This window comes from Hordeum vulgare, chromosome 1H (assembly GCF_904849725.1).
Source record: "Hordeum vulgare subsp. vulgare chromosome 1H, MorexV3_pseudomolecules_assembly, whole genome shotgun sequence".
Lineage (NCBI taxonomy): Eukaryota > Viridiplantae > Streptophyta > Magnoliopsida > Poales > Poaceae > Hordeum > Hordeum vulgare.
Genome location: NC_058518.1, coordinates 486622393 through 486690927, shown reverse-complemented (window position 1 = coordinate 486690927; position 68535 = coordinate 486622393). Strand labels below are relative to the sequence as shown.

At 46.1% G+C, this 68535-nt stretch overlaps 2 protein-coding genes and 2 pseudogenes across 2 annotated transcripts; 2 read left to right on the top strand and 2 right to left on the bottom strand.

The window, feature by feature from the left end:
• The first annotated feature begins 20239 nt into the window (after window positions 1-20239).
• LOC123448258 (endoglucanase 3) lies at window positions 20240-22752 on the top strand. Its single transcript, XM_045125091.1, has 6 exons — window positions 20240-20583; window positions 20668-20874; window positions 21020-21220; window positions 21316-21408; window positions 21610-22047; window positions 22148-22752. Exons 1-6 carry the CDS (start codon window positions 20365-20367, stop codon window positions 22478-22480), a joined length of 1491 nt encoding a protein of 496 aa, XP_044981026.1. The 5' UTR covers window positions 20240-20364; the 3' UTR covers window positions 22481-22752.
• Window positions 22753-28955: 6203 nt separating this feature from the next.
• LOC123417276 lies at window positions 28956-31532 on the bottom strand (annotated as a pseudogene).
• LOC123401515 lies at window positions 31092-41899 on the top strand (annotated as a pseudogene).
• Window positions 41900-52822: 10923 nt separating this feature from the next.
• Window positions 52823-54979, bottom strand: LOC123417260 (bidirectional sugar transporter SWEET6a-like). The gene is made up of 5 exons (XM_045106889.1): window positions 54853-54979; window positions 54502-54718; window positions 54242-54403; window positions 53342-53461; window positions 52823-53215 (listed from the first exon to the last, which is right to left on the bottom strand). The coding sequence occupies exons 1-5, from the start codon at window positions 54930-54932 to the stop codon at window positions 53054-53056; spliced, it is 741 nt and encodes a 246-aa protein (XP_044962824.1). The 5' UTR covers window positions 54933-54979; the 3' UTR covers window positions 52823-53053.
• Window positions 54980-68535: the final 13556 nt, after the last annotated feature.

Genomic DNA, 68535 nt, shown 5'->3' with positions numbered 1-68535 from the left:
TCATTTCATGTAGTTCCTACTAAGACAATAACTACAGAGGTTGTGTTCATGTGCACAATGACAAAGTGACATGGGGGTTTGAACCCCATGTTTGTGTCATGCACATCAACAACACAAATACTACTCACTAAGCCACCCCACACACACAACCTATTGCAAACATCAATTGCTAGTACCTACAACAAAGAAGAATCTACACATGCTATATCTACACTTGCTAATATATTCCTAGGATCAACTACTAAGAAGCATCACTATACCACACACTCACATGTGGCCAACACCATGTGAATACACATACACCACTCCAATGAACACACACATGCACACATGATATGGCACCTCTTATTGCAGCATAGGATAAAAAAATGCCAAGCCATGTAAGGATTGTGGCACAAGTATGGCATCAAGCAAAGAGGCAAGAAAGAAAAAATAACATGAAGGAAAAAATAAGATAAAAGGGGCACACTGGGTTTCGAACTCAGAACCCACTGGTGCACAAGTTCTAACCGTGCCACTCTGCTACTGGTATACTATCGACAGATCATAGGGGAACAGGCAGGTTAAGGCTGCCTGCTGGAGCTTCTACTACCAAATCGTTGGAAAAAAATACTGCAAAAAGGGGTGGTGTGCCGCATGGGACTCGAACCCTGCACCTGACGGCAAACCAACAGAGACAACACCACTGTGCTACGAGACGTTTACTGACAAAAGGAAGGTCTGAATCTAGGTGAGCTACTACGCTGCGCGCTCTGCTCTGCACCGAGATGCACCGGCGACAGGAAGGCCACCGTGGCTCCCTGCTGGGACACCGTGGCACCTCGTACACCTCCTCTACACTACTGTCGGCTGCAACCCGGAGCTAGCTCTCTCCACCTAGCTACACCACGAGCACAACAAGGTACAAACGCACATCCTCTACCTACGGTACTGCTCGGGTCAGGAACGCCCCTGCAACACAGATCGCCGGCTCCTTCGAGGGAGAAGGGAGGAGGAGGCAAACCTGCTCACCTCGGGAAGAAGATGGGGCTACCGGACAGCTCAGAGAAGAAACCGGAGGGAAGACGTCGATCGGAGGAGCTCCCTGCTGCAGGTCGTCGTGGAGGAAGAAGATCACCACGGCCTAGGCGGTGGCGAGCCCCTAGACGTCGAGGAGGGCGTCCCACGACCTCAGCGACGGCGGGAACGGAGTGCGGGGCGATCTCCCGTGCCCCTGGACATAGATGCCGGTGCCGGAGTCAACGGGAGGCAGGGGATCGTCGGCGGAGGACGGCTCTCTCTCTCTGCTACCCTAGTCTACAGAGACTTACCGGGGGAGGGGAGAAGAGAGATGGGGGAGATGGCGGCGGCGCGGAGAGGGGGGCGCGGAACCCTAGGGAAAAAGGCACGAACGCCCAGGTACTTATGGGACCTCGACGGGACGGTGCCGTCATGCCTCCCGCGTTCCTTCTCTCTGTAGCTCCAACGGAAAGCGCACATGCAGGTGACGGCTTTAGCGAAAGAAGAAGGAGGCGCGGGGTGGGTTGCTGTCGCGAGGGGGAGAGGAGGCGTTGGGCCTCTCTGAGTGGGAGGAAGCCCACCAGAGAAAAAAAAAATAGAGAAAACAACCCTCGACATGTTATTATCTAATTAGATTAATTACAGAGAAAGGAAAAGGCCCACAGGACTAACTACTGATTATAAAATCAAAACAAAAATGCCCCTGGATCTGAAAATACATAAGCTTTTTAAATAAAATGTAAAAGGAATTTTATGGGGCAATTAAATAAATACAAAACAGCAATTATAATAACTTTTTTTGTGATTTATTGCACCTTTAGAACACCTAACAAAACACCAAATCTTGCACAACATAATACCCACAATATTTAGTAAACAGAGGACATTTTAAAACCAGGTAAAGAGCAAGTGAAATTTTGAGCTTGGGAATAAAAGAGAGAAAAGGTTTGAAACTAACAAGGGGGTTTGAAAACAATGTCAAGCACCACACTCCACTACTTCACACCACATCATCACATGTGCATCAACACATGAAATCACAAGACCACAAAATCACACCTAGCAAGATCACATGCAATCATAACATGACATAGAACCATAAGGTATGGCATGGATGCATGCATGCAAAAGAAGAACACAAGGTGACACATGAAATCTTACATGCATAGATAACTCTCATGACAATGTCAAGGTGGTCCCACATGGAAGGTTACAAAAAGGGAAAGCTTTACACTTGGGGCACTACAGACCTTCAGGATACAAAGGTTCCTGAGTTATTTTGCCTCCTCTAGTAATGACTCTGACAGGGTTGTCATTCAATTCATTGAGCAGATCATTCTGAGCTTTAAGTACTTGTTCTACCTGAGTAGTAATCATAGAGGCATGTTTACTCAGAAGCTTCAGAGCATTGACATTTCAGTCTACACAAGCACTTAAATGGCTAAGCATACGAGTACTTTGTTCCAAATGTCTGCTAACATAATCATTGAAACTCTGTTGTTTGGCAACAAAGTTGTCAAATTCATCAAAGCATAGTCTAGCAGGTTTATCAAAAGGAATATCACTCTCATCAAACCTACGCAGAGAATTCACTTCTACTACCTGTATCGGGTTATCGAGATCGTGGATCTCTTCGATAGGTGGTAGATTTTTGACATCTTGACATCTAATGCCTTTCTCTTGCATAGATTTCTTGGCTTCTTGCATATCTTCGGGACCGAGGAATAGAATACCTCTTTTCTTAGGAGTTGGCTTAGGAGGTGGTTCAGGAATAGTCCAATCATTATCGTTGATCAAGAGGTTATTCAGCAGGGTCTCAGCTTGTTCTACAGTTCGTTCCCTAAAAACACAACCGGCACAACTATCTAGGTAGTCTCTAGAGGCATCAGTAAGTCCATTATAGAGAATATCAAGTATCTCGTTCTTCTTAAGAGGGTGATCAGGCAAAGCATTATGTAGCTGGCGAGCCTCCCCCAAGCTTGTGGAAGACTCTCTTCTTGGAGTTGGGCAAAGTTGTATATTTCCTGCAAGGAAGCTTGCTTCTTATGGGCAGGGAAATATTTCTCACAGAAGTAATAGACCATCTCCTGGGGACTAGCACACATCCAGGAGCAAGAGTGGTGAACCAGGCTTTAGCGTCATCCTTTAGAGAGAAAGGAAACAGCTTAAGGATATAGTAGTGGCGGATCTTCTCCTCATTAGTGAAAGGTTGGCTATTTCGGATAGTTTGGCAAGATGGGCTATAACCATCTCAGACTCATAACCGTGAAAAGGATCAGATTCGACTAGAGAGATTATCTCAGGGTCGACAGAGAATTCATAATCATTATCGGTGACAAAGATAGGCGAAGTGGCAAACTTCGGATCATTTCTCATCCTAACTTCCCGAGATTTTTCCTTCCACTTGAGAACTAATTTCTCAGCGTCATACGCATCCTTACACGCAAGAAAATCCTCAGCTATCTCTCCCTCCATAACGTAACCCTCAGGTATATGAGGCAATTCATATTTGGGAGAGCTAGATCTAGCAGGAGCAAAAGCAGGTTCTATCTCAAAGCATCGGCAGTATCAGAAGCATCACGAGCATTGGCAGTAACTCTAGCAATATGAGCATCAAGGAACTCCAAGTGGAACATCAGGCAAAGGAGTATCTCTAGCAGTATCAAGCATAGCATCATCAGGTATAGTAGCATCTCTAGCATCATCGGGCAAAGCAGTATCAAGCATAGCATCTCTAGCAGTATCAAGCATAGCATCTCTAGCAGTATCAGGCATAGTATCAAGCATAGTATCAGGCATAGCATCATCAGGCATAGTATCAAGCATAGCATCTCTATCAGTAGTATCACAAGCATCATCAAGCACATGCGACATATCAAGATTTCTAGCAGGAGGTGACGTCGCAAACTTACTCATAACAGAAGGTGAATCAAGTGCAGAGCTAGATGGTAATTCCTTACCTCCCCTCGTAGTTGAGGGCAAGACTTTGGTCTTCGGATCCTTCAGATTCTTCATAGTGATCAGCAGATATAAATCCCAAGTGACTCAGAGAATATAGCAATACCTACCCGGCAACGGCGCCAGAAAAATGCTGACGTCACCTGTGCTTCCGTGGCAATGGCTCCAGAAAAATGTTGATCCTGCAATCTCTAGTGTTAGCTAGACGAATGCTTATAACAACTAACCTTCTCCTGCAACGGCACCAGAAGAATGCTGATAGCACTCCTCGGCAATGAAACTGGAAGAATGTTGTTGATGGCCCACCAGCGCGTGGGTTCGCAGCAGTTTTCGAGGGTAGAATATTCGACCCAAATTTGTAGGTAAGCCTTAGGAGGTGAGAGTATACTCTCAAGTATTAGCAGCTGAATTTGTCAGATTCAACCACATGAAAGATTAGTATCTGTAAGCACAATAGTAACAGCAAAGTAGTAACAGCGAAGTAGCGGGTGTCGGCAGTGTAACGAGCAATAGAAGTGGCAAGGAACAACAGTAGTGACAGTAGTAGCAAGTAGCAACAGTAGTAGCAACAGTAACAGCAGTAGCAACAGTAGTAGCAGCAGCAGAGCAAGACAAGTAACAACAGTGGCAACAGTAGTAGCAGCAGAGCAAGACAAGTAACGGCAATAGCAATAGTAGTAGCAGCACAGCAAGACAAGTAACGGCAGTAGCAACAGTAGTAGCAGCAGCGTAAGACAAGTAACGGGAGTAGCAACAGTAGGACAAACTCGTAGGCATTTGATTGGTGATTTGTTTGGATGATATTCATCATGCAACAGCTATAACATGGAGAGATATGTGGCTAGCTCCCGTTCGTCAATGTGATGTAGGCATGCATTCCTTGTGTTGTCATACGTGCTTAGGAAAAAGAACTTGCATGACATCTATTGTCCATCCCTCCCGTGGCAGCGGGGTCCAAAAGGAAACTACGGGATATTAAGGTTCTCCTTTTAATAAAGAACCGGACCAACGCATTAGCACTTGGTAAACACATGAACTCCTCAAACTATGGTCATCACCGGGAGTGGTTCCGGTTATTGTCACTCCGGGGTTGCCGGATCATAACACATAGTAGGTAACTACAACTTGCAAGATCGGATCTAAAACACACATATATTGGTGACAACATAATAATTTCAGATCTGAAATCATGGCACTCGGGCCCTAGTGACAAGCATTAAGCATGGCAAAGTAGTAGCAACATCAAATCTCAGAACATAGTGGATACTAGGGATCAATCCCCATCAAAACTAACTCGATTACATGATAGATCTCATCCTACTCATCACCGTCCAGCGAGCCTACGAATAGATTACTCACGAACGACGAAGAGCTTCATGGAATTGGAGAGGGAAGAAGTTGAAGATGACGATGGCGACGATTTCCCCTCTCCGGAGCCCAAGACGGACTCCAGATCTGCCCTCCAGATGAAAAACAGGTGGTGGCGGTGCCTCCGTATCGAAAATGCGACGAAAACTTCTCTTATTATTTTTTCTCGGACGAAAGACAACTTATAGAGCTGGAGTTGGGGGCGGCAGGTGCCTGTGGGCCCCACAAGCCTACCCACCGCCACCAGGGGGTGGTGGCGGAGCAGGGGCTTGTGGCCCACTGGCCCACCCCCTCACGTGGATCCTGGCGCAGTTATTTTTTATATTTTCTAAAACTGCTCCCCGTAAATTTTCAGGATGTTTGGAGAACTTTGATTTCTGCACAAAAATAACACCAAGGCAATTTTGCTGAAAACAGCGTCAGTCCAGGTTAATTCCATTCAAATCATGCAAATTATAGTACAAAACAAGTGCAAAAGAGTTTGAAAAAGTAGATACGTTGGAGACATATCACGGAACAATGGAGAAATTCGCGAGTCTGAATATTCTCGAAGGGTTTCCGATCGGAGGGGTAAATATAGGCCAAGGAGGGCGTCAGAAGAGGTGGGACCTGTTGGAATTATGCCCTAGAGGCAATAATAAATGTATAGTTATTATTATAATTCTTGTATCAAGATAATAGTTTATTATCCATGCTATAATTGTATTAAATGAAGACTCATTTACAGTGTGGATACATAGACAAAACACCGTCCCTAGCATGCCTCTAGTTGGCTAGCCAGTTGATCAATGATAGTCAGTGTCTTCTGATTATGAACAAGGTGTTGTTGCTTGATAACTGGATCACGTCATTGGGAGAATCACGTGATGGACTAGCCCCAAACTAATAGACGTAGCATGTTGATCGTGTCATTTTGTTGCTACTGTTTTCTGCGTGTCAAGTATTTGTTCCTATGACCATGAGATCATATAACTCACTGACACCGGAGGAATGCTTTGTGTGTATCAAACGTCGCAACGTAACTGGGTGACTATAAAGATGCTCTACAGGTATCTCCGAAGGTGTTAGTTGAGTTAGTATGGATCAAGACTGGGATTTGTCACTCCGTGTGACGGAGAGGTATCTCGGGGCCCACTCGGTAATACAACATCACATACAAGCCTTGCAAGCAATGTAACTTAGTGTAAGTTGCGGGATCTTGTATTGCGGAACGAGTAAAGAGACTTGCCGGTAAAACGAGATTGAAATAGGTATGCGGATACTGACGATCGAATCTCGGGCAAGTAACATACCGAAGGACAAAGGGAATGACATACGGGATTATACGAATCCTTGGCACTGAGGTTCAAACGATAAGATCTTCGTAGAATATGTAGGATCCAATATGGGCATCCAGGTCCCGCTATTGGATATTGACCGAGGAGTCTCTCGGGTCATGTCTACATAGTTCTCGAACCCGCAGGGTCTGCACACTTAAGGTTCGACGTTGTTTTATGCGTATTTGAGTTATATGGTTGGTTACCGAATGTTGTTCGGAGTCCCGGATGAGATCACGGACGTCACGAGGGTTTCCGGAATGGTCCGGAAACGAAGATTGATATATAGGATGACCTCATTTGATTACCGGAAGGTTTTCGGAGTTACCGGGAATGTACCGGGAATGACGAATGGGTTCCGGGAGTTCACCGGGGGGGGGGGGGGGCAACCCACCCCGGGGAAGCCCATAGGCATTGGGGGAGCCACACCAGCCCTTAGTGGGCTGGTGGGACAGCCCACAAGTGCCCAATGCGCCAAGAGAAAAAAATCAAGAGGAAAGGAAAAAAAAAGGAAGGAGGTGGGAAGGAAAGGGGACTCCTCCCACCAAACCAAGTCCAACTCGGTTTGGGGGGGGAGTCCTCCCCCCCTTTGGCTCGGCCGACTCCTTGGGGGTCCTTGGACCCCAAGGAAAGGCCCCCTCCCTCCCACCTATATATACGGAGGTTTTAGGGCTGATTTGAGACGATTTTCTCACGGCTGCCCGACCACATACCTCCACGGTTTTTCCTCTAGATCGCGTTTCTGCGGAGCTCGGGCGGAGCCCTGCTGAGACAAGGTCATCACCAACCTCCGGAGCGCCGTCACGCTGCCGGAGAACTCTTCTACCTCTCCGTCTCTCTTGCTGGATCAAGAAGGCCGAGATCATCGTCGAGCTGTACGTGTGCTGAACGCGGAGGTGCCGTCCGTTCGGTACTAGATCGTGGGACTGATCGCGGGATTGTTCGCGGGGCGGATCGAGGGACGTGAGGACGTTCCACTACATCAACCGCGTTCTCTAACGCTTCTGCTGTACGATCTACAAGGGTACATAGATCACTCATCCCCTCTCGTAGATGGACATCTACATGATAGATCTTCGTGCGCGTAGGAAAATTTTTGTTTCCCATGCGACGTTCCCCAACAGTGGCATCATGAGCTAGGTTCATGCGTAGATGTCTTCTCGAGTAGAACACAAAAGTTTTTGTGGGCGGTGATGTGCGTTTTGCTGCCCTCCTTAGTCTTTTCTTGATTCCGCGGTATTGTTGGATTGAAGCGGCTTGGACCGACATTACTCGTACGCTTACGAGAGACTGGTTTCATCGTTACGAGTAACCCCCTTTGCTCAAAGATGACTGGCAAGTGATGGTTTCTCCAACTTTAGTTGAATCGGATTTGACCGAGGAGGTCCTTGGATGAGGTTAAATAGCAACTCATATATCTCCGTTGTGGTGTTTGCGTAAGTAAGATGCGATCCTACTAGATACCCTTGGTCACCACGTAAAACATGCAACAACAAAATTAGAGGACGTCTAACTTGTTTTTGCAGGGTATGATTGTGATGTGATATGGCCAGCGATGTGATGTGATATATTGGATGTATGAGATGATCATGTTGTAATAGAAATATCGACTTGCACGTCGATGGTACGGCAACCGGCAGGAGCCATAGGGTTGTCTTTATACTAACGTTTGTGCTTGCAGATGCGCTTACTATTTTGCTAGGATGTAGCTTTAGTAGTAGTAGCATAAGTAGCACGACAGCCCCGATGGCAACACGTTGATGGATGATCATGGTGTGGCGCCGGTGACAAGAAGATCGTGCCGGTGCTTTGGTGATGGAGATCAAGAAGCACGTGATGATGGCCATATCATGTCACTTATGAATTGCATGTGATGTTAATCCTTTTATGCACCTTATTTTGCTTAGAACGACGGTAGCATTATGAGGTGATCTCTCACTAAAATTTCAAGACGAAATTGTGTTCTCCCCGACTGTGCACCATTGCTACAGTTCGTCGTTTCGAGACACCACGTGATGATCGGGTGTGATAGACTCAACGTTCACATACAACGGGTGCAAAACAGTTGCGCACGCGGAACACTCGGGTTAAGCTTGATGAGCCTAGCATGTGCAGACATGGCCTCGGAACACATGAGACCGAAAGGTCGATCATGAATCATATAGTTGATATGATTAGCATAGGGATGCTTACCACTGAAACTATACTCAACTCACGTGATGATCGGACTTGAGCTAGTGTAAGTGGATCATGAACCACTCAAATGACTAGAGAGATGTACTTTTTGAGTGGGAGTTTAGCGAATAATTTGATTAAGTTAAACTCTAATTATCTTGAACATAGTCTAAGTCCACTTTGAATATATTTGTGTTGTAGATCATGGCTCACGCAACAGTCATCCTGAATTTTAATACGTTCCTAGAGAAAGCTAAGTTGAAAGATGATGGAAGCAACTTTGTAGACTGGGCTCGTAATCTTAAGCTAATCTTACAAGCTGGGAAGAAGGATTATGTCCTTAATGCTGCGCTAGGAGATGAACCACCCGCTACGGCTGATCAGGATGTTAAGAATGCTTGGTTAGCATGTAAGGAGGACTACTCAATAGTTCAATGTGCAGTCTTGTATGGCTTAGAACCGGGACTTCAACGTCGCTTTGAGCGTCATGGAGCATTTGAGATGTTCCAGGAGTTGAAGTTTATCTTTCAGAAGAACGCCCGGATCGAGAGGTATGAGACCTCCGATAAATTCCATGCTTGCAAGATGGAGGAAAACTCGTCTGTCAGTGAACATGTGCTCAAAATGTCTGGGTACTCAAACCGACTAGCTGAACTGGGGATTGAACTCCCGCAAGAGGCTATCACTGACAGAATCCTTCAATCACTGCCGCCAAGCTATAAAGGCTTTGTGTTGAACTACAACATGCAAGGGATGAACAAGTCTCCCGGCGAGTTGTTTGCGATGCTGAAAGTCGCAGAGTCTGAACTCCGTAAAGAGCATCAAGTGTTGATGGTGAGCAAGACCACTAGTTTCAAGAGAAACGGCAAAGGCAAGAAGGGCAATTCGAAGAAGAGCGGCAAGCCTGTTGCCAATCCGCCGAAGAAACCCAAGGCTGGACCTAAGCCTGAAACAGAGTGCTTCTATTGCAAGGGTATGGGTCACTGGAAGCACAATTGCCCCAAGTATCTGGCAGATAAGAAGGCGGACAAAGAAAAGTCAGGTATATTTGATATACATGTTATTGATGTGTACTTAACCGGCTCTCGTAGTAGTGCCTGGGTATTTGATACCGGTTCTGTTGCTCACATTTGCAACTCGAAACAGGAACTGCGGAATAGACGAAGGCTGGCGAAAGACGAAGTGACGATGCGCGTAGGAAATGGTTCCAAGGTTGATGCAATCGCCGTCGGCACAGTGTCACTTCAGCTACCATCGGGATTAGTGATGAACTTAAATCATTGTTACTTAGTGCCTGCGTTGAGCATGAACATTATATCTGGATCTTGTTTATTGCGAGACGGTTACTCTTTTAAGTCTGAGAATAATGGTTGTTCTATTTCTATGAGTAACATCTTTTATGGTCATGCACCGAATGTGAGAGGATTGTTCATACTGAATCTTGATAGCAATACGCATTTACATAACATTGAGACCAAAAGAGTTAGAGTAAACAATGATAGCGCCACATTTTTGTGGCACTGCCGTTTAGGTCATATTGGTGTAAGGCGCATGAAGAAACTCCATGCTGATGGACTTTTGGAGTCACTTGACTTTGATTCACTTGACGCGTGCGAACCATACCTCATGGGCAAGATGACTAAAACTCCGTTCTCCGGAACAATGGAGCGTGCAAGTGACTTGTTGGAAATCATACATACCAATGTGTGTGGCCCAATGAGCATAGAGGCACGCGGCGGATATCGTTATTTTCTCACCTTCACTGACGATTTAAGTAGATATGGTTATGTCTACTTGATGAAGCACAAGTCTGAAACATTTGAAAAGTTCAAGCAATTTCAGAGTAAAGTGGAAAATCATCGTAACAAGAAGATCAAGTTCCTACGGTCTGATCGTGGGGGTGAATATGTGAGTTTCGAGTTTGGTGCTCACTTAAGACAATGTGGAATTATTTCGCAGTTAACACCGCCTGGAACACCACAGCGTAATGGTGTGTCCGAACGTCGTAATCGTACTTTGTTAGAGATGGTGCGATCTATGATGTCTCTTACTGATTTGCCGTTATCATTTTGGGGTTATGCATTAGAAACAGCTGCATTCACTTTAAATAAGGCACCATCAAAATCCGTTGAGACGACACCATACGAACTGTGGTATGGCAAAAGGCCAAAGTTGTCGTTTCTTAAAGTTTGGGGATGTGATGCTTATGTCAAAAAGCTTCAGCCTGAAAAGCTGGAACCCAAAGCGGAAAGGTGCGTCTTCATAGGTTACCCAAAAGAGACAGTTGGGTACACCTTCTATCTCAAATCCGAGGGCAAAGTGTTTGTTGCTAAAAACGGAGCTTTTCTCGAGAAGGAGTTTCTCTCGAGAGGATTGAGTGGGAGGAAGATAGAACTTGACGAGGTTGTCGAACCTCTCATCCCTCTGGATGGTGGCGCAGGGCAAGGGGAAACCCCTGTCATTGCGACGCCGGTTGAGGAGGAAGTTGATGATGATGATCATGAAACTCCAGTTCAAGTTTCTGTCGAACCACGCAGGTCGACGAGACCACGTGCTCCTCCAGAGTGGTACGGTAATCCCGTCTTATCAATCATGTTGTTAGACAACAATGAACCTGCGAATTATGAAGAAGCAATGGTGGGCCCAGATTCCAACAAATGGCTAGAAGCCATGAAGTCCGAGATAGGATCCATGTACGAGAACAAAGTGTGGACTTTGGAAGTACTGCCTGAGGGCCGCAAGGCTATTCAGAACAAATGGATCTTTAAGAGGAAGACGGACGCTGACGGTAATGTGACCGTTTATAAAGCTCGACTTGTGGCAAAGGGTTTTTCACAAGTTCAAGGAATTGACTACGATGAGACATTCTCACCCGTAGCGATGCTTAAGTCCGTCAGAATCATGTTAGCAATAGCTGCATTTTTCGATTATGAAATCTGGCAGATGGATGTCAAAACGGCGTTCCTTAACGGTTTCCTTAAGGAAGAGTTGTATATGATGCAACCCGAAGGTTTTGTCGATCCTAAAAATGCTGACAAGGTGTGCAAGCTCCAGCGATCCATTTATGGACTGGTGCAAGCATCTCGGAGTTGGAACAAACGCTTTGATGAGGTGATCAAAGCATTTGGGTTTATACAAGTGGTTGGAGAATCTTGTATTTACAAGAAAGTGAGTGGGAGTTCTGTGGCGTTTCTAATATTATATGTGGATGACATATTACTGATTGGAAACAACATAGAGCTTTTGGAGAGCATAAAAGGTTACTTGAATAAAAGTTTCTCTATGAAGGACCTAGGAGAAGCTACATTCTAGGCATTAAGATCTATAGGGGTAGATCAAAACGCCTGATAGGACTTTCACAAAGCACATACCTTGATAAAGTTTTGAAGAGGTTCAAAATGGAACAGTCCAAGAAAGGGTTCTTGCCAGTTTTACAAGGTACGAGATTGAGTAAGACTCAGTGCCCAGCAACTGATGAAGATAGAGAGCATATGCGCTCCGTCCCCTATGCTTCAGCCATAGGTTCTATCATGTATGCGATGTTGTGCACTAGACCGGATGTTAGCCTGGCCATAAGTATGGCAGGTAGGTTCCAGAGTAATCCAGGAGTGGATCACTGGACAGCGGTCAAGAATATCCTGAAGTACCTGAAAAGGACTAAGGAGATGTTTCTCGTATATGGAGGTGACAAAGAGCTCGCCGTAAAAGGTTACGTCGATGCAAGCTTTGACACAGATCCGGACGACTCTAAGTCGCAAACCGGATACGTATTTATTCTTAATGGGGGTGCAGTAAGCTGGTGCAGTTCAAAGCAAAGCGTCGTAGCAGATTCTACATGTGAAGCGGAGTACATGGCTGCCTCGGAGGCGGCTAAGGAGGGTGTCTGGATGAAGCAGTTCATGACGGATCTTGGAGTGGTGCCAAGCGCACTGAATCCAATAACCTTGTTCTGTGACAACACTGGTGCCATTGCCTTAGCAAAGGAACCACGGTTTCACAAGAAGACCAGACACATCAAACGACGCTTCAACCTCATCCGCGACTACGTCGAGGGAGAGGACGTGAATATATGCAAAGTGCACACGGATCTGAATGTAGCAGACCCGCTGACTAAACCTCTTCCACGGCCAAAGCATGATCAACACCAGAACTGTATGGGTGTTAGATTTATTACAATGTAATTCACATGGTGATGTGAGGGCTAGATTATTGACTCTAGTGCAAGTGGGAGACTGTTGGAATTATGCCCTAGAGGCAATAATAAATGTATAGTTATTATTATAATTCCTGTATCAAGATAATAGTTTATTATCCATGCTATAATTGTATTGAATGAAGACTCATTTATATGTGTGGATACATAGACAAAACACCGTCCCTAGCATGCCTCTAGTTGGCTAGCCAGTTGATCAATGATAGTCAGTGTCTTCTGATTATGAACAAGGTGTTGTTGCTTGATAACTGGATCACGTCATTGGGAGAATCACGTGATGGACTAGACCCAAACTAATAGACGTAGCATGTTGATCGTGTCATTTTGTTGCTACTGTTTTCTGCGTGTCAAGTATTTGTTCCTATGACCATGAGATCATATAACTCACTGACACCGGAGGAATGCGTTGTGTGTATCAAACGTCGCAACGTAACTGGGTGACTATAAAGATGCTCTACAGGTATCTCCGAAGGTGTTAGTTGAGTTAGTATGGATCAAGACTGAGATTTGTCACTCCGTGTGACGGAGAGGTATCTCGGGGCCCACTCGGTAATACAACATCACACACAAGCCTTGCAAGCAATGTAACTTAGTGTAAGTTGCGGGATCTTGTATTGCGGAACGAGTAAAGAGACTTGCCGGTAAAACGAGATTGAAATAGGTATGCGGATAGTGACGATCGAATCTCGGGCAAGTAACATACCGAAGGACAAAGGGAATGACATACGGGATTATACGAATCCTTGGCATTGAGGTTCAAACGATAAGATCTTCGTAGAATATGTAGGATCCAATATGGGCATCCAGGTCCCGCTATTGGATATTGACCGAGGAGTCTCTCGGGTCATGTCTACATAGTTCTCGAACCCGCAGGGTCTGCACACTTAAGGTTCGACGTTGTTTTATGCGTATTTGAGTTATATGGTTGGTTACCGAATGTTGTTCGGAGTCCCGGATGAGATCACGGACGTCACGAGGGTTTCCGGAATGGTCCGGAAACGAAGATTGATATATAGGATGACCTCATTTGATTACCGGAAGGTTTTCGGAGTTACCGGGAATGTACCGGGAATGACGAATGGGTTCCGGGAGTTCACCGGGGGGGCAACCCACCCCGGGGAAGCCCATAGGCATTGGGGGAGCCACACCAGCCCTTAGTGGGCTGGTGGGACAGCCCACAAGTGCCCAATGCGCCAAGAGAAGAAAAATCAAGAGGAAAGGAAAAAAAAAGGAAGGAGGTGGGAAGGAAAGGGGACTCCTCCCACCAAACCAAGTCCAACTCGGTTTGGGGGGGGAGTCCTCCCCCCCTTTGGCTCGGCCGACTCCTTGGGGGTCCTTGGACCCCAAGGCAAGGCCCCCCTCCCTCCCACCTATATATACGGAGGTTTTAGGGCTGATTTGAGACGACTTTCTCACGGCTGCCCGACCACATACCTCCACGGTTTTTCCTCTAGATCGCGTTTTTGCGGAGCTCGGGCGGAGCCCTGCTGAGACAAGGTCATCACCAACCTCCGGAGCGCCGTCACGCTGTCGGAGAACTCTTCTACCTCTCCGTCTCTCTTGCTGGATCAAGAAGGCCGAGATCATCGTCGAGCTGTACGTGTGCTGAACGCGGAGGTGCCATCCGTTCGATACTAGATCGTGGGACTGATCGCGGGATTGTTCGCGGGGCGGATCGAGGGACGTGAGGACGTTCCACTACATCAACCGCGTTCTCTAACGCTTCTGCTGTACGATCTACAAGGGTACGTAGATCACTCATCCCCTCTCGTAGATGGACATCTCCATGATAGGTCTTCGTGCGCGTAGGAAAATTTTTGTTTCCCATGCGACGTTCCCCAACAGGACCCACCCAGGCGTCCTGTGGGCGCAGCCAGGGGACAGGCCGCGCCGGGTGGTCGCCTGGGCAGTTCCTAGCTCCCCTCCGGCCTATCTTCGGTGATCTGGAAGCTTCTATCACGCTGATTTTTATATATTTTTCTCGAGATTTTTGGGGCTCTGGAAATTTGGATAAAAGCCCCTGCAAAAAAAGACATCAGCAGACAGAAACTGGCACTGGGTGCACCGAGTTAGTAGGTTAGTCCAAATATGTGTAAAAAGATATAAAATTATAGCAAAAAATATAACAATGTCACCCAAAAGATCATGGAGCAACCAGAAATTATAGATACGTTTGGGACGTATCAGGCGTCGGGGGCTACCCTTCATCGTGCCTCGTCGGGTACCGGAGGAAACCCTTGGCAGCAGCGTCATCATCATCGCAATCCTTCTTGAAGGTGTTGATGGGTACCGTGCTTTGGAATCGTGGAACTTGGTGGGACAACCTTAGTGGTCGCAGCGGTCGCGAGTCCTTTGCGTTTTTGTCGACCCGTCGGTGTCGGCATTTGTTTCTTTTGTATTTTCTTTGTCATTTCTTTTGGGCGTGATTATGGTGTTTTCGCCCGAGCACCTATCGATGGATGTTTCGGATGGTTGCTTTGTAATACAAAGCGGGAGGAAACCCTTTTTCGTGTATTATGCATTACGGATGTAGTATCATACACTAGTATCATTCAATGATACTAGTATATGATACTCCCCATTACAAGCAGCCTTATACGCCCGCGGACGCGCCCGGATGGCCCCTCATATTTCGTTCCGTGCATCCACATATCTCATATCCGAACTATCAAATCCGTACAAAGTCATGCACGTCGATCATGTGATACAAATTGTCCGAATTCAACAGTTTTAAACAAAAGCAAATGATATCATAGTTCAACCAAACGGACAAGCCAAAATGAAATCAATGTCCGACCGACAAGTGTTGATTGTCGGATCACTGGCCTGACGAGTTCATCCATGCGTCCTGCTCCGCCTCGACATCCATCTCCGCCTGCATCCGGACTGCCTCTCCGCCTACATCGTGGCAACGATTGTCGCCTACATCCGGGTTGCCTCCTCCGCCTGCATCCTGGATGCTTGCTTCGGTGCCGCACTCATAGCTGCCCCGACAACCTCCAACGCTCTACGGTCGTTAATCTCCTTCTTCTTCTCCACAAGCCATTTTTTGGCATGTTCATCCAAGGTGGATTCATCCCCGAGCATGATTTTTTGCATTCTTCGTGTCGTGTGAGAGTTGCAACCTCTCCTTCTCGAGCTCAATATCTCTTCATGTCTTAGCCTTCTCGAGTTCCCATTTGGTCGCCGCCTCTTACTTCTCCAACTCAATCTTCTCTATGTCAATCTTAAGCCCCCTCCTTACCCTCGTCCGATCCCAGTCTATCCTCTCCCTTTGCGCATCCAACATAAGCTTGTACCTCTCCTCTTTCTTGTTTTCCCTTGCCGAAAAATGCCTTCTTGCGTGCAAGTAAGGAGGAAGCACACCTCAAGGAGGAGGAGGAGGAGGCCTACCAGAAGCAGCTGACGGAGGCCATGGCGCTCTCCGCTGCCGACGACTGCATCGTGCCGCCGCTGCCCCCGTCGTCCCCCACCGAGCGAGGGTCGTTGGTCCTTAGGCCCAAGCTATAAGTCTGGGCGGGATGGTGCGCGAGTGGGTCAGCGCCACCCGTCTAGTTGGGTGCGACGCGGGAGCAGGAGATGGCCTACCTGAAGCACTGGCGGCAGCGGCGAGTGTCGGAGGAGGGCGCAGAGGCTCGATGGATTGAGCCGATGGAGCGCAAGGCCGAAGCTGAGAAGGAGGAGCAACGTGTTGTCTAGCGAGCGTCGATGCAACCACCGATGGACGACGTCTCCGCCGCCTTGGAGACGGTGTCTTCCCCTCGGTTGGCCCGACCTCGACGGCGACGAGAAGGAGGACACCTATGGGAGCACGCCTCCTTTTTTTATTTAATTTTATTTTTAATGTAATATGGACCATCACCGATCCACATTAAATGTTTAATTAACGATTTCTATATTTTTAAAATAATTAATTATGTTTTTTCGCGTAGTTTAAAAATGGATCGAAACCCCGTTGAACGCAAGCGTAAATCTAATTATAAAAACGACATGAATGTTGGTCGGACCGATCCAAACAAACAAAATATAAACATAACACGCGTCTGTTTAAATCGATCAATCGGAGTTGATCTGGCTTGGTGCGCGCGGCGCGTTGCGTGGGCAAGTTGCGAATGCGACGGTGGGCGCTCTGAGCCGAAGTCTGGCGCGGGCGGGCCAGGACCAATAGCGGTGCTCTGAACTCTGTAGCGAGCGAGCGGGCCACGCCACCCACACCAGGACCGTGGAGGCGCGAGCCACGACCGCGGTCAACCCAACCACGTGACGCCCCTGCCCTCGGCCCTCGGGAACTCGTCGAACCAAAAAAAGCAGGCAGCGCCGCGCGGCGGACGACACGCGAGCCGCCGTCTTCCTTGACGAGTCCGTCCGTGCTCCGCCGCACCACCGGAGGCTTCCGTCCGTGCTCCGCCGCCGGGTCCCGGGTTTCCGGCGCCCCACGCATCCATCCATCCCCTGCTACCCAATCGACAATATCGGCCATGACGAGGAGCTTGGATTTGTATCCATCCAACACACTTTTTCTCAGCCTTCAACACCGCAACCAAGCCGTATCATCTTCGCGATAAATCCACCGCTGTTTTGGGCTGGACCGGATGACAAGGCCTGGATACGCAATCAATGGAGGCCCAAGGGAAAGCAGGAGCCTGCCACTTTAATTTAATTCGGAGGTGTGAGTATTTATTTGGCGGCTTGATAGCCGGCGGTGATGCATGCGCCATGCGGGGCAACACCACTCCGCTTCGGGGAAAGGGTTGTTTCGGTTCCCGCCACTGCCCAGTGATTTCCGCAGCTGGTTACGGCATCTTCAGTTCAAATCGAGCAGCTGGATTACGAAAAACGCCAGGTTTCTCAACCATAATGAAAGGGAAACCATTGCCGGAGTAGAGCCGTTTGTTTATTTAAGGCCTGAGCTCCCCTTCTGCCATTGCCATGTGAACGAGCTCGAATCCTGCAGGAAAAACCGAACGGCCAGCTGTGCCATTCCATCCCATTCTCCAGTGAGGAGAAAAAGGGAAGCAGAGACGCAAATGTTACTCGTGGCTTCGTCTTTAAAAGCATCGCGCAGCTATGAATGGCAGAGCACGCACTGGCACAGTACATGTGAGCGAGCCGCTTTGGAGATCTGGCCTCCGCTTCTTCTGTCCTATCTCACACACACACTTAGGCCCTGTTTGGTTCCATGAGCTAGAGTTAGTTTGAGCTAGTTTGGGTTCAACTGGCCCTAAAATATCCAAACATAAGGGTTAGATTAAAGCTAGTTGTATCTAACTCATTCAAAAAAACTATCCCACCCAAGAGATGCTAATGGGAGCTAGTTCTCATGGTTTCATTAAAAAAATATTTTTCTCTCCCTCACACACCAGCCATGAGATGCTAATTGGAGCTAGTTCTCATGGGTCCATTAAAAAATCACTTTTCTCTTTCCATAAAGTGCATCTATTGTCATCTAACCCTTTCATCCAAACACCTATTTAGCTAAAGTTAGTTTAGCATTAGTCATGAGCTAGAAACTAACTCTAACAACTAGCTAAGCTACAGTATCCAAACATGGCCTTATTAGTTCGCTGGGAGCGCACGTGACCAAATAAAATGATGTAGAGCTGTGCTGCTAGTGACTTTGTACCGCGCGGCGCAACAGTGATGAGTTGCAGTTGCAGGCATGCTATTGCTGCATCACGCACGCAAGACCTTGGGGCGGCATGGGTGGACTGTGGGCTGACCTCATGCACGCAGCTCTGATTCGTACCGACTCATGCTACCACCCTCCAAGAGCAGAAATATTCTTCATGATTAGCTGTACTAATATTTCTGGTGAGTGCTAACAATGCAGCAGCTCCCCAAACTAAAGCACATCAGTAGATCCCCCAGCATTGGAATGAAGCGGGAAACTAGCCATACTCAAAGCCGTGTGTACTACTCCCTCCGTTCTTAAATATAAGTCTTTTTGAATGTTTCACTATTATACTACATAGGGATGTATATAAGCATACTTTAAAATATATATTCAATCATTTTGTTTCGTATGTAGACCCTAGTAAAATCGCTTAAAAGACTTATATTTAGAAACGAAGGGAGTACTAGATAGTAGATAGTAGTACTAACATTTGAATGAAGCGGGAAACCGGAGAATGACGTTTTGGCTCCCGGGAGCCATGGAGGCCTTTATTTAAAAAAAAATTCAATTCAAATTTTTATGATTCAAAAAATTCTGAAAAAAATATACATGTATGTAAGGATGTAACCAACATGTGTGTAAAATTTCAGATCAAAATACTTTAAAACGTGATCTGTACAAAAAAGACAAATTCATGGTCTCAAATGATGAATAGTAACATGTGTTAAACAGCCTCAGATTTGTCTTTTTTGCACAGCTCTCATTTCAACGTATTTTGTTCTGAAAATTTACACACTTGTGCATTATACCTTCATTTATCTATGTATTTTTTTCAGAATTGTTTGAAACATTAAAATAGAAATTTTCACTGAATTTGAAGTTCGAATTTAAAGGGCTCCAGTAAGCTCGGGAGTCAAAAGCAATATTTAGGAAAACTAGCCGTATTCAAAGCCGTGTGTACTACTAGTAGTGAGTTCGGGAGACAAAAGCAATATTTGAGAAAACTAGCCATATTCAAAGCCGTGTATACTACTAGTAGTGAGCTCCGGAGCCAAAAGCAATATTTGGGAAAACTAGCCATATTCAAAGCCCTGTGTACTAGTACTAGTAGTGAGCCTTTGAGTAGTGTATATACGTACTACTGCCACAATGCCATAAGTTGCAACCAGCAATCTTTGGATCATGTCAAACCTGCGCCAAAATGATGTGAAAACGGCAGTGTTTCTTTCGCCATAAGAGCAAAACTAGTGCTCCGCCAATGGAAGTTGAGCCATTTGTGTACTGAAGCCTCTGCTCACACCTGACACGGCCATGTGAACGAGCTCGCATCCCGCAGAAAAAAACTGGAACGCTTTCAAAATTATGTCTTGTTGCACCAAAATTATCCGAAAACTCGAGTTCTCCTTTCACCATAAAATCAAAACCACGACACCAGTAATGGAAGCATAGCCCTTTGTTTATCAAAGCCTCAGCTGGCACCTGCCATTGCCATGTGAACGAGCTCGCATCTTGCAGAAAAAAACTGCCCCATCTCATTCTCGAGGGAGAGAAAAAAAATGAACAGGCCCGTCTTTAAAAGCAGCGCTCCAGTGCCAACTATAATGGCAGAGCAGGCAGAGAGGAGGAGAGGTGGCCGGTAGCCGGTATCGGTAGTTAACCGAGCAGTAGTGCTCTGCTCTTCTCTCCTCCTGCACGCGGCACACTTGTTCGCTCGCTCGCTCATGGCTGCCGTCCTCCGGTGCCTCCTGCTGGCCCTGGCCGTCCTGGTTGTCCGCAATGCCGCCGCCCTGCCGCACCACGGCCCCGCCAAGCACGACTACAGGGACGCTCTCACCAAGTCCATCCTCTTCTTCGAGGGCCAGAGGTCCGGCAGGCTCCCGCCGTCCCAGCGCGTGTCCTGGCGCCGGAGCTCCGGCCTATCCGACGGCTCCTCCGTCAAGGCGAGCACCTCCGGCCGTTCTTTCTTGCTGCATTTCCCCTGCATTGCATTGTGTTCAATGGCTGACATTGCCTCTTTTCCCCAGGTTGATCTGACCGGAGGGTACTACGACGCCGGGGACAACGTCAAGTTCGGGTTCCCGCTGGCCTTCAGCTCGACCATGCTGGCGTGGAGCGTGCTGGAGTTCGGCGGGATGATGAAGGGCGAGCTGCAGCACGCCCGGGACGCCGTCCGCTGGGGCTCCGACTACCTCCTCAAGGCCACCGCCCACCCCGACACCGTCTACGTCCAGGTCCCTCCCTCCCCCCGCCCCCCGTCTTCCTCGTTCCGGCACTGTTGATTGATTGATGCATGGCTCGGGCGCTCCTTGCCGCAAAGTACAAAGCCATGGACCACGCACCACTCAACTCACTGTGAGCGTGACCGACTGTCGCTAGGTTGGGGACGCGGGCAAGGACCACGCGTGCTGGGAGCGGCCGGAGGACATGGACACGCCGAGGACGGTGTACAAGGTCGACCCCAGCACCCCCGGCTCCGACGTCGCCGCCGAGACCGCCGCCGCGCTCGCCGCGGCATCCCTCGTCTTCCGCAAGTCCGACCCGGCCTACTCCAGCCGGCTCGTCGCCAGGGCCAAGAGGGTACAAGCACCCTACACACTCCCCATCCACCATTGCCTCCTCCCCTGCCGCATCTTTCTCGCCGTGACGCTGACCAGCTGCTCTGTTCCGCGTAGGTGTTCGAGTTCGCTGACAAGCACAGGGGCGTGTACAGCGCCAAGCTCTCGTCATACGTCTGCCCCTACTACTGTTCCTACTCCGGATACCAGGTAGGGTCCCAGCTGCTGCCACCATTATTGTCTTTTTTCTTGCTCTGCTTTCCCTCCCATTGGCTGGTTCCACAGACCTGTGAGCGAGAGAGCATGGGCGCCATGCATGCGCTCTGCCCTATGCTCGGCGTCGCCTGCTTTTCTTCCTCTCGTCTCGTGCCGTTTGTTTGTTTAATGGGACCGATGCATGACTGGAAACAGGACGAGCTGCTATGGGGCGCCGCATGGCTACACCGGGCGACCAAGAGCCCCGTCTACCTCAGCTACATCAAGCTGAACGGCCAGCTGCTCGGCGCCGACGAGCAGGACAACACCTTCGGATGGGACAACAAGCACGCCGGCGCCAGGATCCTGCTCTCCAAGTCCTTCCTGGTGCAGAAGGTGGGCGCGCTGCAGGAGTACAAGGCACACGCGGACAGCTTCATCTGCTCCATGGTGCCCGGCACCCCCACCGACCAGACGACCTACACCCGGGGCGGCCTCCTCTTCAAGCTCAGCGACAGTAACATGCAATACGTCACCTCCAGCTCCTTCCTCCTGCTCACCTACGCCAAGTACCTCGTCTCCGCCAAGAAGACCGTCTCCTGCGGCGGCGTCGCCGTCACCCCGCAGCGCCTCCGCGCCATTGCCAGGCGTCAGGTCCGTCGGCTTCTTGCTTCTCCTTCTCTACCATCGTCGTCGTCGTCGTCAACGGAAGAGCAGGTTTGATCACCATGCCGTTTGTTTCTCCTTGCTGCAGGTTGACTACCTGCTGGGGAGCAACCCGATGGGCATGTCGTACATGGTGGGGTACGGCGCCAAGTACCCGAAGAAGCTGCACCACCGGGCCTCCTCGCTGCCCTCCGTCGCGGCGCACCCGGGGAAGATCGGGTGCTCGCAGGGGTTCACCGGCCTCTACTCCGGCGCGGCCAACCCGAACGTGCACGTCGGCGCCGTCGTGGGCGGGCCGAACCAGAACGACCAGTTCCCCGACCAGCGCAGCGACTACGAGCACTCGGAGCCGGCCACCTACATCAACGCGCCCCTCGTCGGGGCGCTCGCCTACCTCGCCCACTCCTCCGGCCAGCTCTAAAAAAAAAATCCAGGGACGCGCCGCATTATCGGTCCCAAGATTGTTCGTTGCCTTGATTGTTCCGGCGATCTAATTGATTGTTGCGATCCGGAGACCCCAGTGCAAGCAACACTAGTGGGTCTTGATTTATCCATCCTACTTACTACTGCTCTAGCCTCTAGGTAGGTGTTAAGTACGAGTGCTAAGTACGTCCAACTGTGATTCATGTACAACATGTACTCAGGTTGTTGTTGCAGCTCGCAACTCGTTATGAAATCAAGTCTTTGTGTCGAGTGATTCTACGTTTCTACTCGGTCCGTCCTTTACTCGGTTACTGAGTTTCTAATGTGCGGCTCTGTATTTGTTTTACTTTACATTTGTTGTTTTAACTTCATTTGTGCTTGTTGCAAACACTCACCAGAGTTGACGTCATCGTTTGTTGAAACGAATCATAAGAACGGTCGATGGCACACTGAAAGGAACAATGAGAGTCAATGACCCATATGTACAGATCTCCCAGGTTTAAAATTTAAAGTGACACTGCGACATCGGTGCAGAATATAATTCACCGAGATTACAACAACCATACATAGCCAGTGGTGCTACCACCGTCATCACCGTGATTGCAAGCAGTAGGCATCGAACGTCTGTCCGGTCAAGATGAAGTTGTGTTCGTTCAGTTGACCCCACCAGCTGTGTGGCTGAACGAGGTGTACAACCGAATAACTGAAACGCAGCGGCTATCTCTTGCGTGATCCACATGGCAATGGCACGTCGTACGTCCTGGCATAATTGCCCAACTGTAGATGCTCCACCGTGACGTCGATCCACATACTGCATCAGTCTAGATTTATCAATATATCATTTATAGTATGTTGCTAGGCGATTTACTCAAGTTTAAAACAAAATACGAAGTGGACTAATTAACCCGAACGTAGGTAGCACTCCCTCCTTAAAAAAAAGAGAGCCTTTACATCATTATTTTAATGATCTAAATGTTTTTATATTTCTTGACCGAGGGAGTAACTTATAGCTAATTGGGTTTTCTATTTCATTAAAAATGCGCTGGTGGTACAAAGGACTGCGGTTAGAGGCCGACTGGGAGCTGGGATGGGGACCGATAAAGGGTTTACCGCGGGGGGGGGGGGGGGGGGGGGGGGGCGGGGGGGGGGGGGGGGCGTGCTTGCGACACACTTCCTTCAGGGCAAAATGAGTGAATTCACATATTAAAATATATCTATATACGTCCGTATGTAATTTATATTAGAAATCTTTAAGAATTTATTTTTAAAAATATAGGAAATATGTGATGCGTGAAGATTTCGAGGATGACCGATAGAGAAACAACAATTTGTTGCGGGCCAGGTCAAGGACATGGCCAACCGACAGCGGGGGAGGCGCTAGGACATATGCCACGAGAAGGAAGAAGGCTCCATATCCATTGAATTAATCCAATGGCTCGGACCATGTTCTCCTAAACCATTTTTTCGGTTAACTGACACATAGACGACAGCATAGTTAAGAGATGATGGAATTGTCTCTGTTTTATGTAATTCACGTACACACAATTACATGTACATATCATCTTTCAACTAGACTTGAACAATTTAAATAGAATAATGTATGTGATGATGGTCCGGTGTGGCGTTGTGGGTGATCGATGGCGGTGCGAAGCATATTTCCCTCTCACGTGATGGCAACCACCATCGCATGAGGAGGTTTTTGGCGCCAAAGGCAGCACGAGATGATGGAGTGCAACTACAGTTCCTTGTCAACATTTAGGGTGTGTTCTTCCCACCACTCTGCGACTCAACTCCTGTAACTGGCGGAGCTGAAGTGAAAAATAATTATGGAGCGGGAGAATGGGTGCTCGTTAGATCCTTCATTTTCGTAAAGCTGGTGTGTTGCCGAACGACTCCTTAGTCCCAGGATTGGGGCTCTAGCGGTATGGTGGATGCTCGAGTATGAAGCACATTGATGTGAAGTAGCAACGGCTAGATCCGCAAAAAAAGAAAGAAAAAAAGACCAAGCTTTATCTAAGATAAGATGCATTGGCTAAGTGTATTTTTTTGTTGAGAACGAGGATAACACGCGGTCTTTGCATCGAGTGATGCACACAGTCATATATTATAATAAAATATGCAAAACCTAGCCCACGAACAACCTTGATCCGACAAAAGCGAAAAGAAAACACGAGGTCGCATGCCTCGTGACAGTAACTCCATCAGATAGCTACTAACCCCATGATAAAAGACAAATCAAAACAAAAAATATACAAGTCATAGGCTATGCTTTCAAGAAAAAAAATTATCGCACGTTCGTTGATAATGACGATTCCAACACAACGTTGAACTCTGGATTCTCATCCCCAAGTCAAGTTTCAATTCATCACATTCAATAAGAAGAAAACGCATGCCCGTGTCGAGTGTCGACATAGCCTAATCAGAGATCTTGCGTTTTCACGAGAGTGCGTAAAGTCGTCGTTGAAGCCGTATGTACCATGATCCCTTATTTGGCTACTGACGCCTCGTTAACCTGATACCTCTTTATAAGATAACAAAAGACATATATTTCATAACGTGTGCCCCCCATCACTGTAGCACCACCTTCAACCCAGCAGCAAGAGGCTAGAACTCACAACTTCGCCATAGATACCATGCAACACGTGGCGGTAGCACACATGACTTGATGCCTCTGGATGAGACGTCATGTGTTCACTTCGTTGGCGCGCGTCAACGGAGGCTTCACCCGTTGGCAACATGCACTATCGACCACTCCGAAAGAGACACGCGTGTCACTCGTCGAGCCGCATCAAATCCGATCTGTTGATGGATGGGACGTCTCAAACCACCGTCATCCTTAGAAAGGTAGCACCACCTCGAGATCCAGACTCCCACTGATCCTGTAATACGACCATAGAGTCTGCCGCCTTCGAACAAGAGGTTTCACCACCATGATTCCAGGCGCTACACGAAGCACCCAACTTCGCGCCAGCCGCTGCTATTGCCCATACAACAACAACCATCGTGATCCTGTAATAAGCATCGGCGACGTCGGAGGAAGCTCTGGCCGCCTAGAGCGTCCTGCGACGTCCAGGGGAGCGGGATGCCGAGATCGGGCGCCACCGACGGCCCCAGAAGGATCCACCACCTGGCCCATCATACGTGGCGAAGGGGACGCCTCCACCGCCATGATCGAAGCCGCCGTTTACGGGGATCATGCACCATTGATCGGCCACATCCCCTCCAGATCCACCCTTCCAGGCCACATCCAAGATCCTCGCCGTCCCCATCATGGACGACGCCGAGGCCTCGGATCGCACCGGAGGAGGGGGCGAAACGAGAACAAGGAAGTTGGTTGGTACAAACATTGAACGTGCGCTAAGAGATGATGTCAGAAAGGGACCTTAAATAAATGAAGAGATGAATTGGCCGCCAGGAAAGGGATCCAATCCAAGATTGGATCAGGTTAAAAAGCAATGGCTGAAATCAGAGATCCATCATCCAATTCCAACGTATAACAGCTAGTATATTCTTTCACAGGAATCTATCACCAATGATCCAGGAGAGAAAGTACAAACATCGCACGTGAAGCTGTGCAAAGCAGCGCTCTTGCCATGTGTTCCGGAATCGAGTGGATTCTATTATAATTTTGAAATAGAAATGTTCCCGAATCATCCCAGCTGGACTGATTTAACTAGTGTATTTGAATATACTTGTGTGAGGATCTAAGACGAGACGTACGGGAAACTAGCGTGGATTTGTATAGATGTAAAGTAAGTATTGCACATCTAAGTTTTATATTATCGATCATATGTAGAAATTCATATTTTTCTTTTCTCCTTTTTATGTTTGATTTAGTTATCTAGATGTGCAATAACTATGTAACATTGTAGATGTGTTCTAAACACATCCATCATAATATGCTGTAGAGTACTTTTGGATTTTAAAAAGGTGAAGAGGACACATTTTGTAAACTAAGGCCCTGTTTGTTTCAGAAGTTCCGGGTTTTTTTAGTCTCAACTAAAAAGTCCCTAGTTCCTACCCGTTTGTTTCCATGGACTAAATATGGACTAGAGGTCATTAAATAACATGTATAAAGACCATGTTACCCCTAATAATGTAGTAGTAGTTATTAAATGACATGCTAAAAGTAGGGGCAATGTTAGAAAAAGTATAAAAAAGTCCCTCTCATAGGAACTTCTTCCTTTAGTCCAAACTAGTACAAATGCCCGTACGTTGCAACGGGCTATAAATTTAATAAAAATCGGTCTTTGTATTTTTTTTATTATAATTAATTGATTTTCTATGATTAACAGTTTCATTTATAATTTTGTGCACTGTTTGTGTTTGGAACAAACATAACGACTTGTTATACACAACACACACAATCTTAGAAAAATATGAGAAATGCCTAATAAAAATATGAGAATATTTCTCAAAAAATAAGAATAATAAGATTTAATATTGACTTGAGATGATGGAAATATTAATATGTAATAATTCGAACTAAGTTTTCATCAATATTTGTAAAAACTTCGTAAGATTTAACCTGTATTAAATCTCGATCAAAATTTTTTTTTGCTGAAAATAAAATTGCGAGTTCAAATAACCATAAAATAGGAAAACAAAAGATTAAAAAAGAAAAACTCAATTAATAGCCACAGAGAACTGAAGAAGCGTGAGCTATTGGATCTCATCCATCCATGCATCAATTTGATTGGATTGGAGAACAAAACGAAGGCTGCAAGCTCGCATAGATTCGTAAAAGGAATTAATTAGATTAACAACAGTCGATGCTAAAAAAGAAAAAAACTGACAACGACCAACAATCTCGGCTGCCAGATCCGTAAAAGGAATGAATCAGAATTAAATTCGTAAAAAGGCCTGTTGCGGCGAGGCCTGTCGGGGAGGGGTGCGCGAGGCCGGTCTGGCACATCGGTGGCCTGTTTAGGGTCGTCCTCAACGGCTGCTTGACGGCTTCGGGCCTCCGGATTGCGTTCAGCCCACCCTCTGACGGTGCCTTGCTGTGGGGTGCGCGTGCAGTGCGGCTGCCCGTATAGGGGCGATTTGATTTTGAACCACCACTTACTTTGAACTTTGACAATTTGCCACTATTTAGATTGTAATTGATTTTTTGCCACTCTTTATTTTGCCATTTGTTCACACAAAAACAATACTTATAAATGATACACATATTATATGCACAATACAGTGGGCAAGTATACCCGAGTGTGCCTGTTTGCCGTGCACAGGACGAACTCGATCCCCATCTCTCCCGCATGGCAGTCCACCCGCGTCGTGGTCGCGCGCCGCGCCGCGTTCGCCCGTGCCTCGCCCCCGCCCCCGCCCGCGCCGCGTTCGCCCGTGCTGTTACCGCCGGCCGTGCCCGCGTTTGCCCGCGCCGAGGCCGCGCGCCTCGCCCCCGGACCAGCGCCCTATGTCCGGGCTCCGTGTCGCGCCTGCACATGGTCGTGGTCGTGTCAGGCCGTGGCAGTGCTCGCGCCCGTGTCGTGGTCTCACCGCTCCTGCGCCTGGCCTGTGGGCGTGCCAGGCCGTGGCCGCGCCCGGCCGACAGCCGCCCGGCGGCGCCGCGCCTGTGGCCGCCCCTGGCTGATGCCTCGTCGCTGCCCGCTGGAGCGGCCGTGGCCGTGCCCGCTTGCTTGCCCGTGCTGCTGTTGCTTGCTTGCCCGCGCCCACACGTCCGCAAGCAGCTTCCATGTCTGCTCCGACTGGCTGCCTGAGACGGCTTCGTCCCTCAGTATATCCCCTAGCTTCGCGCCGTTATGCACCACCTTGTCATCCTCCCACTTCTTCGCCGCCGCCGTCTCCACCGCCTTGACCCTCATTTTCCCACACGAAAGGTAGTAGCTGGCACAGCCGAGCTTGTTCTTGAGCTCTGCTTGGCGGCCTCGAAGACGCGCTCTGTCTTGTCCTCGTGTCGCCGGATTCGACGGGCCGTCGTCGGTCCACTGGATCAGATCCGTCCGGATCTGGCTCTTCTCTGTCCCCAACCTCGTCTACTCAATCCCCTGACTGCAACCTGCAGCAAGACCCACGCCGGTGAGCCATCTCCTCCCCGTGCGTCTCCCCGGTCTCCTCTCTCTCTTCTCACCCTCTCCGTTCTCTCTGAAACATGAATCAACAGCTGCCCATGGATCTCAGAGCAAGCTAACAGGCGCGGACTACAGGTTGATTTCTAGTAACAATGGGGGGTGTTCTACAAAAAACGAAACGTTTTTCCGTTTGACTTAAACATGGTGTGCGAATTAATTTTAGAAAACATGAGGGACTTTTTTGTAAAAGTGTCGTGACGGACCGCTCCGCGCTTTATTATCGGAGTACAGATGATGCAACCAGACAGAGAGAAAACAACAACACTGCAGACACTAAAACAAGGTTCAGGTTCAGGTCCATCATCTCATCCAAACACAAAAGCCTTTCTGCTAAAGCTAAAAAAAATGTGACACTCGAGCCAAAGGAACTCCTGCAGTCAGGATGGGGGGATACGACGATTTTCATCAGCGATAACAGATCAATGGATCGGAAATCGAATTGATTTGTCACACCAAACAACCCACAAATCCAAGTTCCAGCACCGACCAAAAGATCGAAAGCAAGAACTGAAACTAACGATACAGGCTATTCAAAGAAACACAGAAGGCCCTAGACCAAATATCATGATCGGGCATACGTTTCAGGCGCCGTCCATGGTGGAGGTCGCTGCGGCTGCCGGGCGCTTCTGGAAACTGAAACCTGCAGGATAGATGACGATGCACTGTAAACATAATCCACAACTTACCTCACCCAGGTACTTCTGCACAAACTCTGAACCAACCACTCTGATAAAAGCAGCAGTAATGTGATGTGCCACAGCTTTAGCAAGCATGGTCTTGCCAGTGCCTGGAGGACCATAGAGCAGCACCCCTTTTGGAGGATCAATACCAATCTGCTTGTACAATTCATGATGTGTCAATGGTAACTCAACTGCCTCGTGAATTTCTTGTTTTTGGATATCACATCCTCCAATGTCCTGAACATAATCAGAAATAGAATATTGTTATTGAGGTTTTTTTCAATCCACTGTATGAAACAACTTCAGTAAGTCGTAAAGATACAAACTCCATAAATTGAAAAGTTCTGATCATGTTATGCACACAATTCTCAGGAAATAGGAAGTGTTCAATCTTGGTTCGCTTTAAGGATAGGGAAAATGACACAGGATCAAATCATTGCATGGGCATACAGATGCCGAAGTAAGAAAGCCACAAATAGCATAAAATTTAAAGGATTAATTAAACCATTCCTACAGTACTATGGTGATTTGAGAGTTTCGTTTATGTTGGCGAGAGTAGCTTCACAACATAGAAGGAAATGCACCGGCAGTACAAAAATTGCCGGTCGGTCTCCAAAACTGATCCCAGCAATTTAGAACACAGGCCAGAGGCAAATCCAACATTCAACCAATATATCTGCCAAAATTCTACTGTTCATTGAACAATTATACAAAGAAACTATTACTCTATTAGTACTATTATTATTATGGGTAAATAACTGAGAACAGAAGCAGAGAATATACATGTTACAGAGACCAGCTAGTCAATGCATAGCTATCTATTCCTGTTTATCAAAAATGTAACACTTGTATTGTCAGCATAAAAGCTGCAGAAGTTATGTACATAACTGCGGAAACAACCGAAGCATACTTCAATTTCAGGCAAAGCAATTCATTCACAAACATCATCAATATCTACTACTATAGCAACTAATTCATATCTACTAAAGGATTCCATAATCTACATGAAGTATGCCCAAATTGAACACATGCCACCGGCTATTCCAGTATTCCACCAATCTATCTGCCAAAAATCTGTTGTCCATTGAACAATTATACTACTCAAGAGACTATGACCCTACTACTGCTATTATAATCACTATTATGGGCAAATGACTGAGAATAGAAGCTACTCAAGAGACTATGACCCTACTACTGCTATTATAATCACTATTATGGGCAAATGACTGAGAATAGAAGCAGATAACATACTTGTTACAGAGACCATCTAGTGTGACTGAATCTTAACTTGGTGAACAAATTCAGGATCCCAAATGCATCTAGGGTTGGCAGAGTCGAAGACAGCGATCCTAATAAAGCATCAAATTGAGCTAGGGTTCAGACGAATCTGAGAAAGACCAGGAGCAGGAGCTGCCGGCCGGCGTACCCACCTGAAGCTATATCCCCTTCCACCCTCAACAATGCCCACGAGTGCAGCAAGGGTGGCCTCCCTTACCGGAGCACGCGCCCATGGAGTCCGCCTTCTCGTCCTCCCGGTCCTCCCATACCGGAGCAAGGGCGTCCTCCCCAACGACAACCAGCACCATGTCCGCTCGACAGCGACGTCGACGCGCCCGCGTGGGCCGGCAAGGTGGGGTCGGCCGTGCTGTTCGCGGCAGGGCTGCTCGGGTCCCAGTAGGGGTTCTTCAAGCAGCAGGCGTCGGCGTCGTCGTCGTCTTTCTCTTCTTCCTCGACGGAGACCAAGCCGCTCAGCCGCCTCCTCCGCCGCGGGCCGAAGCCGCCGGAGCAGGAGCCGTCCCTCAGCCTCCCCCTCCTCCGCGACCCCAACGACGCCGACATGCCGCCCGCGTCGGCTCCAACTCCATCACCGACCCCGCCGCCTCCCGTGAGCACGTCGCAGCACCAGCTGCCGCCGAAGATCCGGCTCACGGCAACGCAGGCGGCGGCGGCGGTCACCGTGAGCCCGCGACGGCGCCACCAGGAGTAGGAGCTGCCCACGACGCGGACTCGCGCGCGACGTCCCTCTCCTCTCCCTCACCACACACGACTCCCCAGCGCAGACCCTCGCGAGGCGAGGCCGGAGAAGGCCGGGGCGAGGTGGATCCGGGTTGGGGTCAACAGATCCGAGCGGCTCCAGCTCTGATCTGGCCAGAGACGGGCGCGAGGTGGCCGACGGCGGAGCTTTAAGCTCGGGCTCCCATGGCGACAGCCTCGCAGCAGGGAAGAGGGAGACCGAGTGAGGGAGAGAGGAAACGTTTTTTTCCAGATCCACATAGGGACTGCGGGTTGAATACCCGGAAATGGAGGGGGTTTTCTGCAAAACTGCAGACGACGTACGACAGAACCGATCGGCGCTTTATTAGTAGGTAAAGATACCCCTTTTAGTTCCTAAAAGTCCCTCATGTTTGTTTCATATGAGATTAAAAGAGACTTTTTTTTAGTCCATACACCAAAAAAGCCTTGGAAACAAACACCCCCTAAATACCGCCAATTTTAGGTTCCTCGGCCGGTCAGCAGAGATCACATGATGGGTGCATGCTTTCAATGCGAACATAACCTGCGCCTGACAAGGCTTCTATCCATGAGCAAGTAGTAGTATGCTCCAGATCGGAAGTACCACAGCGTAGGACAGTCACTGCGGCATAGGAGGACGAGATGTGCCGTGACTCAGTGACTATGACCGGGAGCAGTAAACTAATCGCAGAAACCGTGTTTGCTCCGAGGCCAGGTTCAAATGCTCCGAGGCCGTCTTCCCGCCAGGTTCAAATGCTCCGAGGCCGTCTTCCCGCCAAATCCAATCTTCTCCTCCTCGTCCCCTTCCCGCCAGCCTCGAGCACTACACAAAATAAAGGCCAGATCAGTTGCGGTTTCTGCACTGGCTGCAGCCACGCTGATCAAGAAGCAGACCTGCTGTGTTTTAACTTTGCCTGATAATTCTACTCGTACGCATGGTACGCATGCAGCAAGTTGGAGTATGTTTCGTTGATTCTTGGGGGCCACGAAATAAACGGCATAGGAAAATTGGAGGGACATGTCAGAGGATAAGCACGCACACATGGGGATGTATGTGTTTTTTTTTTGAGCTTGGGGATGTGTGTGTGTGTGTGTGTGTGTGTTGGGAGAACATGGGGTGCCATTGGGTGGGGTGGTCGCTCCCTGGTCAACTGGTCAACCTCTATTTGGTTTGCGGAATTCTGAGAGCTTTGGGATAGAGAAAAAAGAGAAAAGCATATGTTCATTGTTGAATATGATAGAAATGCAGGTGCAAAACGATGTACCGGAAAACACAAAAATATATCAAAAACTTAGTGTTCCGTTCCAGAGGAAGGAAACGCAAACAAATCCTACTGAACACAGTCAAGTCACGTCAAAGGCGTACAACTAGAATATTGTTATGCCACTACAGAGCCAGTTCTTGTAGCTCACATATCCGAATCCAAAAAAAGAGGTCCAGGTGGATTGACAAATTCCCTCATTTTTCTTTTGAAAGTTAGATCAGAGGAAAAAATTTCTTTGCTTCATTCATTCTATTGCAAAATCTTCACAGTTGCAGTCCCGAACGCGGTGGGGAATCATGATGCGATACGTATTTTTTTGCCTCATTTGTCTTTGGACCCCTACCTATAAGCTACTTCCTCTGTAAACTAATATAAAAGCGTTTAGATTACTAAAATAGTGTTCTAAATGTTCTTCTATTAGTTTACGAAGGGAGTACAAGATACATTTCAGAAAGTTCAGAATTCTTTTGAATCCGGGAACAAACATTGTGAAACTCTAATCTGAAACCTATAAACACAAAGTAAGGTATTTGACGGCGAACCCAAGCAGTTCACAACATATATTTGAGTACCGTTGAGTGGCTAAAATGCTTGGTGGTATGAACCGTGAAGAGTCTCACCGACATGATCCTTCCCTTCCAATTCATTGATGAAATCCAGGTTGACTTTCTCCTCCACATGCAGGTGAAGTCTTTCAAATATGTTTTTGAACGCTAAGTTCCAAGCACATCCCATAACCTCCACCGCCCATAACTTCGAATGAGGGGTTTCAGTTGTCTAATCTCAGTCACCATCTAACTATTGACCCCTTCAAGGGTGAGAACATATGGGGATCCGCCATGCAACCCCTTCCATGAAAAGCACACAAATATGATAAAATCTTAAGCTTCAAGGTGGGCTATAGCACGAGCATGAGGATTTGGTGTACTCAGGAAAAAAGACGTGAAGAGGAACTTGCAAAACCTTGAATACTAGCAGGGGCGGGCCCACGTTAGCCCAGCAGGTAGCCCATGACACCGGGTAAAAAACTGCCTTACCTTATATATATAAAGCCCAGGAGGACCTGGACACCCCTATAATTTCTAATGGGACACCCATACAACCCAAAAAACCACAGCTAGCTAACTAAGCCCATGCCGAGGACACGATAGTACATTAGAATCGATCAACCAATGGATTGATTCATCTGTACGACTGTACCGCTGTTCGTACGCGTCGCCTGTTGTTCGTCTCTCGCGGTCTCGCCGTTCGGCCGCCTGCGCTTCGGCCTGTCGCCTCGTTAACCTGCTGATAGTCTAGATCGTCAGATCGCCCCAATTCACCCAATCAGACAATCAGTAAAGGTATGTTGCATTAGATCCACATCACAGTATGGCTGTCCCTATTTCAACTCGTAAATTCTGTTCTAGTTCTTACTTTGTCTCTCTAGCCCTAGGGAATTAGGGCTACTGGATAAGATTAAAAAAATTAACTGTATTAGCTATTGGACTATTTGGAGATTATAAATTACTATGGCCGGAAGCAGCGGCAAGCCAGCAACATGTCAAGTACGTTGTATTTTACTTGCAATCCCCTGAATAATTATAAACATGATTCCTAGTTTTTTTCCTTTTGTGAAGAAATAGATGATTATCTAAATAATTACAAATTGCAGGAGAAGCTCAGTTTATGGATAGGTTTCTAAAAAAAAGGAGAACCATAGTGCAAGATGAAGGTCCATCACACGAAGATAATCATAATGATGCCTCGATCCCGTCATAGATTGACGTCCCAGCCCCGCCATCACCACCTGGATAAAATGATGCCTCAACACGTGAATCTAGTTCTACCAATAATACAAGGAATTCAGTTCAAGTTGAAGAAGATATCAATTGGGAAGAAGAAATTAAATTTGATCCAGGTAAAAGGAGAAGCATAGATGAGTATCATCCGAATCAGAGAGATATGGTAAGAAGGAAGTATTTGGCCAATGGGCCTTGTCAACCTCGTATTGCTGATTTTAAAGTTACAGAGATATGTGGTAGAGACAAAATGTTCATTCGGGAATGGTTTGATGAGTTTGAGAGCTGGCTTGAGTATAGTGAGTTCAAACATAAAGCATATTGTTTTTGCTGTTTCTTGTTTAGACCACGCAAGAAGAAAGAAGCTGGGTATGATGCATTTGTTGCAAATGGTTGGTCAAGTTGGAATAAAAAATACAGATTAAGGGAGCATGTAGGAGACATCAATAGTGCTCACAACCAAGCAAAAAGAGATTGTGATGTTTTGCTGAAATAGAAGCAACACATTTATGTTGCTCTAAATAACCAAAGTAATGCTGAGAGAATTGCTTATTATACTCGACTAAATGCCTCAATTGATGTCTCTAGAGTGTTACTGAAGCAAGGGTTACCTTTTCGTGGCCATGATGAGTCCGAAGAGTCTCTCAATAAGGGTAATTTCTTCGAATTTCATGCTTACACAGTAGAGCAAAATCCAGATGTAAGAAATGTTGTGGCCCATAATGCTCCAGGTAATAATCAGTTGACTTCTTCAAAGATTCAGAAGGACATAGCTGAATGTTTTGCAAAGTAGATATTGCATTCGGTTCTTCAGGAAATTGGTAACGATGTATTTTCTTTGCTGGTTGATGAATCGAGGGATGTGGCTGGTAAAGAGCAAATGGCGGTGGTATTGCGGCATGTTGGTAAATGTGGAGGTCGCTACAGGAATCAACTTCTTTGTCGTCCGCCATCACAGACGGCAAAGAGAATACCACAGACGGCAAAGAATCTCACGGTCGGCAAAATTTCTGCATCAGCCTACGACGGCATAGGACCTTCTTTGCCGCATGTCTCCCCAAAGCGGACGACAAAGCTCTTTGCCGTCAGCTTTCCATAGGAGCAGTCGGCAAAGTGCTCGAGACGGCAGCCGACAGGCGTTGCCTCCGTTAGGGGTTAACGGAGGCTTTGCCGTCTGCCTCCCCCTTATTCTTTGCCGTCTGCCTCCCCCTTATTCTTTGCCATCTGCTCCCCCTTATTCTTTGCCGTCTGCCTCCTCCTTCTCCCCCCTCCACTCTTTGTTGTCTGCCTCCTCCTCCCCCCTCCTCTGTGCCTTCTTCTTTGTCGTCTGCCCACCCTGGAGGCAGACGGCAAAGAGCCTATATAGACACCCCAGGATGCACAACTGGGTGCCATGTGGCACCTTTGCCATCTGCCAGCTGATGGCACATGTCTTTGCCATCAGCTAGCAGACGGCAAAGAGCCCATATAGTACCTGTTTTTTTGTTTGATATTATTTCACAGCACACTTATATATATATATATTTGACAGCACATTTATATAATTCACCACACATATATGATATATAGTTCACCACACATATACTTGCCAACACATATATATAATTCACCACACATATATGATATACATATAAATCAATGTACATCCCCATATATCGAAAGAACCAACATACAAAGTATTGCACTGTTTATCCATATATACATATACATATAGTTCGACATTGTTCATCAACTCAAATGAAAACTAGATGATATACATATAAAGTTCATCCATCGACATTGTTCAACTCCATGAATGCTAGCTTCCATGCATGTAGTATATCCAATGTGCAAAAATATGAATAAGAAAGTCAGAAGAAGAACAAAATATGATGTTTTTGAGCTAATTATGTCATTTTTAGTGGAAAACAAGCTAAGAATATAATATTCATGAGCTAACCAAGGTTCTTATGCCATTTTTAGCTCATTATGGCATTTTGGAGCTAAATGGGTAAATTATGTCATTGTTGGGGAAATTAAAGCAAGGATAATATGAAAGAGGAGAAGAAAGAGGAGGAGGAGGAGAAGAAGAAGAAATCAAGAAGAAGGAGGAGGAGGAGGAGGACGAGAAGGACTAGAAGGTCCTTGGCCTTCTCCTTCTTCTCTTCTTCTTCTTCTTCTTTCTTTCTTTTCATTTTTCCTATTTATTCTCCTCTTATCCTCTTGTTGGAGCTAAATTACCTAATTATGTCTTTTTGGAGCTATATGGGCTAATTATCTCATTTTAGAGGAAAACAAGCTAAGAATATAATATTCATGAGCTAACCAAGGTTCTTATGCCATTTTGAGCTTATTATGGCATTTTGGAGCTAAATGGGCTAATTATGTCATTGTTGGGGGAAATTAAAGCAAGTATAATATGAAAGAGGAGAAGAAATAGGAGGAGGAGGAGAAGAATAATAAATCAAGAAGAAGGAGGAAAAGGAGGAGAAGGACTAGAAGGTCCTTGGCCTTCTCCTCCTCCTCCTGCTCCTCCTCCTCTTCTTCTTCTTCTTCTTCTTTCTTTTCATTTTGCGTATTTCTTCTCCTCTTCTCCTCTTGTTGGAGCTAAATTACCTAATTATGTCTTTTTGGAGCTAAATGAGTTAATTATCCCATTTTAGAGGAAAACAAGCTAAGTATATAATATTCACGAGCTAACCAAGGTTCTTATGCCATGTTGAGCTTATTATGGTATTTTGGAGCTAAATGGGCTAATTATGTCATTGTTGGGGAAATTAAAGCAAGGATAATATGAAAGAGGAGAAGAAAGAGGAGGAGGAGGAGAAGAAGAAGAAATCAAGAAGAAGGAGGAGAAGGAGGAGAAGGACTAGAAGGTCCTTGGCCTTCTCCTTCTCCTCCTCCTCCTTGTCCTTCTTCTCTTCTTCTTCTTCTTCTTCTTCTTCTTCTTCTTCTTCTTCTTCTTCTTCTTCTTCTTCTTTCTTTTCATTTTGCCTATTTCTTCTCCTCTTCTCCTCTTGTTGGAGCTAAATTACCTAATTATGTCTTTTTGGAGCTAAATGGGTTAATTATCCCATTTTATAGGAAAACAAGCTAAGTATATAATATTCATGAGCTAACCAAGGTTCTTATGCCATTTTGAGCTTATTATGGAATTTTGGATCTAAATGGGCTAATTATGTCATTGTTGGGGAAATTAAAGCAAGGATAATATGAAAGAGGAGAAGAAAGAGGAGGATGAGGAGAAGAAGAATAAATCAAGAAGAAGGAGGAGAAGGAGGAGGAGGAGAAGGACTGGAAGGTCCTTGGCCTTCTCCTTCTCCTCCTCCTCCTCCTTCCCCTTCTTCTTCTCTTCTTCTTCTTCTTCTTCTTCTTCTTCTTCTTCTTCTTCTTTCTTTTCATTTTCCTATTTTTTCTCCTCTTCTCCTCTTGTTGGAGCTAAATTACCTAATTATGTCTTTTTGGAGCTAATTGGGCTATTTATCCCATTTTAGAGGAAAACAAGCTAGGTATATAGTATTCATGATCTAACCAAGGTTCTTATGCCATTTTGAGGTTCTTATGGCATTTTGGAGCTAAATGGGCTAATTATGTCATTTTTGGGGAAATTAAAGCAAGGATAATGTGAAAGAGGAGAAGAAAGGGGAGGAGGAGGAGAAGAAGAAGAAATCAAGAAGAAGGAGGAGAAGGAGGAGGAGGAGAAGGACTAGAAGGTCCTTGGCCTTCTCCTCCTCCTCCTTCTCCTTCTTCTCTTCTTCTTCTTCTTCTTCTTCTTTCTTTTCATTTTTCCTATTTCTTCTCCTTTTGTTGGAGCAAAATTACCTAATTATGTCTTTTTGGAGCTAAATGGGCTAATTATCCCATTTTAGAGGAAAACAAGCTAATTACATAATATTCATGAGCTAACCAAGGTTCTTATGCCATTTTGAGGTTATTATGGCATTTTGGAGCTAAATGGGCTAATTATGTCATTGTTGGGGAAATTAAAGCAAGGATAATATGAAAGAGGAGAAGAAAGATGAGGAGGAGGAGAAGAAGAAGAAATCAAGAAGAAGGAGGAGAAGGAGGAGGAGGAGACGGACTAGAAGGTCAAGGCCCCTTCTAGTCCTTCTCCTCCTCCTCATTCTCCTCCTTCTCCTTCTTCTCTTCTTCTTCTTCTTTCTTTTCATTTTTCTTATTTCTTCTCCTCTTCTTGGATCTAAGTTAGCTAACTATGTCTTTTTGGAGCTAAAGGGGCTAATTATCTCATTTTAGAGGAAAACAAGCTAACTATATAATATTCATGAGCTAACCAAGGTTCTTATGCCATTTTGAGGTTATTATGACATTTTGGATCTAAATGGGGTAATTATGTCTTTTTGGGGAAATTAAAGGAAGGATAATATGAAAGAGGAGAAGAAAGAGGAGGAGGAGGAGAAGAAGAAGAAATCAAGAAGAAGGAGGAGAAGGAAGAGAAGGAGGAGGAGGAGAAGGACTAGAAGGTCCTTGGCCTTTTCCTCCTTCTCCCCGTCCTGCTTCTCCTCCTCCTCATTCTCCTTCTTCTCTTCTTCTTCTTCTTATTTCTTTTCATTTTTCATATTTCTTCTCGTGTTCTCCTCTTCTCCTCTTCTTGGAGCTAAATTAGCTAATTATGTCTTTTTGGAGCTAAATGGGCTAATTATCTCATTTTAGAGGAAAACAAGCTAAGTATATAATATTAATGAGCTAACCAAGGTTCTTATGCCATTTTGAGGTTATTATGGCATTTTGGAGCTAAATGGGCTAATTATGTCTTTTTGGAGCTAAATGGGCTAACTATGTCATTGTTGGAGGAAATTAAGGCAAGGAGAATATGAAAGAGGAGAAGAGAAACTTACCGTAGTGGTCATCAAGGAGGAGAAACACCTGGAGAAGGGTCGTGCGATGCCGCTCGGGAGTTATTCTGCAGAATAGATATTTTGCAATGTCTCCTCCTCCTCCTCCTCCTCCTCTTCTTCTTCTTCTACTCTTCTTTCTTATCCTCCTCCTCCTCCTCCTCTTCTTCTTCTTCTCCTCCTCCTCTCCTCTACTACTCTTCTTCTACTCTTCTCTTTTTCTTCTTCTTCGTCTTTCTCTTCTTCTTCTTCTTCTTCTTCTTCTTCTTCCTTTTATTCCTCTTCTTCTTCTTCTTCTTCTTCTTCTTCTTCTTCTTCTTCTTCTTCTTCTTCTTCTTCTTTTTCTTCTTCTTCTTCTTCTTCTTCTTCTTCTTCTTCTTCTTCTTCTTCTTCTTCTTCTTCTTCTTCTTCTTCTTCTCCTCCTCCTCCTCCTCTTCTTCTTCATTTTCTTCTCATCTTGCACTAACCGAATTAACCTAAACTAGTAGTAACCTAATAAACTAACTATCTAAATTAAATATCTAATTTAAAAGAAAAAAACTGAAAAAATAGGGTACCGGAGGCACTCACCGAAGTTGGGGACGGCCGGTGAGGGGAGGGGCGTCGCTGGGAACCGGTGAGGGGAGGGGCCTGCGCAGGGAGCCGGTGAGGGGAGGGGGCGTCGCCGGGGCAGGTGAGGGGAGGGGGTGGCGCAGGGAGCCGGTGAGGGGAGTGGGCGGTGTCGGGGCAGGTGAGGGGAGGGGCGACGCAGGGGGTGGCGCAGGGGGCGGCATAGGGGGCGACACAAGGGTGGCCGGCTGCCGGTGGTGCAGGAGGGAGGCGCGCGCACGGTGGAGAGAGAGACAGAGTGGGGAGTGGGGTAGTGGAGCGAGGGGTTAGGGGGAGATGGCCGTTATAGGGATGTGAGCTTTGTCGTTTGCCCCCGGACGACAAAGGGCCCCACAGCGGATGGCAAAGGCCAGACGGACGGCAAAGAGCCCGTCCGTTGGACCTGGCCAGGCCCAAGGTCTAGTGGGACCCATCTGCCCTCTTTGCCGTCTTCCCTAGGTCTCTTTGCCGTCCGCAGGCAGACGACAAAGCCTTGGCCGATGGCAAACATTCTATTTACCATCAGTGAGCCCTTTACCGTCCGTTTTAGGTCAGCTGACGCCAAAGATCTTCTATGCCATCAGCCAGCAGACGGCAAAGAACTGGCTGATGGCAAATTACTGGATTCCAGTAGTGGGTGCCATCGAGACATTAGTTGGCCTTACTCATGTGAAGGAGAGAACCTCAAAGTATCTCAAGTCTGCCATCGATGATTTATTTGCAGAATATAAGTTAAGTTTCAAGCAAGTTAGAGGTCAAGGGTACGAAGGTGCGAGTAATATGCGAGGTGAGTTTAATGGCTTGCAATCCTTAATCACGAGAGAGAACACCACAGCTTATTATGTTCACTGCTTTGCACATCAGCTTCAGTTAGTTGTTGTGGCTGTTGTTCGTAAGTACAAATGCATTGGTAATTTTTTTTGATATGATCTCGGTCTTCTTGAATGTGGTCTCTCGATCATCAAAGAGAAAAGACATGATTCGAGACAACTATAAAGAACAAGTGTGTGAAGCTTTAGGTTCTGGACTAATGAAAAGTGGGACGGGATTAAATCAAGAACTAGCTCTTCAAAGACCAGGAGACACTCGATGGAGTTCTCACTACAAAACTCTTAAGAGTTTGATTGATATGTTCCCCACAATTGTCAAAGTGCTAGAATATGTTGAAGAAGAAGACATGGATGATACAAACCGAAGGCAAGCTTGTGGTCTTCTTGTTTATTTCCAGTATTTTGATTTTGTGTTCTACTTACAGCTTATGTCCACTATATTGATAATCACAAACACATTATCATTGGCTCTACAACGGAAGAATCAAGACATTGTGAATGCCATTAATTGTGTGAATTCAACCAAAGCCTCGTTGACTGATTTGAGGAGAGATGGATGGGAATCTGTCCTGCATGAAGCATATGTCTTTTGTGACAAGCATGACATTTCCAAGTTGGAAATGGTAGACCAATATGTGAATTCAAAGAAGCCACGAGCAAAATCAGGTATCACTAATAGGCATCATTATGAAGTGGATTGTTTTAATGATGTTATTGATTGGCTGCTTCAAGAACTTGGTAACCGTTTCAATGAGAAAAATTCTGAACTACTTGTCTGCTCAACGGCTTTGAGCCCAAATGAATCGTTTCGTGATTTCAACTTAGAGCATTTGATGAGTCTAGCAAAACTTTATCCAAAAGATTTTGATGATGGAGAACTCACGGACCTTAGACATCACATTCATCTTTACATTGTTGATGTCCGAGCAGATGATCGTTTCTTTGGTTTAAGTAATATTTGTGAGCTCTCTCAAAAAATGGTGGATACAAGGAAACATATTGTATATCCCTTGGTTTATCGCCTTTTGAAGCTAGCACTAGTATTGCCAGTTGCCACGGCTACAGTTGAAAGATCTTTTTCAGCTATGAGAATTGTGAAGACATATTTGCATAGTCGTCTTGGTGACGCCGCATTGAAGTACAACCTTATTTGTTATGTGGAGAAAAGCGAAACGAGGAAGGTTACTAATGATGCAATGATTGGTCGGTTTGAGGACATGATAGAACGTAGGAAACCATTTTAGTAAGGTAATGGTTTTAGCTTACTTATTACACAGCTGTAATTAATATGTTGCTAAGTGGCTTTTTTTTATTTGTAGGCAATCAGGATCTATGATGCATTTTCTCGTCATCAGTTATACTTTATTCATAATTTGGACACTTTAATTCTTCTTCATTGTTTAATTCCCAGCAATCAACTAATATTTTGAGTGAACTGTTTATTTTGGACCTTTGACGATCATATCCATAGTCATATCATATTCTATATATATTACACCGTTAAATGTATTACTTTTATCTATATTATGACCTGTTATCCACATATATGTGATAGACATGGGACCCTGGATCATTTTTGTCCTGGTTCCGCCCCTAAATACTAGGGGGCAAAGTCGATTGATGCAGAAGCATTAGAGGGTCAAGTAGGATATGCGGGCTAGATATAGGTCACACATGACAGTTCGCCATGGTTTGAAAAAATCCTATCCATCGCCTATAGCAAAGACTGGGCTAGCCCAGTTTCAACACTATGTACATCCCGATGGTTCTATTGGGTTTTTCTTTCTGTTTTCAGCGGTTTTCTTTCTATATTATATCCAATATCTTTTTTCCTTTCGTTGATTTTTCTTTTAATATTGTTATCTTAAATTTTTGAGACACAAATCGTAAAAATTTCAAAAATTTAAGAATATATTTTATAAAAATCATAAACATTTTAATTATTCAAATCATTTTTTGAATTCATATTTTTATAATATGACGTTGTAAAGTTTCTTATATTTTATAAAAATTGTTTTTTTTATAAAATTAATGAAATTCCGCTCTACTGCTTTTCAAAATCTCACGAAAATCGCTAGCCTATTTTCTTTCTTCAATAGGGGACCCACTGACTTTTCTTTCCAGAGCGCATGAGAACGTGTATTACTCCGTTCCTAAATATAAGGTGCATTAGTTTTTTAAAAGTCAAACTATGTATATGTTTGACTAACATTATAACAAAATATATAATGAGTTACAATAACAAATATATAAAATATAAAAATATATTTCATGATGAATCTAGTGGTAATGATTTGGTATTCTAGACCTTGATATTTTGGTCTACAAACTCGGTCAAAGTTAGATAAGTTTGACTTTTTGAAAAAATAATACACCTTATATTTAGAAACGGAGGCAGTACATTCTATTTATCACCCAAGGCGAAGCATAAGAATATACCCGCCGTGGACAACCAACTGTACCCACACCGGGACTACCCCTTAACAATAAACATTGCTTCTTGCGTGCGTGTTCCGGCCGTTCAAGGGAGGCGAGCTAAGAGATCGATCAATCAATACTCAGGAGATGAGCAGTGGTGTCGGCCGCGGGACCGCTCCGGCACCGGCTACCACGCCTCCTCTCCTCCACCACTGCTCCGCCTTCGATTCCACCAAGGTACAATCTTTAATCTCTTCTTCTCCTTCGAGCTTCGACTTCCTCTATTCTCAACACAAACCCTAGTAAGGCTAGAATATGCACGCACAATGATAGTGCAATCCGTTGGTGATTGTGCTTTAACTTTTGTTCTATGATCTGTAGTATATTCAGATGCTAGCTTGCTTATGAACCCTTTTTTCTTTTTCTAAGTGGAGGCTAAATATTTACCTCATCGATTAATCAAGAAGTCAATTAGTTTTTGAAAAACCTGACAAAAACCAATACGAACAACCCAAAGTCATACTATTCACACAACACGAAACACCGTGACCGCACATGTGGTCCTCCTAACGCATCACAACCATAACATTCGTCACTTGTACAACACAACGGAGCTCTAGAGAAAAACACCGACTACGATAAAATAGAGCACCCTCCATCGTAAATTCAAAATTATTTTGAATTTTCTTCCAAGAGTAAGCTATTTTTAAATTCCAAATGGGATACTTCTAATAAGACGCTTATTTTAGTTAAGCATTTTGAGCATTTATTTCCTCCACTTTATTTTATAGGCTTTATTTAAATAGTTCTTTTGATTGTATTTTATTTTCCAAAATAGTTCTCCTGATTTGTTTGAGCCCAGTTTTCAATTGAACCATCGTCATTTGTATTGATTATTTATTTTGCATGAGGCCTTTAATCAAATCAATCAATGTCAATCACAAAGCAAATCCTAGGAAAAGTTAGCTAACTAGAGAGCAAGCAAATGTTTTTTTCTATTTTTTTTTCTAACTAGAGTATGCATCTTTCAGAGGCCCGAGGTGAGCCTCTTTCTAAAAAAATGAAATTTAAACATTCCTAGGCAATACTCAATCACGGCACGTCATGTTGGCTGGTCTAACCAAAGGTCGATTTTATCGTATCACGCCATAATTAACAAAATCCATATCATGCATATCACGCAAAAGTGGGAGGTCGTGCGACAAACACGGTGTCATTATGTAGTTAATTCAGACGCGTATATTGCTGTCCAAAAAAAAAACCCCCAACCCCGTATCTCTCTCTACTATTAAAGGGGATCTCTCGTCGTCGTGATGGTTCGACCAGCGATCCCCCTTTAGCGCTAAACCTTCCACCGTTTTCTTCCACCCCCTCGTTCGCTCCTGCTCCCCCACCCCCTCGTTCGCTCCTGCTCCCCCACCCTCCTCGTACTCGTACTCGTGCGAACCCACGACGGCATCCCCCCATCCCCACTCTCCCCGACCCCATCCCCGAGGGCGAACTGCTCCTCTCGCGCAGTCCCCCGCCGCCGCACACGCCCCCGCGCCGCTCGGTGCCGCCGCCGACCCTCTTCGCCGCCGCACCCTCTCCCTCCCCGCCGGCCCTCCGCGAGTGGGACACGCCCCCGCGCCGCTCGGCACTGCGCGGAGGAAGGCCCCACCGGAGATCTCGTCCATGACGGCGACGAAGGCGTCGAGGTCGGCCAGGAGGGGCTCGGCGAGCGTGAGCGCATCGGGGGTGGGGGAGGCGGGGGTGGCGGTGAAGAGGAGCGCGCGGGGCGAAGAGCAGGTCGTGCGCGCGGGAGGCGGCGGCGGCGCGCGCGAGGAGGCCCCGGGAGAGGCGCGAGAGGACGGTGGGGGATGAGGGGTCAGAGGGGGCCGGGTCGGCGAGGTCGAACAAGGAGGAGTGGCCGCGGAGGCGGAGGCGGCGGAGCATGGAGAGGAGCGCGGCCGAGATCGAGCACCTGGTACAAATCCGATGCAGCCATGCAGGCTCAGATCTGACACGCCCTCCATCGATGGGAGGACCGCCAGACGGAGCACGTCGTCACCGTCGCACGTTCTTCCTCCTCCGCAACCGGTCCTCTGCCCCTCCCCTCTTCTCCCCACAGGATAGCCAACGGCTCACCTGGTACATGAGTCATGAAGGGGTAGCTGACAGGTATGAGGAGATCCACCAGAGGCAACCTGAATCATTTTATTTTGTCTTGTCATCGGCTACTTTGAAGAGTGGGGCATCCTGACGTTTTTCAACCTTCTCTTCTGTTGTAGTAGGTGGTGAAGAACGAGGGGTGGGAGGGACTCTACGGCGGCCTGATACCCTCGCTCGTCGGCACTGCGACCTCTCACGTTCAGTTCGCTGTTTGCTGGATTCACCGATGACATGCCTTGTTTTTCTTCTTCTTCTTACTTTACGGTAAGGTCTGCCTTGAATTTGAGATGCTTTACATGCTTCTTTATTCTTTGGGTAATTCTTATTACTTTGTGCATATCTATCATTGACCTCATGCATCCGAATTGTCTTTTTCCTGGACATAATTGTTGTAAGCTCATCCTTGTTCTAAAAGGTTATGGTTACGATGTTGAGTTTTTGTACTTTTGATTCAACTAATTTAAGCAGATAAACCGATGCTTCGCATGCTCGTCTCTTAATTGCACGCATGAGGGGTCTGCAATCGTGATATTTATTGCCTGAGACACCCCAAGTTCAATTGGACAACAAATGTCTTTAATTAGGATCCACTTTATTCCTACAAGTTGAAGTGGTAAAGACCGTTTTCTGCACGCGTGTTCCACTACTGTCCTATATATACAGCAAGCAGCAGCATGAAAACCACCGGATCGTACAGAGCAGAGCACACATTAGTACATGACGGGCAGCAACAAGGCCTCCACATACAAGCTCTCTTGTTGCAATTGGTGAGAGAAGATTTAGTGAGGGAGACCATGAGATCCAGCGGACGCTGATGGAGCTTCTTATTCGTTTAGATGGATTTGATGAGCTTGGCAAGGTAAACTAACATCAAGTTTTTTCCTTCTCTAGATGCCTTTATGCCATATATGCGAAGGAATGGATTCAACCAAAGTAATTTGCTTGCTTCAATGTCTCTCTCTGTGTGTGTGTGTTGCGCTCTAGCTTTCCTGGTCTCGAGGAAAGTATGTGTTTCGACATGAATTCTGCAGATTAAATTTGTCGCTCATCTTTGCTTCATTTCTTTTATGAATTTTTTGGATGCGGATTTACATACATTTTATTTAACTCCCTTTTCTAACATTACACATTTTTGCTCTTGGGGGAAGTATATGTGTTTCGACATGAATTTTGCAGATTCAATTTATTGTTCATCTTTGCTTTATTGCTTCTATGAATTTTCTGGATGTGGATACTGGATACGCTTAACATTTTTTTAGTAGGAAAAAAATTGAGGTCTGTAGAGTTTGTTCTGTCTCTTTGTTCACATGCCATCCTGTTTGTCTAATAGGCTTGAATTCTTATGATTTCTTTTTTACTACTAGGCTTGTTTTATTTTATTTTGGGAAAACCCCATGATTTTTCCCAACCCGATACATCATGATCAATGATGTCGAGAAGGGTTAATCATCCCAATCAAGATGAGTAAAATCGATCGCCTCTTTTGGTGCTTATGCAATTGGGAATGGTTTTACTTGTGGCTTGAGTGGCTTTGGTTCAGTGGAGAACACAGTTTATTTGCACTTCCTGGAATATAATTATCATCTGTGATTTTGCTATGTATTAACTGTGACTTGACTCACTTCACGTGAGTAACATTGATTAGTCTGATGTATTATGCATGACCATGGGAAGACATTGTTTTGCATGATATAATTAGTGTGATGGTACAGTTACCCCCATTCATCCGACGCCATAATGGACTTTATCTTTGTGGGTGCTTTTGGTTGATTTCTTCAAGGAGTGGAAGCTGGATTGTGAGATTTGCCTATGCCCTTAGTGTTGGAAATATGCCCTAGAGGCAATAATAATTAGTTATTATTATATTTCTTTGTTCATGATAATCGTTTATTATCCATGCTATAATTGTATTGATTGGAAACACAATACTTGTGTGGATACATAGACAAAACACTGTCCCTAGTAAGCCTCTAGTTGACTAGCTCGTTGATCAAAGATGGTCAAGGTTTCCTGGCCATAGGCAAGTGTTGTTACTTGATAACGGGATCACATCATTAGGAGAATCATGTGATGGACTAGACCCAAACTAATAGGCGTAGCATGTTGATCGTGTCATTTTGTTGCTACTGTTTTCTGCGTGTCAAGTATTTGTTCCTATGACCATGAGATCATATAACTCACTGACACCGGAGGAATGCTTTGTGTGTATCAAACGTCGCAACGTAACTGGGTGACTATAAAGATGCTCTACAGGTATCTCCGAAGGTGTTCGTTGAGTTAGTACGGATCAAGACTGGGATTTGTCACTTCGTATAACGGAGAGGTATCCCGGGGCCCACTCGCTAATACAACATCACACACAAGCCTTGCAAGCAATGTGACTTAGTGTAAGTTGCGGGATCTTGTATTACGGAACGAGTAAAGAGACTTGTCGGTAAACGAGATTGAAATAGGTATGCGGATACTGACGATCGAATCTCAGGCAAGTAACATACCGAAGGACAAAGGGAATGACATACGGGATTATATGAATCCTTGGCACCGAGGTTCAAAGGATAAGATCTTCGTAGAATATGTAGGACCCAATATGGGCATCCAGGTCCCGCTATTGGATATTGACCAAGGAGTCTCTCGGGTCATGTCTACATAGTTCTCGAACCCGCAGGGTCTGCACACTTAAGGTTCGACGTTGTTTTATGCGTATTTGAGTTATATGGTTGGTTACCGAATGTTGTTCGGAGTCCCGGATGAGATCACGGACGTCACGAGGGTTTCCGGAATGGTCCGGAAACGAAGATTGATATATAGGATGACCTCATTTGGTTACGGGAAGGTTTTCGTGCATTACCGGAAAAGTTTCGGGCTCATCGGTAGTGTACTGGGAGTGCCGGGAGGGGTGCCGGGGACCATCAGGAGGGGTGTCACGCCCCAAGAGGTCTTATGGGCTGTGGGAAGAGATAAACCAGCCCCTAGTGGGCTGGAATAAGTTCCCACTAAGGCCCATAAGGTTTGAGAAGGAAAAAACACAAGGTGGAAAGAGTTTCCAAGTGGGAAGGTGGAATCCTACTCCAAGTAGGATTGGAGTAGGACTCCTCCACCTCCAATTTCGGCCAAACCATTAGGTTTTGAGGCTGCCTCCTCCCTTCCCTCCCTCCTATATATAGTGGAGTTTTAGGGATGATTTGAGACAACTTTTGCCACGGCAGCCTGACCACATACCTCCACGGTTTTACCTCTAGATCGCGTTTCTGCGGAGCTCGGGCGGAGCCCTGCCGAGATTAGATCACCACCAACCTCCGGAGTGCCGTCACGCTGACGGAGAACTCATCTACCTCTCCGTCTCTCTTGCTGGATCAAGAAGGCCGAGATCATCGTCGAGCTGTACGTGTGCTGAACGCGGAGGTGCCGTCCGTTCGGCACTAGATCGGAGCGGATCGTGGGACGGATCGCGGGACGGTTCGTGGGACGGTTCGCGGGGCGGATCGAGGGACGTGAGGACGTTCCACTACATCAACCGCGTTTCTTAACGCTTCTGCTGTGCGATCTACAAGGGTACGTAGATCGGAAATCCCCTCTCGTAGATGGACATCACCAAGATAGGTCTTCGTGCGCGTAGGAAATTTTTTGTTTCCCATGCGACGTTTCCCAACACTTAGTAGCTTACAAATTTTGACCTTACTTCACTTTCCTGTTACTATATTTGCATCTATTCATGAAGGATGGTCATTTGGTTAGAAGTATAAACTTTTGCAATCAGCACACGACTCATCCTATTTATCTTACAACGTGAGGTTCACATTAGTTGTTTCTCTTCATGGTGACTCAGCTTTACCGGTGTCACTTTCAGCTTGATGGTCATGAATCAAATGTGACTTCCTATCTAATTACGTTTAACTTCAACGGTTGTTTTTTAACAATTGCTTATTATTCAGATTGTCTTTGATAGTTGGGTTCCAGCTACGTACACAACATTGCACTCAGAATTTGAGCGGGACTAATAAACTGTTGTGTGGCTATTCTTTTAATTATATTTTTGGGACAGCTTCAATCAAGAAAGTGTCTCAAACAGCCAGGAGTCTAGGTGCAGCTGGCTTTGTTGTTGCTGTAGAAGATAGTTACCCAGGGACAAAGTTTGATCCTGTGCCTGTCAATATTCTTGGGATTCTCATCACAGATGTCAGCAAAACAAAGGTATTTTATCTCCAATGGAGCCTATTGTGGAGATATGTACGGACAAACATCATTTGTAAAAGTAGAGGCGACCTGTACTGCAAGCGTGCAGTAGATCAGCCTGTTTATTTGTTTTCTCAATAAGCGACTTAGTAGCCAGAATAAAAAAAGTTAACATACAACAAAATTGTTCTCAAATATCAAAACTAACTTGCAGGTACTTCCAGAGTAGTAATGTGGACCGTACCATGTATGCACTGCTGCTATTGTAGGATGACATTGCAAATGAGAAAATTTGTTTAAAGTACCCATGCATGTTAAGTTCTATAATGTTTTTCTGATACATCACAATGACATTAATTTTGGCCATGTAGGATCTTATAGACTACTACAACTCTTCTACAACAAGAGACTGGGCCGCCGCTCCCCTCGATCCATCGGCCGCAACTGATCCCGTGCGATCCGCTCCCCGCCCGCGCGGTAGAGATCCACCATGGAGGCCAGTGAAGTTGACTACCAAAGTTCTTGGTATGATTCAGGCTTCTCGTTATTTTACTATTTGGATGAGCATATGAGTGCATACGAAAGATTGACGCCGTACTTTGGCAACCCATAAGGTTGTTTATCATGAAGCTACTTGAACTTTTCTTATGCTCTAGGCCAACTATTGTGCTGGTCCAACATAGTGAAAGTAATACTCAATCTATTATTTTTTTGTCTTGCCTTGAAGAACTGATACTCTTCCAGATCTTATCAATTATTTTGAATGCTTTGTATACCATGTGCTTCAATATTTGGTTTAATCGTGTTAAAGCAAGAAAAACATTGCTCATGGCTGAGTCCATCCTCTGCATTGAAGGGGTGCAAATTTTACCAGTCATAAAATGATGTTAAAATAGATCTTTACTTTGTGCTGCTAAAAATTAAGGAGCATGTGGATTTTCCATAACAATTTGATACAAGTTAACATCTCTGATGATATTTAGTACTGTCAGTCATTGCTTTTTTTTCCTAATTAATAATTGTTTCATGGTGCTATTTAGGTTATGCTCCAGCGAAAAATGACTTCCTCTTCAAGAGAGTACGCATAATTCCTGTCCTATAATGTTTGTTTTTTCAAAATTCTAGGGACGGATTAAGGAGGGGTGTTCGGATATATTCTATCATACTTTCTGCACAATGTTTTCTTCTAAAAATATTGGACACTGTTTGGATAATCTTTTAAAACTTAATTTCCTTTGTTTCTTTCACTTTCAGAGGCTACAAAGTTTCTTTTTCGGTAAGTCATATCTCCTCATCTGTCAATTACACTGCCTACTGCCCATAAGTTAAATTGTCAAAATTGAAGTGCTCAAAATAGAAAGTGAATATTGAATACAGATATACTGATGCAACACTCAAGAGGGAAGTCTGCACTTGTTTTCTGTTCTACAAGAAAAGGTGCACAAGAAGCAGCACAATGCCTCTCACAAACCGCAGGGTCTCTTGGCTATTCAAATCCATTCATGAAATCTATGCAGCAGTATGAACATCTACGAGAGGCTTCCTTAACCTGTAGTGACAAGCAGATGCAGTCTTGTATCGTACATGGAGGTCATGTTGAATCTTGTTCTCTGGAACATGACCTTCCTAATTTTGCTACCGATTACAGTGTTTTTGTCTTCTTATCTGGACACTCATGTTAGGTGTTGCCTAAATTTACACTAACATAGTCGTATTTCCAAATTTCAGTTGGTTTCATAATGGTGGTCTTTGCTTAAAGGATCGGAGTCTTGTTGAGGGGCTTTTCCTGAAGGGTGATCTTCAAATTCTATGCACGACAAATAATTTGGCACGACATCAACTTACCTTCACATACAGTAGTGATGAAGTCAGCACAATTTTTGTGAGAACTTTTTTTAGTGTGAAAGCATTTCTACCAACTTTTTTTTAATGTGAAAGCATTTCTACCTACCCTCTGATCTTTTTTATGATATTTTCTGATTTTTATACATTTTGTAGCAACAAAGAGAAGGGGTCTTATGTAGAATATGAGAGATCCATGGTTCTTCAGGTGTGCTACTAAGTCTCAGTTGCTCCTGCAAAATAACATCTTAACAAACAAAGGATATGCACCACCAAGCGTTTATTTGCTATGCATTTTTTCCTTCCAGCCTAATATACATGTTGCCTAAGGTGTTTTGACTTGCTTACCTGATTAATAAATGAAAATAATAATAATAGACAGGTTAACAAATTTAGCTCAGGCCTTGTTAATATCCATATAATTATATGTGAACTATCCTTTGAATAACATAAGTTGGTTCTGACTTTGTTCCCGCAAATGATCGGATATGCTAAATTATTTTTCATGTATACAAGGATTTGGTTATCCTGTAATGCATTATCGTATTTATTTAAAGTTATTTACATTTTGTAATTCAAATAGGAAACGATGATATGTGATAATGCCCTTGCTTCTGATAGAGCCTTTTTTTTGGGTCACCTCACAGATGTGTGGGAGGGCTGTCCGTCCACCATTTGATGATACTGGAACAGTCGTAATTATGACAAGAAGAAAGACAATAATTTTTTCTGTGTTTTCCTCTCTTTTCCTCTCTTGTTAATTATGAGCAAACAAATCCCCATAAAATGATTGATTGTAACAAGCACATATGAAGCACATACAACATTGTTTCTTATCGCATAAACTTAATTTCCCCTCCTGTTGTTGACCTTCAGTGTTGAACCTAAATAAGTTTTACAATCTACAGATTATAGTTACAAGCCAAAAAAGCTTCAAGAAGGTATTTTACAATAATATTCATGTGATGAGCTAGCGATAGTCCAGTTTCAGATTATTCTCCGTGCAAGTGTTTTTTAAAAGAATTATCTGTGCACATGTTGGTTCACTGCACTCACTAACAGTGTCCTACATAGAAACCTCTGCTGCACACTCAGGTTCAGAAGACAGAAAATAGAGCAATCAACAGTACCCATGAATACGATAAGAATAAAGAGTAGAGAAGATGACACGCGTTTTTTGTGATGTTTCATAGAGAGTTGCACGTGCATCTTTGCCTAAATTTATAGTTACACAACAATGTTGAGCATTTATTTGGGGGCCAATATACTTATAGTTGTATGAGTTTTGATCAAGAACGTACCGGTATAAATTATTATTGACTTACTTATGTTCAACTCAACTTTAAGTATGAGTCGCATGTATTTTGTTTTAGTGATATACTGTATAGGACAAGAAAAAGTATATACTGATATTTTATGTGATGGACGCTTTCAGTGGAGGGATTGTAATGGAGGGGTTGCTAGGGTGATAGAACCCGTATTCCATTGGTTGACGACGACGAGAAACAAAGGATTTATTACGATGGCGGTGAGACAACTGATAAGGTTGGGTCGGACTCAACAGCTAGAAATAGCGGTGAGCAACATAAGTTTGTTATTCCGTGGCAACGCACGGGCGCTCAACTAGTGTAGTTATAATTTGCAATTGGAGGATAAGTCAAACACATGCTATATATATATAGTTACTTCGAATTTGCACTAGGACAGACAAGAATCTTTCACGAAACTAAAAGGAACACTCAGACTATAGCTAACAAATACTACTAGCACCACACTGGTTGAAGCATCATCCTAAAATTGTTGCCCTAAATTAACTAGTATACTTAAAACGTCGCGGGCTAAAAATCTCGGTCGCCGTCTTGATTAGATCACTCGGCGACGGCGGGCCTGCTGCTGCAAGCCAAGCTTATTTCTCAACGGTGACGGAGACCTTGCTGCTGTCAACGGTGTTCTTTGCGGCAATGGTGGGCAGTTCGACACTCTTTCCCTTCTTGGGGGTCGACCAGTAGTAGCAGAGGTAGAGGATCAGCTGGGCGAGGCCAAAGAGGGTACCGAGGCCATTGGGGATCTGCACCGAATCAAAAGAGTACATTATAGTTAGATCGATGCACACTCAAAAAAAAAGAAGGAAGTTAGATCGATGCAGGGAGTTCTCGTTTCTCTGGCACTTTGAAGATGCGATTGCAGTACTCACCGTGATGTAGAGGTCGAACTTGATGAGCGCATAGGCCGTCCAGCAGCCGCCGTTGAGGAAGTTCACCAGCGACAGGAAGAATGGCATGTACTCCACGCTCTTGGTCCTGATCACTTTACCCTGCAAGAAGCACGATATTACGTTCACCAGTTAGTAAAAGCACACGTTTCATTAAGTATATATGGTATAGATTAATGAGGAAACATATTCACTGGCTAATTAACAGTTGCTATATATTGTTGATCTCTACATCTGGGACCGCATGACACACGGGTTGGAAGCAGTGTTGGTGGCTGGTACCGTATCCTTTTCCATTAATTATAACATCACCACCCCATAGAGTTGGCAAAAGGGAAGGATCACAAGATGCAAAGATTACAACACTATATGCATGCATCCCTAGGCATCACACATATCCGATGAAGTGCTAGATCACATGTTTTAGTTAGATCGTGAACCGTTCTTTCAGGCCCTTCCCGTCACTCAACAGCTAACACGAGAGTTTGGCGAGGGCAACAGAAAGCATGGTTGGCTGGCTACACGGGATGGAAGTACATATACATATGCAGAGGACACGTATGGGCTGTGTGTTACCTATTGTGGTGAATAAACTGTATGCTTTTTGACCTAACATACATGCAAGGGCAAGGCAACATCATGTAAAAGAACTTGGGTGTGTGAAGAAGATCATGACGATTTGGCAAAAGAGGCAGGTCTGATACGATGCTTAAAAATAGGAAGGTGGGGCTACATTATCTTATCCCATTAATTTTATTCCAAAGTTGCCTTATACTCTATGACCATGGTCTTGGAAGCAGAAGAAACAACGCGGCCGTATATAGAAACAAACGGATCGAGGAACTAAAGCGTGGATCAAAGATCGAGTGAGCGAGCACGTACCATGATGGTGAGCGGGGAGGCGTACATGATCGAGCCGAAGATGACGCAGAGGATGCCGACGATCATGGACCGCTTCTCGTGGGTGTGGGCGCCGAGGAGCACGCCGGCCACCACGGCCACCATGAACAGCGCCTCGATGGCGAGCACGCCGAGCATCTTCAACTGCACGCGCGCACGGGCACATGCATGGGTTAATTAGCTAGGGGCAGGCAGATCTTGTATACAGAAACCAACGCCGACAAAGAGACAGCAGTACGTACTCGTGTGTTTCTGGTGGCGTAGATGAAGAAGACGATGAGGTAGGCGCCCTCGATGAGAAGCCCGATCCCGTTGATGGTGACGACGAGGATGCTGTTGGGGTGGACGATGGGCAGGCCGTAGAAGACCCAGAGCATGCAGTTGAGCAGCGTCGCCAGGTAGGGGTCCGGCTTGAACTCCTCCACGTCCTTGGCCTTGATGATCCGCCAGAACGTCGGCCTGCACAGGCAGCAACAAAACAAGCATCAGATCCGTACCCCAGTTGTTATCGACAACCACCTTCCATGCATAGATTGGACTAGACAGATAAGCCGGATGCGAGGAGGCGGGTGGCGGTGGCGGCGGCGGCTTACGCAGGGGAGAGGAAGAGGCCAAAGGAGATGACATTGCCGATGATGCCGACGATGTTGCGGGCGGCTTCGGTGGAAACCATCTTGCTATCTTGATCGCCGGGAACGCAGCTCGACTTGTGGAAACGGCTTGGGGATTTGGGGTGATCGAAACAGGGAGGCCGGGCGGAGCTTATATAGGCGTGCTGGGGTTCTGGGTACGTCCTCCCCAACAGGGCCGGCCCCAAACAGGGCAACCGCCCCGGGACCGAGAGGATGAGGGTCTCCAAACATTTAAACTATCTATATCTATATCTACCTTTTTTTTTAATCTATATCTATACCCCTAATCTATATCTATACCTAATAATAATAATAATCTATACCTACCTAATAATAAAGAGGCTATTGCTTCCGTCGGAAAACCCACCAAGACATTTTTATAAAAAAAAAAACTGTAATTTTTGTTATTCAACCCGCGCTCCATCATTTATCTGGAACGCAAAAAAAAAACAATTCGCTGCAAAATTATATCCGTACGCATCGCCTCCTCCCGTCGACCCTGGGCCACCCTGGCCTGTGCCCAGGCCGCCGCCACACCACTCGCCGCCACGGCAGACCTCAACCGCCACCGCTACCGATCTCAACCCACCCGCCTCCGCGGCCGTACCTCTCCCCGCTCAATGCCCCCGTTGCGGCGCTCGAGCGCATCGCGTCGACCCTGGTCCATCCTGGCCTGTGCCCAGGCTGCTGCCACACCACTCGCCGCCGCGGCCGACCTCAACCACCACTGCTGACGATCTCAACCCACCCGCCTCCGCGGCCGTACCTCTGCCCGCTTGCTGCCCCCGTTTCGGCGCTCGAGCACAGATTCTGGATCAAATCAACGCGACATCTACAGTGACTGGGATGATGCGTCTGCTCGATGCAGAACGGCGGCGGCGCGCGGATAAGGCGCGGCGGAGCGAAGTACTTGCAGGTGGAGGCGGGCCTCCATGGATCACACGGGGAACTCCGAGTTTATGGCGCGGCAACGGCGACTCCTTATGGCCAGATAGAGGCGCCTAACCATTGCTCCCCTCATCGTATCCCCTCCTCCGGCAGGAACTCATCATCTGGTGAGATCCCCTCCCCATGCCTCCAACCGTGTGCCAAGCACCGGCAAGAAATTTTGTTTTGTGGGGATTTGTTTGCTGATGAATTAATGTATCGAATGTAAGATTGTATTGTTGTAGAGACAGAGAATGGAACACCACCTTCAGTTTGTCATCTGATCCCACATTCTCTACCCAATGAGTGAAATAAGATAACAGTCCGTTGATCAATTCACGTAGCCTCTTTGTTTTGCTTTGCTTGTCCCGCTCAATTTCTCATCATGGTGAAATTAACAATGGACGGGTTGATTTCTCAACAAAATAGGATAGGACAGACTACATTAGTTAGTTAGTTTATTATTTTAATAAATCAAAATGATTATAAAAAAGATTAAAAGCGTGTGGTATTTTTCTCTCCCGTTGCAACGCACGGACCCTTTTGCTATAATAATAAAGAGGCTATCGCTTCCGTCGAAAAACCCACCGTGGTGTTTTTATAAAAAAGCCCCTGTGCTTCTGATTGAGTCGATTTTGTTTGACGATTTTCCCTGACCGGTCGTCTTCGCAATCTAGGAGCAAACAAAACAAAAGGCCGCTTCTTCCTCCCCACGCCACCCAGCCTCCTGCTCCCCCAAGGGTCAACGCCATCGATCGGCAGCTCGTTTCCCCTCCTCCCGTGCCGCGCGTTCCCACTCGTCATGGCCGCGGATGCCACCCCTCCCTCCCGCACTATCCCCGCATGCCTGCTCCTCCTCCTCTTCCTCTCAGCGCGCGGGCGGACGCGCCCCCCTGGCGGCGGGGCTCGTGTACCCAGGCTTCACCGCCTCTGGCTACGAGTACATCGACACCCGCGACGCCTTCCTCGAGTCCAACAACGGCGCCTTTCGGGCGGCCGTGCACAACCCGGGCCATCAGCTGGCCAGTTTCTACCTCGCCGTGCTGCACGCGCCGACCGGCACGCCGGTCTGGTCCGCCAACCGCGACGCGGGTTGAGGCACTGCGTCGAGCACGCAGCCGGAGTGCACGCGTCGACCGGCACGCCGGTCTGGTCCGCCAACCGCGACGCGCCGACGGCGTCCTCACGCCGCGTCCAGCTCTCCGCGCGCGGGCTCTCCATGACGGATGCAGATGGCAAGACGGTGCTCCCTCCGCAGTCGTCCCCGTCGCCGCACTCCAGGCTGCTGCCGGTCAGGAGGTCCAGCAGGGGAGGCACCGTGTCGAGCACGCAGCCGGAGTGTGTGGGTAGGTCGCGCCGAGTGAGGGAAGGGCCAGCTCTGCCATGTCTGATTTGGACTCTGTTTCTGTCTGTGACCGTGTCCTGCTACAACTCGGTGCTACCTGACGAGGATTGGTCTTCTCTCCTGTAAAAAGCAACGATTTTGAGCTGAAATCTCCATCAGGTTGCGTACTTGGACCAGAAAAAAATACATCAAATCCTGGAGTTGGACGAAATAAGCATCATGTGGCCTTCAAGTTCGACGGAGGCAGAAGCGACAAGTTCGCCGGAGGTAGAAAAATATCCATCGAGCCATCCAATATCGTTAACAATGGCTACACCACAAGTATGTAATATAATACATTGTCTGTCAGATATTCATTGGTAGATATGTTCAGTGTGTGCGACTTTTTGACTGCTGTTGTGTGTGAATTTGTTCTGCCCACTATGTATATAATCACTAAGCATTCCAAATTTGATTATCTAGGCAGCTTTTAGATCACATGAACTATAATAAGAAACGACAGTGCAGGCTTCCAGGCTCTGCACGTCCCTTAGCCTACATGCCTCGAGATAGCCTGATAAATTCACTCTCTGGGCCAACTAGATCTGAGAAAGACTTGATGAAAATTATATCTCACCCGTTAGGCAGAGAAGAAGCAACGGCAAGGCAACATTCTTGGGTCAAATGGCTAAAATAAGGTGATAGAAGCACTGGCTTTTTTCTTGCAACAGCTATAGGTCGAGTCAGGACCTGTATCTCTTTTGGTTGTGTGCCGAGGAACTCAGCAGCATGCTAAAATTCAGTGGACCTTTATGCTTTCACGCAAGGAACCAAGGAATAGTATCTTAAGCAGGAAACTGTATATATATACTTAAAGCCATCCATATTCCATCACCCTGTTTTGTTATCCTTTAATTTTACTACCTGCATCCACGTGATGTACATTTTGCTCTTACACTTTACGGTCAATGCCACGAAAAAGACATAATTGATATATGGATTACAAGATAATATACTAATATGGTTGTATGCATCTCTATAGTGGAGCTTCCAGTTAATTTGCTTGAGCTTTTTACCTTTCCGAAGTACTAAAAAATAAAATAGTGCAATCATTTCTCTCTAATTAATTTTTTTTGTGACTGCAGAAAATAGATGACAACAGTGAACTTAATATTGCAGTGGATTTGATAACCGGCCTACCAAAAAAGCAAGAAAATTCCGAATGCATGTTCTGGAGTCATCACCTATGTTAACATCTACTCCTCTTTCTGATTGTTTTGAATCGATTGTGCCGGAATCAGATATTCAGATAGATCATGATCCATTACCATCAACTCCAGCCCCATCTAGCTCCACATTATCTCCTATTTTTCCATTACATGATGTTAACGAACCAGATTTACATAAAGAGATCAAAGTTGATGAGAAAAATGATCCAGGCCCATCCAGCCCCACAATATCTTCTAATTTTGCATTACATGATTTTAAGGATCCAGATTCTAATAAAGAGATCAAAGATGATCAGTCATATTATTACCTCCCACAAGGTATTTGTGTAACTTATGATGTGTATTTTCATATCCAATATATATTCTTTAATTGTTTTTTTTGCAGAGTATACATTAACGATCATGATCTATGTGCTCATATAGCAATAGAATCACATCCGGGAAAAAAATTGTTGGTTCACATAGATGGAAGTATCTATACCTAATAATAAAGCGGCTATTGCTTCTGTCGGAAAACCCACCGCGACACTTTTATAAAAAAGCCCCTGTATTTTTTGTTATTCAACCCGCGCTCCATCATTTATCTGCAACGCAAAAGGAAAAACGATTCGCTGCAAAAATTATACCCGTACACATCGCCTCCTCCCGTCGACCCTGGGCCACCCTGGCCTGTGCCCGTCGCCCCACCAATCGCCGCCGTGGCCGACCTCAAACGCCACCGCTGCCGATCTCAACCCACCCGCCTCCACGGTCGTACATCTCCCCGCTCACTGCCCCATTGCGGCGCTCGAGCGCATCACGTCGACCCTGGTCCACTCTGGCCTGTGCCCAGGCCGCTGCCATACCACTCGCCGCCACGGCCGACCTCAACCACCACTGCTATCGATCTCAACCCACCCGCCTCCGTGACAGTACCTCTGCCCGCTTGCTGCCCCCATTTCGGCGCTCGAGCACAGCTTCTGATCAAATCAACGCGACAACTACAATGACTGGGGATGATGCGTCTGCTCGATGCAGAACGACGACGGCGACGGATAAGGCGCGGCGGAGCGAAGTACTTGCAGGTGGAGGCGGGCCTCCATGGCTCACACGGGGAACTCCGAGGTTATGGCGCGGCAACGACGACTCCTTATGGCCCGATAGAGGCGCCTAACCCTTGCTCCCCTCATCGTATCCCCTCCTCCGGCAGGAACTCATCATCTGATGAGATCCCCTCCCCATGCCTCCAACCGTGTGCCAAGCGTGTGGTATTTTTTTCTTCCGTTGCAACGCACGGGCCCTTTTGCTAGTAATAATAAAGAGGCTATCGCTTCCGTCGGAAAACCCACCGAGATGATTTTACAAAAAAGCCCTTACCGTTTATGACATTAAACTCGTAGTATATATTAAATGTTTTTTAAAATACTCATATCTTTTAAACCGTAACTCCAAATTTAACATATTATATATGGAATTTGATTAGAAAAATATGTAGAATTTAAATATGATATTATTTTATCTGTTAAACATTTAATAAAAATACTATCTAGGGTGCAATCTTAATAAATAAGTCATTATTCGTCTTTCTTTCATACCGGTAGTCATGCTGGTTGGGGATGAACACGTCAACAAAATCAGGATTACAGATGAAACTGAAGGTCACTTGACTGATTCTTTGTACGTATTAAATCTACATGCAAGCCGTGTTAAAATAGAAGACCTGTGAAATTTTAAACTGCATTTTTGTAGGATAAGACCATCTTTATTTGTGTCGTAACTACAAATTCTTAGATTATAGACCATTTTTTATAAATTAAGAGCGTGCGGTATTTCTTTCTCCCATTGCAACGCATGTCCCCTTTTGCTAGTAATAATAAAGAGGCTATTGCTTCCGTCGAAAAACCCACCACGATATTTTTATAAAAAAACCTGTAATTTTTGTTATTCAACCCGCGCTCCATCATTTATCTTTAACGCAAAAGGAAAAAAGGATTCGCTGCAAAAAATTATACCCGTACGCATCGCCTCCTCCCGTCGACCCTGGTCCACCCTGGCGTGTGCCCAGGCCGCTGCCACACCACTCGCCGCCGCGGCCGACCTCAACCACCACTATTGTCGATCTCAACCCACCCGCCTCCGCGGCCGTACCTCTGCCCGCTTACTGCCCCCGTTTCGGCGCTCGCGCTCAACTTCTGGATTAAATCAACGCGACAGCTACAATGACTGGGGATAATGCGTCTGCTCGACGCAGAACGGCGGCGGCGCGGCGGATCCAAGTACTTGTAGGTGGAGGCGGGCCTCCATGGCTCACACGGGGAACTCCGAGGTTATGGCGCGGCAACGGCGACTCCTTATGGCCAGATAGAGGCGCCTAACCCTTGCTCCCCTCATCGTATCCCCAACTCCGGCAGGAACTCATCATCTGGTGAGATCCCCTCCCCATGCCTCCAACCGTGTGCCAAGCACCGACAAGAAATTTTGTTTTGTGGGGATTTATTTGCTGATGAATGAATGTATTGAATGTAAGATTGTATTGTTGTAGAGACAAAGAATGGAACACCACCTTCAGTTTGCCATCTGATCCCACATTCTCTACCCCATGAGTGAAATAAGATAACACTCCATTGATCAATTCACGTAGCCTCTTTGTTTTGCTTTGGTTGTCCCACTCAATTTCTCATCATGGTGAAATTAACAATGGAGGGGTTGATTTCTCAACAAAATAGGATAGGACTGACTACATTAGTTAGTTAGCTTATTATTTTAATAAATCAAAATGATTATAAAAGATTAAAAGCGTGTGGTATTTTTTCTCCGGTTGCAACACACGGACCGTTTTGCTAGTAATAATAAAGCGGCTATTGCTTCCGTCGGAAAACCCACCGCGACATTTTTATAAAAAAAACCTGTAATTTTTGTTATTCAACCCGCGCTCCATCGTTTATCTGCAACGCAAAAGAAAAAACGATTCGCTGCAAAAAATATACCCGTACGCATCGCCTCCTCCCGTCGACCCTGGGCCACCCTGGCGTGTGCCCAGGCCGCCACCACACCACTCGCCGTCGCGGCCGACCTCAACCGCCACCGCTGCCGATCTCAACCCACCCGCCTCCGCGTCCGTACCTCTCCCCGCTCACTGCCCCCGTTGCGGCGCTCGAGCGCATTGCGTCGACCCTGGTCCACCCTGGCCTGTGCCCAGGCCGCTGCCACACCACTCACCGCCGCGGCCGACCTCAACCACCACTGTTGTCGATCTCAACACACCCGCCTCCGCGGCCGTACCTCTGCCCGCTTGCTGCCCCCGTTTCGGCGCTTGAGCACAGCTTCTGAATCAAATCAACGCGACAGCTACAGTGACTCGGGATGATGCGTCTGCTCGATGCAGAACGGCGGCGGCGCGGCGGAGCGAAGTACTTGCAGGTGGAGGCGGGCCTCCATGGCTCACAGGTGGAACTCTGAGGTTATGGCGCGGCAACGACGACTCCTTATGGCCAGATAGAGGCGCCTAACCCTTGCTCCCCTCGTTGTATCCCCTCCTCCGGCGGGAACTCATCATCTGGTGAGATCCCCTCCCCATGCCTGCAACCGTGTGCCAAGCACCGGCAAGAAATTTTGTTTTGTGGGGATTTGTTTGCTGATGAATGAATGTATTGAATGTAAGATTGTATTGTTGTAGAGACAGAGAATGGAACACCACCTTCAGTTTGTCATCTGATCCACATTCTCTACCCCATGAGTGAAATAAGATAACAGTCCATTGATCAATTCACGTAGCCTCTTTGTTTTGCTTTGCTCGTCCCGCTCAATTTCTCATCATGGTGGAATTAACAATGAACGGGTTGATTTCTCAACAAAATTGGATAGGACTGACTACATTAGTTAGTTAGCTTATTATTTTAATAAATCAAAATGATTATAAAAAGATTAAAAGCGTGTGGTATTTTTTTCTCCCGTTCCAACTCACGGGCCTGCAACGCAAAAGAAAAAACGATTCGCTGCAAAAATTATACCCGTACGCGACGCCTCCTCCCGTCGACCCTGAGCCACCCTCGCCTGTGCCCAGGCCGCCGCCACACCACTCGCCGCCGCGGCCGACCTCAACCGCCACCGCTTTCGATCTCAACCCATCCGCCTCCGCGGCTGTACCTCTCCCCGCTCACTGCCTCCGTTGCGGCGCTCGAGCGCATCGCGTCGATCCTGGTCCACCCTGGCCTGTGCCGAGGCCGCTGCCACACCACTCGCCGCCGCGGTCGACCTCAACCACCACTGCTGTCGATCTCAACCCACCCGCCTCCGCGGTCATACCTCTGCTCACTTGCTGCCCCTGATTCGGCGCTCGAGCACAACTTCTGGATCAAATCAACGTGAAAGCTACAGCGACTTGGGATGATGCGTCTGCTCGATGCAGAACGGCGGCGGCGCGCGGATAAGGCGCGGCGGAGCGAAGTACTTGCAGGTGGAGGCGGGCCTCCATGGCTCACACGGGAACTCCAGGTTATGGCGCGGCAACGACGACTCCTTATGGCTAGATAGAGGCGCCTAACCCTTGCTCCCCTCATCGTATCCCCTCCTCCGGCAGGAACACATCATCTGGTGAGATCCCCTCCCCATGCCTCCAACTGTGTGCCAAGCACCGGCAAGAAATTTTGTGTTGTGGGAATTTGTTTGCTGATGAATGAATGTATTGAATATAAGATTGCATTATTGTACAGAGAGAGAATGGAACACCACCTTCAGTTTGTCATCTGATCCCACATTCTCTACCCCATGAGTGAAATAAGATAACAGTCCATTGATCAATTCACGTAGCCTCTTTGTTTTGCTTTGCTTGTCCCGCTCAATTTCTCATCATGGTAGAATTAACAATGGACGGGTTGATTTCTCAACAAAATAGGATAGGACTGACTACATTAGTTAGTTAACTTATTATTTTAATAAATCAAAATGATTATAAAAAGATTAGAAGCGTGTGGTATTTTTTTCTCCCGTTGCAACGCATGGGCTCTTTTGCTAGTACTACTAACAACCATAATATTGCATATTAGGTTGAAATATCATAAAATATGTTGGAAAAACAAAATTCTCAATTTGGATGAGCAAAGTCAACACTGCAACCAAATAGCATGTATAAGGTATAAATAGATCACTGGTGATATTAAATTAAGTTAGACTCTTTGTAATAAACACCATCTTAGGTAGATTTATATGTGCAATTTCGTGCATAAGTTTTGATTTGAAAGACTGATATCTGCACTAGATAAATCCAAACACATCACATAAGTGCATATGAAATAATAAAATGAGTATATAGAAATTGAACTAACGTTATTTTTATCTTTGCATAGGTGATTCTTATAAGTGATGCTACTTCAGAATCAACTATCTAGTAAGCACAAGTTTATTAATTAACTTAATTTGTAAGATTCAGTTGACGACTACTCAATTTATACTCTATAAATTTCTATAGATATACTTATCCAATAATATAGTAGAAACCACTATTAACTTTTTTAAACAATATACTTTAGGAAGCTTTATCATGATATTTGAAGATATTAAAGTAAACATGGACGCGTACACTCACCCCCCCTATATATATAATTTATGCAAATCATTAAATTAATTTTGGTTAGGACAAATAATTTGAATTTAGTATAATTGTTTTGTTAATGTATGTTACAATCGTAGGACAAAAAAAAACAATAATTAATATTTAGCAATTTTGCTGGGTGACTAATTATGCCAACTAAGTGGAAAACATCATACTCGTTTAGGTTTTAGTCTGATTAAACAATATGTTTAGAAGAATATAAAAGTTCGGTATAAAATTCATTTATTTTCGACTTCGCCCCGGGGCCCAAAATTTGCTTGGACCGGCCCCAAGTAAGGAGTTACTATCGGATATGGCTTCTTTTCTGACGTGGAAGTAAACTCTGATATGGTTACTCCCTCGACCCGTTCCGGTTATAATTGGAATTCTCGTTCTAAAAAAATCTAAACAGATTAAGGAAAGCAGTTAAATCGATATGATTAAGAGTTTTTTGTTTTGTTTTTGTTTTCATGGACGATATGGTTAAGAGTTAGTTACTCTCTCTCCTTTCAAATTTCAATCAGAGTTTAAGTCCAAAGAACCAGGTAACCCGACATCCTGACTGGACGCCGTGCTCGCGTGACATGTGTCTTCAAGCTCCCGGCTTCGCTACGAGATGGTATACGTGGAAGGAAGTTTGCACGAGCTCTATCATACGATGGCAAGGGATTGCTAAAAAAGTGCGCGGCACGAGCTCTCCCAACAACATTAGAGCATGTCTCCTAAGAGAAAACAAACTTTACAACATTTCTAATAAATTCACTAAGGGCATGTCCAACGACAAATCATAAATTTTCTTTCGTATCCGTTTATCGACAGGAGGACCAGTCCATGGACATGGAGGTGAAAGGCCGCCATCCAATGTTGTTCATATACATCCGGCCTTTCTTATTTTTTTTTACCGTCCGCATGTTCAAATAGCCGCATACATAAAGCTTAGACGTTCAAATAACCACGTGCATTGAGTACAGCCGTCCAAATAGCCGCATTCAACGCTAGTTCCAATTTTAAAAGGTGTAAATTTTACATTCCAACATTGTTGTCCCTGTTTGGCCACCCACTAACGGCCATGCGCCCTGTTGCGGCTTAGCACTTGATGACCTTGATGGATCCCTTGAAATTAAGAACATGCTCATTCGCACGCTCTGCGTCTTCAAGGACCACCCGCATCATTGCTATCTCATCTGTACAGTCCTCCTTATCTGACGACTCAACATAATGCTCGTATATGTACTCCAGATCGGAGTCCATTACTAGAAAAAAGAAGGAAAACTTTTTTAACACTGGAAATTCATCGAACAATTACCGGACAAGGTGAGTATAGCACTAGCGGATGGTACCTGACAGGGTGGTCAGAGGACAGAGGTTGAACGACGGCATAGGAGAAGCGGGGTGGAGCCCGGCTGGAAAGCTAGAGGTGACAAAGACGTAGAGCTCCGACAACGGTGTGGCATGGCGACCGGGGTAGTGGTGCAGCGTCGAAAGCAAGAGAGAAAGTAGAAAGGAGAGAAAATGGGGATGATGGAGGCGCGGGTCCAGGAAGGGTTTTGGGTGGACCGGGGGTGTCGGAGTCCTAATTGTCTGTTGTCCGGACTCCGCAAAGCCCCCCTCTCACGTTTGTCTCCGGATTTCGGAAGAAAGTTCGTTCGGACCATCCTTCAAACTGATACATGCACGCGTTGGATGGCTTCCGCGGATGTATGCGGGCAATTTGAAGGTCCGCCTAGGAGATGCTCTAAATACCTATAACTCCTCATTTTGCTCCTCTAAGTGCACCTAACCAATATCTCAACCCAGAAAGAAAGAAAAAATGTAAGAGTCAGCCGCATTAGCCACCCACACTCTCTCAAATACACTTGATCGACGCCTCAAAGTGTCAAACTTTCACCACTCCCCCCCCCCCCCCCCCCCAGCAGCCACCACTTACTGCCGTCGTCGCCGTCACCAACGATGCCACCAATTCTGGCCGGAATGGACCCGCAAGATTCTTTCGCAAACGCCGCTGGAAATGTTCCACGCGTCGCCATCTGCAGGAAGGAAGAGGTTGGGCACCAGAACTTGCTTCGGGCCACCAAACCGGTAATCAGGGCTGGCAGGCAAGTCAGTAGAGAGACCACAACGGCTCGAGCTTCGACGGTTCTCCCATTCACTGCTCCAGCCGTGGGCAAGTAGGTAAAGAAGTCAATGGTGGCCGCGGCGTTGCTCATGAGGAGGAGGAAGAAGAAGGCGACTTCGGCACCTCGTACCTATTTCTGGCGATTCCTAGCATATTTGTTTGGTGCGTCCACCCGTCACTCTCGTTGCCAAGGTTTGTGGCCACGAAAACTTGCTTCGTCCACCATACATGTACCAAGGCTTGCAGCAAGGTCGATAGCATGGCAACGACAACTCTCACAATGGCAGGTCACCCTCCACTACTCCAACCATCGGCAAGCGAGCGAGGAAGTTAACCGTGTGAGTGATGGCGCTCGTAAGGAGGCGAAGAAGAAGAAGATTAAGAAGAGGCAAAACGCGACTCCAGCGCCTTGTACCCTATCTCTGGCCACGACTACGCATGTTTGTTTGACGCGTCCAACCACCGATGTCGTTGCCAAGGTCTTTGGAAGAATCACACATGCTTGTGCTTGATGATTCTTCAATATGATGATTTGATGTTTGCTTGAGAAGAAAAGCTCGAGAAGGATTACTATAGGATCAAAATGTGTCCACTGGGTGTGTGATTAGACTACTTGCCAAAATACAAATGATTGTTCCCAATTTTAGTTCTTGACATGTTTTAGCAATTCTAAACAAGTCAAGTAACACGCTACACATGCAAGTCTAGAGTATGGCAGTGTAAAGTAAAGACATTGCAAGTGTTAGTTGTTGGGGAACGTCGCATGGGAAACAAATTTTTTCCTACGCACACGCAATACCTATCATGGAGATGTTCATCTACAAGAGGAAATTCAGATCTACATACCCTTGTAGATCGCACAACGGTAAGCGTTAAGAAACGCGGACGATGTAGTGGAACAGCTTGCGTGATTCAAATCACCGTAGTCGTACACTTCATCCCACGATCCCATCACGATCCGTCCCGCGATCTAATCATGATCCTTCCCGATCTAGTGCCGAACGGACGGCACCTCCACGTTCAGCACACGTACAACGCGACGATGATCTCGGCCTTCTTGATCCAGCAAGAGAGACGGAGAGGTAGATGAGTTCTCCGGCAGCGTGACGGCGCTCCGGAGGTTGGTGATGATCTATTCCAGCAGGGCTCCACCCGAGCTCTGCAGAAATACGATCTAGAGGAAAAACCGTGGAGTTATGTGGTCGGGCTGCCGTGGCAAAGTTGTCTCAAATCAGCCCTAAAACTCCACTATATATAGGAGGGAGGGAGGGGAGGAGGCAGCCTCAAAACCTCAAGGTTTCGCCGAAATTGGAGGTGGAGGAGTCCTACTCCAATCCTATTTGGAGTAGGATTCCACCTTCCCACTTGGAAACTCTTTCCACCTTGTGTTTTTTCCTTCTCAAACCTTATGGGTCTTAGTGGGAACTTATTCCAGCCCACTAGGGACTGGTTTATATCTTCCCATAGCCCATGAGACCCCTTGGGGCGTAACACCCCTCCCGATGGTCCCCGGCACCCCTCCCGGCACTCCCGGTACACTACCGATGAGCCCGAAACTTTTCCGGTAATGCCCGAAAACCTTTCGGTAACCAAATGAAGTCATCCTCTATATCAATCTTCGTCTCCGGACCATTCCGGAAACCCTCGGGACGTCCGTGATATCATCTGGGACTCTAAACAACATTCGGTAACCAACCATATAACTCAAATACGCATAAAACATCGCCGAACCTTAAGTGTGCAGACCCTGCGGGTTCGAGAACTATGCAGACATGACCTGAGGGACTCCTCGGTCAATATCCAATAGCGGGACCTAGATGCCCATATTGGATCCTACATATTCCGAAGAAATTTATCGGTTGAACCTCAGTGCCAAGGATTCATATAATCCCGTATGTCATTCCCTTTGTCCTTCGGTATGTTACTTGCCCGAGATTCGATCGTCAGTATCCGCATACCTATTTCAATCTCGTTTACCGGCAAGTCTCTTTACTCGTTCCGTAATACAAGATCCCGTGACATACACTAAGTCACATTTCTTGCAAGGCTTGTGTGTGATGTTGTATTACCGAGTGGGCCCCGAGATACCTCTTCGTCACACGGAGTGAAAAATCCCAGTCTTGATCTATACTAACTCAACAGACACCTTTGGAGATACCTGTAGAGCAACTTTATAGTCACCCAGTTACGTTGTGACGTTTGATACACACAAGGTATTCCTCCGGTGCCAGTGAGTTATATGATCTCATGGTCATAGGAACAAATACTTGACACGCAGAAAACAGTAGGAATAAAATGACACGATCAACATGCTACGTTCATTAGTTTGGGTCTAGTCCATCACATGATTCTCCTAATGATGTGATCCCGTTATCAAGTGACAACACTTGCCTATGGTCAGGAAACCTTGACCATCTTTGATCAACGAGCTAGTCAACTAGAGGCTTACTAGGGACAGTGTTTTGTCTATGTATCCACA

What these genes read in the sequence shown, in the direction of transcription:
- LOC123448258 (XM_045125091.1), top strand. Translation starts at nt 20,365, where the DNA reads ATGGCTGCCGTCCTCCGGTGCCTCCTGCTGGCCCTGGCCGTCCTGGTT. An exon ending in CCGACACCGTCTACGTCCAG is followed by an intron (nt 20,875 to 21,019) that starts GTCCCTCCCTCC and finishes GACTGTCGCTAG; the next exon opens with GTTGGGGACGCGGGCAAGGA. An exon ending in GCGCCATTGCCAGGCGTCAG is followed by an intron (nt 22,048 to 22,147) that starts GTCCGTCGGCTT and finishes TCCTTGCTGCAG; the next exon opens with GTTGACTACCTGCTGGGGAG.
- LOC123417260 (XM_045106889.1), bottom strand. Translation starts at nt 54,932, where the DNA reads ATGGTTTCCACCGAAGCCGCCCGCAACATCGTCGGCATCATCGGCAAT. An exon ending in GGCCTCTTCCTCTCCCCTGC is followed by an intron (nt 54,719 to 54,852) that starts GTAAGCCGCCGC and finishes CTGCCTGTGCAG; the next exon opens with GCCGACGTTCTGGCGGATCA. An exon ending in CCTCCCCGCTCACCATCATG is followed by an intron (nt 53,462 to 54,241) that starts GTACGTGCTCGC and finishes TGCTTCTTGCAG; the next exon opens with GGTAAAGTGATCAGGACCAA.